Raw genomic sequence first — 72,089 nt, forward strand, 5'->3', positions numbered from 1 at the left:
TCATGAGTGTGCTCCGTACAGCATCCCAGTAATTGGAGTCTAAAGGCCAAAATGTAATGCGCGAATTTTCTTTAAAAAACCTATTTTTAGTGTGAAATTTACAAACGACAATCAATTTCCTTTGAACCCCGCGTGAATTTAGATTTTACGCGACGGATCTAATGAGCCCTTCGCGTTCAAATGCATCCACTAAAAGTGTGGATATAGATATATACCTTGAAAATAGAAAAATCTGAAAAAATATATTTTGACAAATCCGTGTAGTAAGCCGCGGTACATATATGGAATCCTTTATGCGCGATTATAATATGCAACTGCCATAAGAAATAACATAACAGAACAAACCTCTTTTTCAAAAATTGAGGAACTTCTACAAAAACAAACAGAGTTGACAAACTTTCTTTTAAACATAATGTTCCTTTTACTATCTAAATTATGCAAATAAATTTGCGTATAGCCATATGGAATGCCAATGGTATTCTAAACAAAATAAAAGAAGTTGATGTGTTTCTTAAAATTATTATATCGGTATTTTATTAATATCAGAAACTAAATTTACCAATAACAGCCATATGAAAATTAATAGTTATGATCTTATTTATACAAACCATCCAGATAATCGGGCTCATGCTGGATCTGGAATTTTAATACAATCAAACATAAACTATAATATCATAGATGGAGTACATGAAAACTATATACAAGCATGTACTATTCAAATACAATGTAATGAAAAAAATATAATTGTATCGTCGGAATATTTCCACCCCGACACAACATCAACTGTTGTGAATATGAATAATTTTTCAACTCCTTGGGTGTTAAGTACTTTGTAGGAGGAGATTTTAATGCAAAACATCCATGGCACAGTGGTCCCTCTTGTATGGAAAGGAGTGCCAAAAATAGTTATAATAGAGCTACCGCCTCGAAATTTTAAACATAGTTTTATAACGAGCCCAAAAGAGAGCAAAACTATTTTAATGAATGTAGGTCCACGTTAAGGTATAGCTCCCGTATAAACGTATCTCCCGATATTCGGTATTTTGACGATTTTAGACAAATATTCCAACGGATTTGGCTGTAATTTTGCATTTTGAGTTCTGAGGGAACAACATACCTCCTTGCAAAAAATGTTCAATATAGGTCCACGTTTAGGTATAGCTCCCATATAAAGGTAGCTCCCGATTTTCGGAAGTTTGACGATTTTACAGGCGTTGTATAAGGGGAATAACATACAGGGTGGCAGCTGGATCTCGTTTTATCGTAAAATTTAGACTTTCCCCTGTATTTTAAAAAAATATGGACTTGCCCTTACGTGGCCAACATTAGTAAAACTCAACATAAATTTATAGTAATGATATTAAAAAAAGCACAAAAAGTCATTTACAAAGAATTTATTTTTAAGGAAGTTAGAAAACGAATTTTCAATATGTTTTTTCGTAAAAACATAGTCAATGCCATCAACTATAAGTTTCATTTTGGAAATTGTACATTTACCACTTCAATTTTTTTTTTTAATTTCACTCATAAACTGCGAATGCTTTGCGGATGCGGATCTATTGTTTGTTTTTAAGGCACCGCATACAAGTCTCAATTTCATCGACTTAACTTGACATATTACCGCTGTAAATTGGCAAAAATAATATTGGATATTAAAAATTTAATGTGTTTAGAGAATATTTCTTTCAATCGCAACCAAATTTGTCGCCATAATATTTTCGATTCTTGTCCACGGCGGAACCACAGTGCATGGTGGGGATCAAGACTCATTAACCCAAAAAGTAGAGAATTATACAAATGCATTGAGAAAACAATATTTCTTTATTGTCGACTGGCACACCGACGTATTGGCCGACAGATACAAGTAAAATCCCAGATCTACTAGACTTTTTAGTATATAAAGGTATATCCAGCCATCGCATGGTGGTCGAAAGCACTGATCTAGCGGCGCGAAATTAATAACTTGCAAACGCATTAAAATACGTCACTGAAATTTGGCACAAACTCAGCTTGTACCTGTGGGTAATAATGTGCCAAATATGAACAATATCGGCTGATGTTTTGGTATAGCCCCCATATAACGGTACCTTAAGATTTTCGGAATTTTTGAGGATTTAAGCCACAATTTCGTAGCAAATTACCTGTAATTTGGTACTTAGGGTTCCTAGTGGTCAAAAAATAATTTCACCAAAAATTATGGACATAGGTGCACGTTTTGATATATCCCCCATGTAACCGTACCTCCCAATTTAGGGTATTTTGAATATCATGACCACATTTTTAAACCAACTTGGCTGTAATTTTGCATTCCGTGTTCTCACTGCGTATAAAATCTTCTTACAAAACATTTTCAACACGGATTTATCTTTCGATGTAGCCCCTTTTTATGGTACCCCCGATTCGTTGAACTTGTACTTGTTATCCCATATTTAATAACATATTTAGCTATAATATGGTATTATAGTGTCTCCGGGGGTAGAAATCCTCCTAGCAAACATTTCTCAAGATAGGTCCATATTTTGATTTAGCTCCCATACAAATTCACAGCTAAATTTGTATAAATTTCATGCAAAATCCTTTTTTTAAAAGTGCAGTCATCAAAATATTTGCAAATATTTGCAGCCCAAATGTGGTTATTCCGTATCCAGAGAGTCCAATTTCTTTCCCCAAAAAATAATCGAACCTAAGTTCGGCTAAGTTTACAAAATGCACTCTATGGAACAATCGCGTACAACCCATAAAAACCGAAAAAAAAATTGAATTTTTTGAAAATTTATTGCTATATAACTAAGTACCTCCAGACCCCAAACTAATTTTTATAACTTAAATCTCACCCTCTGCTATTAATTGAATATAAATCTTGTCCAGTTTTATTACGAATGCATTTAACATTTAAAAATATATGAAATTAATTTTTTGCAACAATTTTTTACAAAAAACATGTACCGTCGTAATGGGGAAAGCGAATAAAAGTTGTTACAAAAAATCACAGGGATTCGAAGCCAATAGTTTGAACCGGTTCGGCTAATCTGTTCGAGGGTTTTCGTGCGCTCCAGCCACTACACACGTCGCCATAGGGTTTTTTACAGCCTTCGGACCATTTTTCAGAAAGAATGAACTTGCCCCTGAAAAAATATGTACTGTCGTAATGGGTGCAGCGAATACAAGTTGTTACAAAAAGAAGCAAAACGATTCGAGGGCAGGCCTCAAACTGCTCTTTTCCCAAATTTTGTGTGGGAGGTGCTCGAAGGAGTGAACCTATATAGTCCATATTCAAACCTCTATGTATGTCCCGTAGAGATATTACGATATGAAAAGTATGGATCAAATCGGTTACTGCCTTTAAGAGTTGTCGTGCGCCCTATTTAACCGGAAAGTTTTGAACTTTTGTGTGGGATGTATCTGAAGGAGTGGACCGAACTGGCCATCTTGGAACTTATACTAAGATTGGACAAAATTTTATGAACGTCAAATTTTGGATCGAATCGGCCGATCCGTTCGAGAGTTATCGACTACCACTACAAATGGTGGCGTAGGGGTTTTTACAGCTTTCGGACTCTTTTCTCAGGATGTATTGACTTACCCCGATAAAACTTTTTTTTGTCGTAATGGGGGTAGCGAATACAAGTTGCTACGTTCCTAAACTGAATTGTTCCGAAATTTTGTGTGGGAGGTACCCGAAGTAGTGAACCTTTGGAGTCCATATTGGAACCTCACCTACGCCTGGTAGAAATTTCACGATGTGCAAAGTATGGACCACATTGGTTGCTCCCTTCAGGAGTTATCGTGCGCACAAATTTTCCGAACACTTTCGAACTTTTGTTGGGGAGGTACCTGAGAGAGTGAACCGATATGACCCATCTTCGAACTTAAACTAAGTTTGGACCAAATATTACGAAAGCCAAATTTTGGACCAAATCGGCTCATCCGTTCAGGAGTTATCGTGCGCACCTGTCAGACAGACAGACGGACGGACAATGCTAAATCGACTCTAAATTGTCTGAAACGGATTTCGTCCAAACATACTTGGGGTCTAAAACCATTATTTTGATGAGGCACATTTTGCCCGTTAGCATAAATGCTGAGGGTATAAAAAGTCTCCGCGATTTGACCGTCTTGATGGGCAGACCGTTAAACATCTCATCCGCAAAGCTGCAATTTTTCTTACATTAATTTATAATTGCAGTATACGAATTTGGCATTCCCCATCCCAATGGAAATGTGCCGAAATTATAATGATCCATAAACCTAATAAGCCTGAACATTTTATAACGTCTGTTAGGGCAATAAGTCTGTTAACACAATTTTCAAAGATATTAGAGAAATTATTCTTTAAGAGATTAACTCCTGTATTGGAGAAAAATAACATTATACCCGATCATCAATTTGGTTTTAGAGCCCATCATGGTACACCTGAGCAAATTCATCACATCGTTAAACCTGCAACGGAAGCTTTTGAAAACAAAAATACTGTTCTGCTGTATTTTTAGATGTACAACAAACCTTTGATAGGCTATGGCATAAAGGCTCGTTATACAAGCTCAAAAAATTTTTACCAGCTCCATTTTATATCTTCCTTAAAAGCTACCTAAGCGAACGATACTTTTATGTGCGAATCAATGATGAAGTTTCAGATCTAAAGCCAATACAAGCAGAAATTACTCAAGGAAGCGTTTTGGGTCCTGCCCTGTATACACTGTTTACTTATGATTTGCCAACAAATGAAGATGTTATAGTATCGACATATGCCGACGACACTACTGTGATTTCAAAAAGCGAATGTCCTGTAGAATCATCCACTCATATTCAAAATTACCTCCACGAACTTGAAACATGGTTAATAACGTGGAATATCAAAGTAAACAGCGATAAATCAAATCACATGACATTTACATATCGACGACAAACATGTTTAGTCCGGTCAAAATAGACATTGAAATAGCAAAAATTCCCACAGAGCTGAATTTTGGTGGAGAGAAAAGTCCCCATCGATCCCATGTGTGCAAAATAAATTATTCGGGGCCAAAGGTCAAATTTAAGGGTTTTTTAGGTTTTCGGATTTATTTTTTGAAAACGGTTGATCTAATCAAAAAGTGGCTAATGTAAATATTGTAGACAGAAAAATTATCTACAAGTTTGACTTTTTGTTTTTTTTTATATTTATATATTTTCTTGAAGAGCGAAATTATAGCTATCTTCTAAAAATAATCCAACAAAATCGGAGCGTGTTTAGTAGAGTTATTCAATGTTAGAGTCATTTTATGCAAAAATAGCCCATTTAACCCACATGTAAAATCGAAAGCCCAACGGGAACGACCCCAACGAAAACTCTCCGATTTTTTTCAAGTTTTGTCCGAAGGTAGGGTTTGTTGCGCTGATTACGGAAATGTATAATTTTCAATGGTTGCGGATCCGGTTCGCCGGTTATTCGACCCGAAAGTCCAAATTTAAAAACCGGGTTAGACCCGGTTCTACTGAATCGATTACTGCAAAGTGGATATCGTTTGAAAGCTTACGGAAGTATCCAACACATAGTGTCGTTACTTTAACCGGTTCGCCTCATAATGTACTTACGCGGCTAATTTTTTTATTTGACCTTTAGATCGCGATATCTCGAAAATGGTAAGTCTTTTTTAAGAATCATAAAGACCACTATTGTAGACAATTATTGAATCTACAACTCTTACTTTAGCCGGCTTTTGCTAAGTCTTACCGTTTTTGAGAAAAATTAAAAAAAATGGGGATCGATGGGGACTTTTAGGATGTTGCTTCTAATGGCTAACCCTAGCTAGCCACCAAAATTCAGCTTTGTGGGAATTTTTGCTATTTCCCCCTTATATGCATGTCTATTTTGACCGGACTAGTTCTCCTGTATACCTCAATGGCAGTATAATATCAGAATGTAATACAGTTAAGAATGTGGAAATGATTCTAGATAGAAGATTAACATGGAAACCCCACATACAATCAAAAAGGAAACAAATTAACAATAAATGTGAACGATTGTATTGGCTTCTGGGACCACGATCGAAACTAAATTTAAATAATAATATTCGAAGAAATATTACCATACGCAAAGTGTAGACCAACGCAGTATTCGGTTTGAGAGTTCTCGTGCACCCAACCACTTTTTACAGGGCACCAACCAGGTTTTTTTTACAGCTTTCGGGTTATTTGCTCAAGAAGTATGGACTTGCCGCTCTTGAAACTTGTACCATAGTAAAATAGGCTTTGAACGCAACATGTTGCAAGAAAAATCCAAACGATTCGAGAGGAGGTCCTAAACTGCACTTTTCCAATATTTTGTGTGGGAAGTACCCGAAGGAGTTGGCACTTATAATCCATATTCTAACCGGATCTGTGTCTCCCTAGAAATATTACGATGTGCAAAGCATGGATCAAATCGAGAGATATTTGTGGAGACTTTCCAATTGTGACATTAAAATTGCCAAGAATAGAACATGGACAGTACACCGGTCCTATGTTTCTTCTAAGGGCTCGTAAAATATATTTTTGGTCTGTTCGTCCTTGTCATCAGATGTTGAAAAATTTAGCTTTTATCCGAATTTTATTAAGCCTTTCATCACCGGTGTAAGCTGGATACCAGATATTTTAACCTCCGACTAATTGCAAATCCATAACCGAACTAATGCTTTGTGTCGTGGCAGTTATAATACAGTGTGTCACCTTTAGGCGTTGTTGTGGCGCCTTTCCCAATGCATCGTATTTCTTGTATGGCAGTAATTTCGGGCTTGTCCCCATGACAAGCTTAACAACTAGCGAAACAAATAATTTATCATTTATTAATTGTCAATTTATTAACACTTTCAATTTAATAAATTGATATTTAAATAATTAAAAACACATATCTTAATCCGTATGGACATTAAGCGAAATGTCAGGGAAACAAATGTCTTAATCTGAACTTTCATTATTGCAAATTAATTTCCACAATTTTCAACAAACCATTTTTCATTACCATACTTACATTACACAACAACAACAATAATAACAAGGAGAAATCGTTGTATTACAATAAAAACAACAAATTACGTATAAGCATCTGAAATCCAGATGGCCTCAGCAATTGTTAAAAGTATACCTACTTAGTAGTTGTGTCAATGCGAGCGCATACAGCAAGCAAGCAGAAAGCCAGATGACACACCATATCCGTTTACACACACGGTCATGTACAAGCCACACTTACATACATGTGTATATTCACAGGAAATCGTATCACACTTACAGACTTTTACAAAATTTCTTTCTTCTCTTAAGAGGACCTTGAATTTAAGACCTGTGAATGAACACAAAGTGACAATGACTACCTATCTGGGTACGAGTGCAGTAGATGTTAAGTGCAGTCAGCCAACACTGAAATTGTGATGATAGGTAAGAAAGGCAAAGCAGCGGCAGCAGAAGCTGAAGCAGGTGTAAGTAAGAGGCCATAGGCATCTCAGGGGAATAAAGGCACAAGTATGTGTCTGTGTGCGTTTATTTTTTTGTGTATTTGTGGTCTTTCATTAAGGTGCATTAAATTTTCATTTAAAATCTATCAAACAATACGCTCTGCAAAGTAGTTGCCGCTGGGAAATGTCGTATAATTGTAACGATGGGAATGAAACGATCTGTGTATACATACTACCTAGTTACGTTAATGTGCTTCGAAGAGGATGCAAACAATTTTTCAGGGAGAAATATATAGAGATTTTGTATATAATTTTAATTTACATTAGAATGATGGAATTTATTATGGTATATATTGCAATAACAATTTTGATTTATATGTAGTTGTATACGTATTTTAATGTTGTCATTGAAGCACCTAGAGAGAATTGGTGAAAGTAGGCGTATGAATATTACAGCATACGTTCGTTCATACATCATACGTTATACATCCCACAGAATTTTTATATGCTTATTCATTAGAGCATTAGATATTTTCGATATTTAATTTCAAAAAATCTATAGCTATCGATGTTTTCGTTAATTTGCCATCACCATTAATTTGGAAATAAAAATGGCGGAAATATATATATTAAATAAAAATACACAATAAAAATAATTAAAAAATTAAGTTACAGTGTTTTATTTATAAATGCAATTAAAACTAGAAAATAATTCTGCATGATGGAATCTCTCAAATAAAACACTTGTTGTTTAATATTGTCAAAAAGTTGAAAAACCAATTGATAATTCCCTTCGCAGAGACGAAATAATGATATTGGTTGCGATCAGTAACATTTTGCAACACTGTCAGTTCGTTTTGAAAAACATTACTCTCTGTAACAGAAAGTAATGATGAAGTTTAAGCCATTGGGGTAAAACTCCAGATTTAAAAACAATCAAAAATACTCTCACAATTTTTAATTCAAATGCAAGCGTTTTATTTGAGAGATTCCATCATGAAAAATTATTTTTTAGTTTTAATTGCATTTACAAATAAAACACTGTAACTTAATTTTTTTAATTATTTTTTATTTTTAACTTTTCAGTAAATCATTTATTGACAACTGAGAACCTTATAACAAAACAAGTAAAAAAGTATCAGTCGCCTTTGCCGACAGAGATATACCCTCAGCCTATGGGAATTGAAATTTTCATCTACAGACAGATCGAATGTATTTAGAGTCTTTTTGGACATTTGAACTTGTAGACAAAAATGTGGATTAGGATTAAAGTTCAAGAAAGTTGCGGAGAAAGTACATAAAGGAATGGACCGACATAGTCCATTATCGAATTGGGAGTCATATCTTTTCGATAGATATCGAGCCCATTAGTCATTTCAGTGGGTCATCGTATAACTTTTGGACCCGTGAGGCAGGAAGCATAGACTTGTCCACGGATAACATAATATCGCTGTAAACAGCACCACGACCAATAGCATCAGTATACATTGCCAAAGGATCTTCGAACAGACCCTAAACTGCACTTAGACACAAATGTTGAAATTTTTGTGGGGGAGGTACGCAAAGGAGGGGACCATTGTGGACCATTATAGAAGTAAAACTAAATTTGGAAAAAATAATAGGAGATCCAAGTTTGGACCAATTTGGTTGCCCCGTTCAAGAGATATCGTGCATACCATATTAGTGACATTTTTAAATATTGGGTGGGAGTGCCGGTAGTTGTGGTCGGTATTGCCCATCTTCCAACTGAAACTAAGTTTGGACAAAATACGACGAAGGCCACATTTCAAACCAACTCGGTTAATCAGTTCGAGAGTTATCGTGCTCTCCAGCTACTACATATGGTGCCATAGGGTTTTTTACACCTTTCGGGCTGATTTTCAGATTTTTAAACTCCACAGTAGCACTTCATATAAGGGAGGTGGAACATGATTGATAAAAAGTGTTTGGATTGAAATGTGACAAAACGTGTTCCAGGTGACACAAACTACCAAAAACATGAAAAAAAGATTCCATGGAACAATTGCCATAACTTCTAGACTGCCATAACTTCTAGACTATCACAGATATTTGACTAAAATAAACTACTGATATAATCTATGAGTTTAGTTAAGTAGAACTGAGCTCTTAAAGTATTGGATTATTGCACCATTTTTATCCTGTATTGCCTTTAACATTAACTTGAGTTTTTCTCGAATCAGGCAAATGGCGTATGGAACACTTAAGCATGACACCGACGATTTGACTACAGGGCATTGCATTCGCGAATATGACGAATGGAGATATACAGTATTTATGTGATGGAGGATATAAACAGTTCGGCCCGAACATAACACACTAACATCCCATTTGCCTTATTAAGTTTTTAATTGAACATATTTTAACCACGAGGATAAGAAGATTTATCTCAAAAATCCTGTTAAAGTTATTTGTATACCAATTATTAATTAATTGAAATAAACACCTCAAAAAAGAAGAATAACTCGAATACATAATTGCAGATTAGACTCATATCGAATGTTTCCAATCAAAAATTATCTACGGTCCCTTTTTCAAAACTGGTTTTATATCCAGCTATTGTGAGAAAATAATATTCTTTTATGTCATAAAAACACCAAAACTTGACTTTTTTACCAGAAGTGAGGGAATCCGTGCAAGCCAATTAAAAAATTCAGAAAATTTCATGAACTAAAAAGAAAACATTTTTATCAGGATTCGAGCGATACAAAGTAAGACTCACAGACTGCGAATCCTATTCACAGTACTGTATGTGACAACGAAACCGGTTGGCTTTGTAAAAAGATGGCCGAAAAAATATATCTGACAAAATAGGTAAAGTCGGAAAAACTTCATCTGATACCCCAATGGTTGATGTTCCGACTTATTTCTATCTTTACTGTACGAATATATGTTTATTGACCCGATAACAATAAAAACTTTCCAAGGACTATGCCCAAAGATTAATCACTTTTGTCGGCACAGTGGAACGGACATATGAAAATTCATAACTATTGTTTTCTGGAATACAAGTAAAAAAGTATCAGTCGGGTTTGCCGATAGATATACACCTTCAGCCTCTATGAGTTTAGGCTTTTATCTATAGACAGATTGAATACGGGCAACATAACAACAATGTTTCCCCTAAAAATTGTGTACTGGAGTTTCAGAATTGTTTGTCCTTTTTGGACGCGTGTGTCCCTGGTACAATCATATGCATATGTAACGATCTTAATGACATCGGGAGAAGGAGAGGAGATATCACCTCACATTGGGTAATTTCCTCTTTCACTCTACCCGGCTTCGACTTCTTGTCCCTGAATTCCACGTACGACTGTCGTCCACACATATTACTGATTATCCAACGTTTCAATCTTGACCGGAGATATTCTGTATGATGTCTTCAAAAGGCGTGGAATGCTTGTCAGTATCAAAGGCTTTTGGTAAATCGACCACCAGCAACACTGTCCTGTCACACGGCTTGAACACTGGAGCAGTGTTGTGCTACTTGCGGAACCCATGCTGATCAAAGGCAACTTACGCTGGGGAGGTGACTGAACCGTGCATCAAAATTTAATAATTTCGGTACCAATGTTGAAACTTTTCAGAAGATCTAGCCATTTGTTTCGCTTGTGCTCAATGACGAACCTCTTAACTTCCAGTGTCAGCACCCCAACTCCCTAGTTCACCAAGTCACTAGGATCGGCTCGACGAAATTCATCATGCTCATTTAACCAGCAGGGACATGGCTTAATACTTGCAAACTAGGCCATTATTATATCTTTCGCATGATTCGTGAAAGAGCGGCGTTCAGACGTGATTAAGTCGGGCGGCCTGTTGATTTTGACGATTACAGGTAGATGATTTTTCAGACCAGGTGAAACTATTGTTATAGGTCTGTAGGTTTCCACATCTAATACGTGTACTCTGTACGTTGTAAGCTGCAGTTGTTGTTTATTTTGGTTTCCTGTCGCGACCATGATATTCTTCCGACTCATAATCCACCATTTTGTTCGATCTTACCTTGGAGTTCATTGCAATTAAATTGCCAAAATATTACATTTCCAGGGATTGGAACAGAAGAGTGTACTGTTGCTGTTGGGGGAACAGCGGGAACGTCTCGTATGCAGCAACATAGTCTCATGGACGAGTCTAAACTATTTCACCTCACCGAAAAGGGAGTTTTGTGAATGCGGATGTGTCAAAACTGGTACATTAAAATTGATTGGTGTGTGAACTGAGGTGACAACCGCTAGTCGGAACGCTACTGTGGTGACAACAAATCTCTCTAACATGTACTTTTAATTTAATTTAAATCCAAAACCAGTGCAAATCCAGTATAATTGTATTTTGTTTGGAAATTTCCAATCAAGAAAAAGTTTAGAAAAGAGGTTTGGATAAATCCATTGCAACCACATATGCAATAGATAAAACACACAAATACCAATATAACGGTGTATTTTGAAATCCACCACGCGTTTCACTACTACTTTAATACGTGATATGTGCAATGGCTATTTAATATTCGGTACCATAGTTACTCTGTCATTTTGTCTCGTGTATTCAGTGAATACTCTAAAAGTGAGAGTGCAATTCAAAAAGATAAATAATCCAATTACAGAAAAAGCTGCAGTAACACAAGTGAGAAAAATTAATTTTCAACTATCCTTATGACACAAAAGTCCAACCAAGTGCTTGCTTTACACAGCCAGCCAAGTACATTTAACGTTGCCAGGGGAAACGTGCCCAGAACAGTCACCGCAGTCCACAAGCAAACGTAAGGTTAAAAAATAAAAAAAAGGTGAAAAAAAGAACGAAACAAAATGTTCTACATTAAAACAACAACAGTGACAGCAAATGCAGTCCAAAAAGGCAGAGGATGACAGATAGGAAGGAAGAGGTACGTATTTCCATGCAACCAAATATGGGCAAATTATTGTTGAGTGTGTAAATGAAAACCGTTCTTATACATACACATGTACCAATGTACAAACGTAAACTATTTGTCTTGTATGCATTGCCAAAAAGGATATCATCACAATAACATTCAACGGTTAGAGGAAAGACGAACGAACATTCACAAGGGAAACAATGAGATCTGAAAATAAATACCCAACAAAAACAACGAAAATCGTCATAAAACAGTTTAACACGCGGAAGGTGCTAAAGTGCAGCTATATTAACAATGCTTACCCAGCAGGGACACCAAAAAAACAACGAAAAAATAATCGGTGGGTGTACCGTTCCATACACTGTAAATAATTAAAATGTTCTAATGATTTCTGAGAAACTGTGGGTGATGGTTAGTAAAAAATACTATGTATTTTTATACCCTACACCAAATTGTGGTAAGGAGTATTATGTATTTGTGCATTAGTTTGCAACATGCAAAAGGAAACGAGATATACTCATAGTGCCTTTTAGGGATATACATAGAATCACTTTCTGAGTCGATTTACGCATGTCCGCAACTGGGAAGATAGTTTTTTTGTCCAAAGCACGAACGCTATTTATTTTGGTAAAAATCGGTTCAGATTTGGATATAGCCCCCATATATATCTTCGCCCGATTTAAGGCATTTGGTGCACGAAACACGCTATATATGTGCGATTTCAGTAAAATTTGGAATGTGTGCCAAATTATATAGAAATCGGTTCAGATTTGGATATAGCTCCCATATATATCCTCGCCCGATTTAAGGCATTTGGTGCACGAAACACGCTATATATGTGCGATTTCAATAAAATTTGGAATGTGTGCCGGGATTCGGTTTAGAAATAAGTGTGCTAAATTATATAGAAATCGGTTCAAATTTGGATATAGCTGCCATATATATTCTCGGCCGATTTTAGGTATTTGATGCACGAAACGCGCTATATATGTCCGATTTCCAAAAAAATTGGAATGTTTGCCGGGATTTGGCCTGGAAATAAGTAAGCCAAATTATATTGAAATTGGTTCAGATTTGGATATAGCTCCCATATATATATTAGGCAGATTTGAGGTATTTGATGCACGAAACACGCTGTATTTGTCCGATTTCAATGAAATTTGGAATGTGTGACGGTGGTTAGTCTAGAAATAACTGTGCCAAATCATATCGAAATCGGTTCATATTTGGATATAGCTCCCATATATATTTTCGACCGATTTGAAGTATTTGATGCTCGAAACACGCTATATATGTCCAATTTTGATGAAATTTGGACTATGTAACGGAATTTGGTCTACAAACAAATGTGAAAAATTATATCCAAATTTGTTCTGATTTAGATGAAGCTCCCATATATGTTTTACATATCGTCGGTGTCATGCTTAAGTGTTCCATACGCCATTTTTGACATTTTGAGATAAAGGTACCTTACAAGGTTTTGAACCGTGCTCTTTCAGATTTTTTGGTCGGTTTTTCTCTATCTCTTATAATTTCTGAGATATTCAGATGCCAGTATGTTCCATATCCGCTTTGTGACCCAAATCTGGTCGTTTTGTTCCATATCCATAAAGCCTGGCGTATAGAACAAAACAACCTTGAACTTTTTAGTTCCATATCCATGACGTTTGGCGTATCGAACTAAAAGAGACAAAAACGAATTGTTCCGCACCAAAAATGATGGCGTTTGGAACAAAAAATTGCCCATTTTTGCCAAGTTACGAATAATGTGGCGCATGGAACAAATTGTTTTAAAGGACTTGGTTTAAAAACTGAAGAATAAAAGTTTCTAAATCCAAATATTTTTGAATATTGTATTGTTATATGAAAACGAAAAATTATCAATCGTTTTAACAAAAAAATCCCTAGTTTAAAGACAAAATTTTGATGTAAGTCCACAAAAATATACTCAAAACCGTTCATTCGACTTGAAGCTAGTGTGGACCCCGACTAAAAGAATGGTATTATAAGAAAAACGCGTTAAATGTTTTATGTTACCTTAGAAATGCAAAATATCAATCCGTTTTGTCCGATTTTGCCACAAAAAAAAAAATAGTGATAAGTGGAGGCAATCCCTTAAATAAATGTTAAGGAAACCTATAATAATGGTCCTTATTGTATTTATATGAGAAAAATAAATGTTTCATTTAAAGTCCTGATTTTTCAACTCAACAGTAGCACTTCATATAAGGGAGGTGGAACACGATTGATAAAAAGTGTTTTGTTTGAAATGTGACAAAATGTGTTCCATGTGACACAAACTGCCAAAAACATGAAAAAAAGATTAAATGGAAAAATTCAGCAACTTTTTGCAATTATAAAAATTGGCCATAACTTCTAGACTATCACAGATATCTGACTAAAATAAACTACTGGTGTATTCTATGAGTTTAGTTAAGTAGAACTGAGCTCTTAAAGTATTGTATTATTGCACCATTTTTGTCCTGTATGGCCTTAAACATTAACTTGAGTTTTTCTCAAATCAGGCAAATGGCGTATGGAACACTTAAGCATGACACCGACGATATTCCCAGTGGTGTAGGGTATTATATAGTCGCCCCCGACCGACTTTGATCCTTTCCTTACTGGTTGTTTATCTCACTTTTGGTTTAAACTGATTGATGGACGATTTTTGTCTGATGGACAACTGAAACCAGTAACAAGGTTTGTAACTTTATATAGTTTTGAGGTTTTCCACCGATTTCTTCTAAAGTTTAAACAGGCACTTAAAAAATGCATATGAGTGAAAAAGTAGTTTCTGATTTTCTTATTTTTTTTTTTTGCTGTGTTAATGTTGCTCATCAGCAAAAAATTTCAGTAAAGGTTCCAGAATAAGTCGAACTTTGTAAAAACTATGGGAAAAATACTCATAACTTCTTTAATATTGGTCAAAATAGAAAAAAACTGTTTTTGTATTTTTGATGTTTTATCAGCTATATAATGAAATAGAAGCCAGGGGGCTTGAATGCAATATTCGCAATTTAATATTTAAAATCAATTTTTATCAGTGATTGTACTTTTCGATTTTCCAGATGTTTATAACCTCCACCATAGGATGGGGGTATATTAAGTTTGTCACTACGTTTGTAACTACTCGAAATAATCATTGTAGACCCCACAAAGTATATATATTCTTGATCAGCGTGCAATTCTACATCGATATAGCCATGTACGGCCGTCTGTGGAAATCACTCTAGCGTCCGAACGGATTGAAATTTTGGTGAAATTTATTATATGTATGTAGGTCTTTTGGTATTTAAAGCGGGCTATGTAGGTCCACGTTTTCGTATAGCCCCCATACAAAGTGACGCGTGACGCGTCGTCGTTTTAAGGAATTTTTAAGATATTTGTCCCATTTAACCACCGAATTGGTTGTAATTTCGTATTTTGTGCCTCCAGAGACCAAAAAACATTCCTACCAAAGTTGGTTTATATAGGTCCACGTTTTGGTATAGCCCCCATATAACGCCCCATATAAAGTACGCGTCATTTTAATATATTTTGAATGTATTAGTCCCATTTGACAACAGAATCGGTTGTAACTTTGTATTTTGTGTTTCCAGAGGCTAAGAAATATTTCTACCATAAAACGTTTATATAGGTCCACATTTTTATATAGCCCCATATGACGATATCTCCCGATTTTCGGTATTTTGAAGGTTTTGGCCTCATTATCACACCGAGATGGCTGAAATTTGGTATTTAGTGTTCGTTGGGGGTATGAAACTTTCCCCCAGAAATTTGTAGGTATAGGTCCACGCCATCATATAGCCCCCATAGAACGGTACCTTCCGATTTTCGGTATTTTGAAGGTTGTGGCCACATTAATCCACCGAAATGACTGAAAATTGTGGTGGAGGGTATAAAAAGTTCGGCCCGACCGAACTTAACACTTTTCTTACTTGTTTATATTAAACTACAATTACTTACAAAAAAATATAAGTTTTATTTGGTAGTGGGTTTCGAATAACTACTATTTTTTTCCTAATTTTATACCCTCAGCCTTTAGGCTAAAGAGGGTATTTACACTTTGATACGGCCAAAAATGTGCCTCATCGAAATAATGGTTTTAGAACCCAAGTATGTTTGTACGATATCCGTTTCAGACAATTTTGAGTCGATCTAGCAATGTCCGTCCGTCTGTCTGTCCGTCTGTCTGGCTGGCTGGTGCGCACGATAACTCTCGAACGGATCAATCGATTCGGTCCAAATTTTGGGTTTCGAAATATTTTGTCCAGATTTGATTTAAGTTCGAAGATGGGTCATATCGGTCCACTCCTTCCGGTACCTCCCCCACAAAAGCTCGAAAATGTTCGGAAAAATTGTGCGCACGATAACTCTTGAAGGGAGTAACTGATTTGGTCCATACTTTGCCCATCGTAAAATTTGTACCAGACTTAGGTAATGCTTCAATATAGACTCATTCGGCCCACTCTTTCGGGTACCTCCCACACACAATTTTGGAAAAGTTCAGTTTAGGGCCATCTCTCAAATCGCTTTGATTTTTGTTTTAGCAACTTGTATTCACTACCCTCCATACGATGGTACAAGTTTCATTAGGGGCAAGTCCATACTTCCTGAGAAAATAGCCTGAAAGTTGCAAAAAAAACCCTATGACACCGTGTGAGGTGGTTGGAGCGCAATATAACTCTAGAACGGATCTGTCGATTCGGTCCACAATATGGCCTTAGTAATATTTTGTCCAAACATAGTTTAAGTTTGAAGATAAGCCAGATGGGTCCTCTCCTTCAGGTACCTCCCCCACAAAAGTTCAAAAATGTTCGGAAAATTTGTTCATACGGTAACTCTTGAAGGGAGTGATCGATTTGGTCCATACTTTACACATCCTAATATATCTACTAGATATAGATGAGGTTCAAATATGGACTATATTTGTTCACTCCATCCGGTACCTCCCACACAAAATTTCGGATAAGTTCACTTTAAGACCTGCTATCGAATCACTTTGATTTTTGTTGAAGCAACTTGCATTTGCTGCCTCAATTACGATAATAAACGTTTTTTCAGGGGCAAGTCCATACTTCTGGAGCAAACATCCCGAAGGGTGTAAAAACTCGGCCTCTTTCAATATTTATGCATATTTCGATATTTCACTTAGCGGCCAAAGTGTACCGTCAGTTGCATCACACAATGCAAAAAATCTTAAAGTGGGTAGAAGTCGCGCAATGTGCATACGATATTGATGCGCATCCGGTTTCAGGAGCACCTATCAAAAATACGTCAGAATACACCTATTTCAAATAGATTCTTTAAGATCCACGGATGTGCCTTTACATTCTATTTTGCGTAAAAAACATATTTCTCTGGTATCTCTGTAATTTATGACTCGCGTTTTCGCAAATGTTATAATCGCGTATAATGAATTCCATTTATGTACATTTTTTTATAGAAAATAGCGGTTTAGTACGCGGGTTTGCCAAAATATATTTTTGCTGATTTTGCTATTTTCAAAGTATCTATATCCTTGGTTTTAGTGGATGGATTCGATCGCGGAAGGGCTCGTTAGATCCGCCACGTCAAAAAGCTAAATTCACACGGGGTTCAAAAGAAATTGAATGACAGTTGTAAATTTTACACGCAAAAAATAGGTTTTTTAAGAAAATTCACGCATCAAATTTTGGCCTTTAGACTCCAATTACTAGGATACGGTAAGGAGCACATTAATGGGATATACATTAAATGACGTAAAATCACGAGTTCTACAATCCTATTATGATTTTGGAATATAATCTTGTTGCGCGTCCGGATTACTAAAGAAATTCAAAAAACACCGAAATTCCGGCGTCAAAATGTCAGCATCAATTTTAGGTGGATGCAGTGGATATATCGAAAAATGATTCACCAGTCAGAAATCGGAAGAGAACAAAAAAAACTTGTTGGCTTCAACCCATTTTCACCCATTTTTCTACATTGATGCCAACACAGCTTCCATGAAAATTAATTTTAATGGTCGACATTATGGGATTGCAGTCATACTATATAGAATATGTTAACAGTTCGCGAGTTCTGAAAGGCTGAAACTCGAATTCATCGATTGTAAAACACTTTTGGTTTTTGCCATATACCATTTCTAGCCTAAAGGCTGAGGGTATAAAAGCAATCAACCACATTTATGTAGCAAAGATATCAGTAGTGAAATTCTGTAACTATTTTTTTGAGTTACCGAAAAAAATTGGTAAAATTAAATCGCAAAATTATGAATTAAAATTATCAATAAAAGTTGATAACACTGTTGCTATCGGAAGACTTAGCGACAACTTTATTTTGGTTGTTAACTTACCGACAAATTTCGTTAATTACCGAACTTATAAGCATTTTAATTTTACCGATTTTTGTCGGTAACTCGAAAAATGAGTTACAGAATTCCACTACTGTAGTGAACTTTCTGAAACATACGAAACTTTTATGAACGGTTCTTAAATGCGAAAATAGCCAAAAGCGTTTGAAAGTATTATATATTTATACTTTTTTTCTTCTGTTCTGGTCAGGGTGTCGATGTCGGATTCAGAGTCGAGCAAATTTGCTGGAGTTGGAGTCTGAGTCGAAAAAAAAAATAACTCGACTCCGGCCACGGGCAAATGTTTTCCTTATATTAATTATATTTATTTATTTTTCTTATATGAAAAATATATGAGCAAAAATTTGATATATTCAAAATTCGTGTAGAATGGAGCCATTAGTAGATGAATATTAGAACAATTTGTACATCTATCAATATGCTTCCTAATCAAATTGATTATGAAGTTATGTATTCTGCTTATATTCGCGTTGTTGTATGTATATAGTCTTATTTGAGATGTATTTAAAATAATTGCTTTCAGGGGTTCTATACATGTTTGTACAACATCTAATAAACTTACGTTCAAATACACGAATTTTCTCCATGTATGATGGGGAAATATTGAACCACATAGGGCATCCGTATGACAAAATAGGTCTGATCAACGTTTGATACATAAGTATTTTGACTTTTTTTGAAACTGTGTCTGAATAAAAATAATTTTTATACATGAAAAACGCATTTTTGGCTTTATCTATTGTTTTGAGGACATGTTCGTTAAAGTAAAGAAACTTATCTAAATATAAGCCCAGATATTTAACTACTTCTTTGTTAGGAATGGTCTTATTTTCATATTTTGATTTTATCCCAAAACTTTTCCAATTTCGTCTTATATTGCTGTTGCATTTGTTTACTGGTTGTCTGAAAAGAATTGTTTCGCATTTTTCTGTATTGATTTTCATATGCCAATCTCTAGTATATGATTCTATACTGTCGAAAGAACTTGAAGTTGAATATTTATGATTTCTATGGTGCAGCTGGAAGTATAAATTATGATATCGTCTGCATAAGCAATAATATCTAATTTGTTTATGATGTCGAAAATATACAAATTGAAGAGTGTAGGAGCATTGACAGTTCCTTGTTGTAGGCAGAACATATATTCAGTTAGAGAATGAGACTGTGGATATTTACTATCACTTGACCTTCACCATAATTACATTTTATGTCGATTTTGCCATGTCAGTATGTCTGTTGAATTGAGTACAGAGTTGTACTGTATATCTTTAAAATTCGGCACTGAATTCTTATCAAACCTAATTGTTTTACTTTCACATATTGTTTCTTATATATACCAATGTTTTTATAGCCCTTTCAAGCTGACAATGTTCAAAGATAAAGTTTTTCACACGTGAAAAGGGTGTCACTTTTATTTAGTTTTCATTTCAATGGGATACGTTCAGAAATTATATACAAGTTTTATAGTTGAGTATTATATTAGAACGAATGATCTCTCAAGGAATATCTTAGGAAAAAGGCAACATAAAGGACAAAATTGGAAATTTGTACATATTTTATTCATTTTAAGTGGTATTGAAAATTACCCTCGGAGTCTACTCCGGAGTCTGGAGTAGTGAAAAAAACCGACTCCAGAGTCGGAGTCGGATTCGAACTAAAAGTGGCTCGACTCCGAAACCCTGATTCTGGTTCACAGATACCGAACCGACCAAAAATTAAGTATACAGTTAGCTAGAAAAATTTACCTACGATTTCAATAAACTACTTTCTAGAACATATAACGATTTTAGGAATGATTCTTTAATCTGAAATTTGCAAACAATAAACATATTTTTAATGTTTCCCCCTGCTTAGTTCTGGAAATAATAGGCTGTTCAAAACTCCAGGAAATTTTAAAGGTTTGTTATTTACGGACCTGAACAGGAAATAATGATTTAAAACAATCGAATTTCAGCTTAAAGAATGATTCCTAGAATTTTTATATGTTCTAGAAACTTGTTTATTGAAATCTAAGGTACATTTTTCTACCCTTAATCTTTGGCCGGTTCGGTATCTGTGGACAAAAGTAGGAAAGAAAAGTATAAAAATCTAATATTTATACCCTCAGCCTTTAGGCTAAAGAGGGTATTTGCACTTTGATACGACCAAAAATGTGCCTCATCGAAATAATGGTTTTAGACCCCATGTATGTTTGTACGATATCCGTTTCAGACAATTTTGAGTAGATCTAGCAATGTCTGTCCGTCTGTCTGTCTGGCTGGCTGGTGCGCACGATAACTCTCGAACGGATCAATCGATTCGGTTCAAATTTTGGGTATCGAATTATTTTGTCCAGATTCGATTTAAGTTCGAAGATGGGCCATATAGGTCCACTCCTTCAGGTACCTCCCCCACAAATGTTCAAAAATTGTCGCAAAACTTGTGCGCACGATAATTCTTGTAGGGAACAAACGATTTGGCCCATACTTTGCACATCGTGTAATTTCTACCAAACTTAGATGAGGTTCCAATATGGACTCAATCGGTTCACTCCTTCGGGTACCTCCCACACAAAATTTCGGAAAAGTTCAGTTGAGGACCTGGTCTCGAATCGCTTTGATTTTTGTTTACGCAAGTTGTATTCGCTGTCCTCTATACGACGCTGTAAGTTTCATTAGGGGCAAGTCCATACTTCCTGAGGAAATAGCCTGAAAGTTACAAAAAGCCCTATGACACCGTGTGTAATGGTTGGAGCGCCAGATAACCCTCGAACGGATCTGCCGATTCGGTCCAAATTTGGCTTTCGTAATATTTTGTCCAAATTTAGTTCAAGTTCAAAGATGGATTATATCGGTCCACTCCTTCCGGTACCTCCCCCACAAAAGTTCGAAAATGTTCGGAAAATTTGTTACTGATTTGGTCATTACTTTGCACATTATGAAATTTCTACCAGACTTAGATGAGGTTCCAATATGGACTCAATCGGTAAACTCCTTCGAGTACCTCCCACACAAAATTTCGGAAAAGTTCAGTTTAGGACCTGCTCACGAATCGCCTTGGTTTTTGTTGTAACATCTTGTATTCACTGTCCCCTATACGAAGGTACAAGTTTCCTCAGGGGCAAGTCCATACTTCCTGAAAAATAGCCTGAATGTTGAAAAACAAACCCTATGACACCATGTTTATGGGTGGAAGCGCAAGATAATTCTCGAACAGAAATGCCGATTCCGGCCAAAATTTGGCCTTCGTAATATTGTTTCCAAACTTAGTTTAAGTTCGTAGATAAACCATATCGGTCCACTCCTTCAGGAAAAATTGTGCGCACGATAACTCTTGATGGGAGTGACCGATTTGGTCCATACTTTACACATTCTCATAATATCTACCAGATATAGATCAGGTTCGAATATGGACTATATTTGTCCACTCCATCCCGTATCTCCCACACAAAATTTTGGATAAGTTCACTTTAAGACCTGCTATTGAATCACTTTGATTTTTGTTGAAGCAACTTACATTCGCTGCCTCAATTACGATGGTAAAAGTTATTTCAGGGGCAAGTCCATACTTCTTGAGAAAACAGCTCGAAGGGCGTAAAAACCCCCTATGGCACCCCCATGGTCTATGTCGGTCCATTAATGTAAGTACCTTTTCCGCAAAAATTTTGAACTTTAATCCTTATCAACATTTTTGTTGGTTCATACGACCAAAATTTTGAAACCCCCTAACTACATAAGTTTTTTGTGAAAAAAGTGTTTCAATTTGTCCATGCTGAGGGTATATCTCTGTCGACAAAGCCGACTGATACTTTTTTACTTGTTTTAAAAGCTTTTGGCTATTATCGCATTTAAGAACCGTTCATAGACGTTTCTAAGCAGCCTGGAGCACAAGCAAAATCATATTCCCATTTTTTGATGCGATTTTTTCGCACTTCAACCACAAAAACTTAGCCATTTGTCAACCGATCTCAAAACGTATGGGTTCTTCGAAAGATATTATGGACCCCAACACGATAGAATTGTGCCATCAGAACCCTTCAATATTTGTCGTGTAGCACAGTGTAGTTTTAATGTTGCATACTGTGTGATATTGCAATTTTTCTCTGTGTGAACAATTTCCAACTTTGTATTTCATATATTCATATTTTTGTTAAATGCTTTCAAGTGATATCATAATACAATGGAAATGTTTTTGAACTTATACCTCTGTGGGAGAGCAGAGAAAAACGTTTATTCACGTATGCTATTGTAATTTCATGCCAGAATTCTATGAATTTCCAACATTTATACCAGCAGTTGAATTTGAGAAAAAATACACATATCATGAATTTGAAACCTACGAAACGTGTCGCAAACATATTTCGGACACCACAATTTACCGTAAAACTTTTTGGTTCAATTGAGTGTGTGTCACTGGGTGTTAAATCCAATTTTATATTATAACTGCAATGTTGGGCAAACTTTTGTTGTACCAACATTTAATCGGACAGTGGAACGATAGTTCCATTTTAGAGAAAATCATTGTACAGTAGGTTCCTATTTCCACAGTCCACAGTTTCAGCTTAATAACGTATTGCAACTTGTTGTGCAACCACACGCGCCTTGTACACTGAGTGTCTGGGTTCAATTCCCAGGCCAAACAACATAATATTTTCAAAGGTGGCAAAAATACACGTCAGAGTAACATAACACTACACCTACGTTTCCCTGAATGATATTTAAGGCATGTAAGACTTCTCTAGAAGTTATCAGGTATGTGAAGGAAATCTATTCGACTCCTTTTGCCATAAATCGAAATCGTATATCTCTAATTTTGGTAAATATTTTAATGGAATTGAAAATGGATTATAACAAGTGGGAAAAGCGTTAAGTTCGGTCGGGCCGAACTTTTTATACCCTCCACCACAAATTTCAGCCATTTCGGTGGATTAATGTGGCCACAACCTCAAAATACCGAAAATCGGGAGATATTGTCCTATGGGGGCTATATCAAAACGTGGACCTATATAAACATTTTATGTTAGAAATGTTTCTTAGCCTCTGGAAACACAAAATACAAAGTTGCAACCGATTCTGTTGTCAAATTGGACTAATACATTCAAAATATATTAAAATGACGCGTACTTTATATGGGGCCTTATATGGGGGCTGTACCAAAACGTGGACTTATATAACCCAACTTTGGTAGGAATATTTTTTGGCCTCTGGAGACACAAAGTACCAAATTACAACCAATTCGGTGGTAAAATGAGCCAAATATCTTAAAAATTCCTTAAAACGACGACGCGTCACGCGTCATTTTGTATGGGGGCTATACGAAAGCTTGGACCTACATAGCCCGCTTTCAATACCAAAAGTCCTACGTAAATATAACATATTTTCCCAAAATTTCATCAACCTACGTCAATCCGTTCGGACGCTAGAGTGATTTCCACAGACGGACAGACGGACAGACGGACGGACATGGCTATATCGATGTAGAATTGCACGCTGATCAAGAATATATATACTTTGTGGGGTCTACAATGATTATTTCGAGTAGTTACAAACGTAGTGACAAACTTAATATACCCCCATCCTATGGTGGAGGGTATAAAAATATTATTCAAATAAGGGGTGTTTGTGAAGCAAAGCTATATATATCATCAACGGCACTCCGATTATATACCATTCCGAGTCGATTCGGTTTTCATCACATTCCTGTATTGGCCCCGGCACAAACGGCGCGTTGAGCGCCGCGTTACAACAACCACATGAAAAATTGAAGAACAAACTTGGCATCACTTACACAATTTGCATGTGGTTGTTGTTCTCAACGCGTGACGCGACTCACAACGGACCGTATGTGCCGGGGCCATATCGTCGGTGTCATGCTTAAGTGTTCCATACGCCATTTTTGACATTTTGAGATAAAGGTACCTTGCAAGGTTTTCAACCATGCTCTTTCAGATTTTTTGGTCGGTTTTTCACTATCTCTTATAGTTTCTGAGATATTCAGATGCCAGTATGTTCCATATCCGCTTTGTAACCCAAAAAATTTTGTCGTTTTGTTCCATATCCATAAAGCCTGGCGTATGGAACAAAACAACTTTGAAATTTTTAGTTCCATATCCATGTCGTTTGGCGTATGGAACAAATAGAGACAAAAACGAATTGTTCCGCACCAAAAATGATGGCGTTTGGAACAAAAATTTGCCCATTTTTGCCAAGTTACAGAAAAGTGTGGCGTATGGAACAAATTGTTTTAAAGGACTTGGTTTAAACACTGAAGAATAATAGTTTCTAAATCCATATATTTTTGAATATTGGATTGTTATATGAAAACGAAAATTTATCAATCGTTTAAACCAAAAATCCCTAGTTTAAAGACAAAATTTTGATGTAAGTCCACAAAAATATACGCAAAAACATCCATTCGACTTGAAGCTAACCGACTACAAAAATGGTATTATAAGAAAATCGCGTTTAAATGTTTTATGTTACCTTAGAAATGCACAATATCAATCCGTTTTGTCCGATCGAAATTTTTACCACAAAAAAATAGTGATAAGTGGAGGAAATCCCTTAAATAAATGTTAAGGAAACCTATAATAATGGTCCTTATTGTATTTATATGAGGAAAATAAATGTTTCATTTGAAGTCCTGTTTTTTAAACTCCACCGTAGCACTTCATATAAGGGAGGTGGAACACGATTGATAAAAAGTGTTTTCGTTGAAATGTGACAAAACGTGTTCCATGTGACACAAACTGCCAAAAACATGAAAAAAAGATTCCATGGAACAATTCAGCAACTTTTTGCAATTATAAAAATTGGCCATAACTTCTAGACTATCACAGATATCTGACTTAAATAAACTACTGATATATTCTATGAGTTTAGTATTATTGCACAATTTTTATCCTGTATGACCTTAAACATTAACTTGAGTTTTTCTTGAATCAGGCAAATGGCGTATGGAACACTTAAGCATGACACCGACGATATGTCTTAAAACGCACATTGTAACCCAGTGCGTATGAGTGTTCTTAAAGAAAAAAGTAATATAAATCATATGCAATAGTGTTCTAATACTGAAAAAATAAAAAAATATTTTCTTCACAAGGCTTATCGTAATTTTTTTGTAATAATATATATATTTATTGTTCCAAGCAGCTTATAGTCTGAAAAAGTTTTCTTTTTTCTTAGTACTAAGACAAATTTTATGAAATCAAATGTAATTAATTGTTGGTTACTTCATATTGTCGTTGACAGATTTAATAAATTATTATCCCTAAATAAGCTGGCAAATACCAGCGAAACGTCGGATAAGAAAATGAAATAAATAATCTTTATTTTCACTGAAGAACGACTTTTTAGCCTGATAAGATATAGTCTTAAAAATTCAAGTAAAAAGATCAAATAAGGTCGAAATAAACAATTTGTCGATAAAAAATTGTCTGTTTTTTAGTGTGTTTTTTCACATTTCAACCACTACAATTTAACCATTTGTTAACAGATTTTAAAAATACATATATAAAATCATATATAAAATTATGAAGTGACTTTAAAAGCCAAACAAAAAACAATCCGCTATGATAAAATATTTTTGAAACCATATCTGAGTTTGGCATTCCTCTCCAAAGATCCTGAGACCAACCAAGGTTGGTTGAAGGCAAGTATTGAGGTGCTATGAATTTTGTAAAACTTGGTTAAAGGCGCAGGTAATAATATTTAGTTGTAGATACCTTACATCACTGTACTTTAATACTACAGACTATTTTGATGGCAAATATTGAGGTGCCATGAATTTTGTACGACTTGGTTAAAAATACAGGTAATATCATTTAGTTGTAGATAACTTTTTTCACTGTTCTTTAATATTGCACATTATGCAAAAAACATATTTACCAGCCGCAAAGGATATCATGTTTGGTATTTGATTATATTTCATGAGGTCACAACATTGAACCGCATACATAACGCTAGAGGGCGTTATTTTTAGAGAGGGATTTATAGTAATTGCAGAAATAAGATCCAAATTCACATGTTTTTTACCTGGACAAGGAAAAACCAAGTGTTAAATAATCAGTTGACTTTGTCGACAACTAAATGACCTCAAATTTATTTCATTTTTCTGGGGATTTATTTCATACATTTCATTATGAAATAACTACCCAAATTTAGAAATGAAATAAATCCCCAAAAATTAGTTTGGAGACTTATCTTATTTTTCTAAAATTGCAAATTATTTAGAAATTGCAAATTATATCCCACTGGACTTACCACGCAGTCTTTGTGCTTTCTCATGTAGTTATTGCTTATCAAGTAGTTTTTGAAGAGCGTCTACTGATCAGTATGGAAGTCGAAATTATTGCCGCTGAGAAAAAAAGTTCGAAGGTATTATATATTCCATTGATGCCCTTAAGAGAGATTTTATATGGAAAGCACTAGAAGCCAGAGGCATACCGAGTAAGATATTTCGACTAATTAAAAAGAATTAGGAAAGAAGTGTTTGCAGAGTTCTTCATTAAAGAAACTTGACTAACCCATTTAGTACCAAAAGTGGTGTAAAACAGGGTTGTGCTTTACCTCCCCTTCTTTTCATTACTGCCCTGGATATAGTTTTCGAAGTAGTTAATGCTAAGCCACTCGGAATTCCCTGGGGACTTACAAATAAGCTTTCAGAGCTAATATACGCGGACGACGTAGCATTAATTGCGGCCAGACATACTCGTAGTGATATGCAAACCAAAGTTACGTGTTTAGCAAATGAAGCACGTAAAGTTGGACTAAAAGTCAACATAAGCAAAACAAAGAATACATATGTCCATCAACTCTGCAGTTAACACAAACATATTTTTAGGCGATGAGACCCTACAAAATATTAGCCAATTCGAATACCTAGGACGTCAAATTACGACGGATGGTGGGGCAAGAAAGGATATGGAGGCTAGAATACCCAAAGCCAGAAATGCTTTCGGAATGCTAAACAATGTATGACGTAATAACAGTCTACGTCTGCACACCAAAATACTGATTTTTAATAGTTGCGTCAAAACAGTACTATTGTATGGATGCGAGACATGGCTTGTGACAAAGGGAACGACGAACAAAATGCAAGCGTTTGTGAAAAGATGTCTACGAGCAATTCTCAAAATATGGTGGCCTAATACCATAAAAAATGATAGATCATGGGATGTAACAAAACAAGATGGCATTGAAAAAGACATTCGAATGGGGAAATATGGCTGGCTTGGGCATACTCTGCGCAAACACACCGATGATATACCACAATCAGCTGTATCATGGAATCCGCAAGGTGCAATAAACGAACACATAGCCCGAAATAGGGAAAATAGAAACAACACACCAGAACTAGAATAAGAAACATACAAAACATATATTATATTGATAAATAGATTAGAATATGTATTTTCTTGTTAGAAGGCTAAGTTCAAATTGAATACGCCAATAAAAAAAAAATATATTCCAAAAATGATTTACACACAACACCTGCATTTGAAGCATAAAAGGTTGCAAATCAAGAATGAATGTTGAAGACGGAAAGTTTTTTAACAAAAAAAAAATATATGGAGCTTAATCATTAGAATGAAGAAGGAATATATATATATATATATATATATATATAACTAAAAGCATAGAGAAATATGATTGTGAAAGTAAATCGTTTTCGTGTCTTGGTTTCAAGTTAAAAATTCGCCCGGATTTTTGTTTCATACCAAACTATCAACCTATTTTCACAACAAAACAATTTACATTCAAATTCTTAATATTTCAAAGCATTGAAAATGTATCTTTATTAAAAAAAGAAAAAATATTCCTATGAAAGACAGTGAAATAGGTAAGTCAACAGAGTTATTGGAAAACGGTAAGATAACGGTGAAAATCTTTTTAACTTATGAGAGAAACGGCATGTGTACAAATGTGGTACCAAAAGTAGATATTTTACAAGGGGAAATTCGAAAAGTTTGTTTTTCAGATGAAAATAAAATTTTTGAAAAATAACTCAATTGCAAAACAAAATAACGCCTTCAAGTGGCCTTGTTGCCTAGAAAATTTGTATCTAAATTGATGTTGTATAACTGTATATGTTATCAATTACTATTTTTGCTGCATACGAACAAAAAAACATAACATTCGATGAAAGTTTTTGGGGAATTATTTCATGTTTAAAATTGGGGACTTGTTTCATAATGAAATAAGTCCCCAAATTTGGAGTTATTTCATTTTATTTTGGGGAGTTATTTCACTTCGTTGGGGAGTTATTTCATTTAAATTTTGGGGACTTATTTCATTATGAAATAACGCCCCAAATTTGGGGACTTATTTCATTTTCAGTTTGGGGACTTATTTCATTGGGGACTTATATTGTAACGCCGTAGTATCGGTATAATTTTCTAAAGGATCTTGGAACAGATCCTAAACTGTTGAGCTTTTCTGGGATATGGATCATTCTCGAAGTTAATCTACATTTGGACAAAATATTAGGAAATTCAAAGTTTGGACCAAATCGGTAGCTCCGTTCAACAGATATAGAACTTACCATATTAGAGAAAAGTTTGGAACTTTTGTGCACACCCACCCCTCAGTAATGTTGGCGACACTTCCTGAGTACTTCAGCCACTTGAAACTTTTCTACAAGTGGTGTCTAAAGAGCTTATATCACACTATGCAACACTGAAAATGCAAACAACTTCTAGTATGGATTCTTTGAAAGTACATATTTAGACTACAAAACCCCTAGTAGGGTTTTGTCCTGTCAGATCCAGTTCGGATTTTATGGCCTCATCTAAACCGGGCTAAAACTACACTTTTTTGAATTTATTTTGGCCTTTATCTCAGAAACGAATAGGAATTTAGCGTTGCTGTATTTAGCAATATTGTAGCCCTAAACTAGTAGAAATTATCTTTTGAATAGGCTATATAAGAGAAACTCCATATAGGGCATCAAAATCGATAAAATATAGAAAAAGTTATATAATTACTGAAATTCTGGTTAGTATCAGTTAAACTATTGGAAGTTGAATCAAGTAATGTCTTGCAAAAATCTTCCAAATAAAGTCCTCAACAATTCTTCAGAACGTTCTGAAACTCTAAAATGTGTACTTCATGTTATTTCAGCGGTATTTTGCATCATATCTTTTACAACGTGTATTTCAAACACACAGCATTATTGAAATTTTTATTAAATCGTTGTAGAGAAATGTACTGAAAATAACGGGAAAGAGGCATTTTACAACAATGACATGTTCTGATGAGTTGTGTAGTGAAATGTAGCTTTTCGAGTTCATTTGAGTTCTTGTCCTTATCTACAAATTTGCTTCAGAGGTCAGAAGAAGATTGGCAATGGTTTCAGAGATATAGCCCGAATTTCTTTAAAAACTCAATATTTAACCATGTTTAGATGGGGCCATAAAATTCCAGCTGGACCTGACACAACAAACCCCAACTAGGGTTTCTTGTCGTTTGGATATGTACTTTCAAAAAATCCTCAGTTCAAATTGTTTGCACAAGGTTACCTTAAAAATGTTGCACAGTGTCATTGAGCTTATATGAATCGGGGTGCACTCATTGGTTATGAAAGTCTCCCTTGTCCCGTAAAAGTGTTTGTGTGGAACAATTATAAATATTTGAAGGAATTTTTGAAAAAAGGTTGAGATTTAACTTTCTTTCCGGAAGGAACAAGTTCCAAGGATCTATTCCGGACAAGGAACTATTGGAACTATACCCGGCTCTTGCATTTATATAGTTCCTTTAGCACGGTGCTCTTGAAGCAAATTTAAATGGAAGGTGCTTACACCCGGGCAATTTTTGCGGGTTCTGAAACTACAATTTTCATAGATGAGAAAAATCAAAAAACAAAAAATCGCCATAGCGCTTTTTAAATAAATCGCGATTTAAGTTGGCATTTTTAAGGGTTTTTTTGGGTTTTCACGCTTTTGCTTGGAAAACGCAATAGAAGTTCAAAATGAGACAATTCACTGACTGTATCGTCGCCTTATAAGCGTTGAGTCCTCTGCTGATATATATGGAAGTGGTGTGCAGTGCTGTTGTGGTACTATGCTGCTTCTGAAACCCGTGTTTATGAACCGAAACTGGATAACGAACTCTGATGCTGGGGAGGTGTAACGCCTCGAGTATCTTTGCTACTGGAGAAGTGAGATCGACCGTTGCTGGCATCCTTGCCAGTCCTTGCCGTCCTTGCAGCGGGACCACCCTGCATATCTTCCAGGCTTCGGGAACTATTAGGGTAGCTACCGATAGGTTGAGGACCATACTTAAATACTCGATTTCAGGTTCACCCAGCTGTTTTAGCATCACCATTGAAATTCGGTCAGGTCCAAGCACTTTGGATGATTTTGCGCCTCGTATAACATCTGGGTCCTCCACGCAAACGACGTAAAATACTTCTCTTCGCACAGTCGCTTTCGGGGTGCGCGATAAATTTTCGGCAAAAATAGCCTGCGCAGCTCTTCGTATCTGTCTTAGCCACGCCATTAAACATGGCAGATGTCCGATCATTCTTCTTACAAGGGTTCGATAGCGTCTTAACCGTGTCAGGTGACACGATGGATATATCAGGCAAACTATGGCGTTCTCCTCTAATTCTGGTGGACGTGTCCACGTTCACGGAGCAGAATGTGGGACTATATATTTGCTCAGCCAGCTCGATACCTCTCTGGTCATTTCCTAGGGTTGAATGCCATAGCTCATGACGTGCATTGAAATCCCCTAGGACCAGCCGGTTATCAAATTTTAACAGTGGTCTGATGTCAAGCGAATAACGCAAGGCACGGGTTTTAATCGGCAGGATATACACATTCAGCAGTTCTATTTCCAAGTGTGTGTCACTAGAGTCAAGCTCAAGCGAGTAAGGTATGTACTGGACAAATTGGTGCAATAAGAATGCAAGTCCACCACCCCACTTCTGGTACATTCCAAACGAAGAACGTTGTATCCATTGCAACTTCGAAGACTAAAATTGTTGTTCAGCTTCGTTTCCTGAATCGCCGCGACCGTTATATTTCTTCGACTCATAAAATTCACAATTTCATTGATTTTGCCACGAAGACCATCGCAGTTAAATTGCAGAAATGTCACATTCTCCGGAACTGGAACAGCAATATACGGTGTTAAAGGCTGCGGCTGGTACTGTTGTTGGGGAGATTGCCGGAGAGTTTCATAATACGACGATGATGACGGAGACTCACTGGGGATCACGTTGGCGCAGCACCAAGCATCGTAATACTCCCTCAGGAAGGTCAGGCCTGAACAGCTGCTGAAATGCAACCATCCACGGCACCCATTGCATCTCAACGACACCGACCTATAGTGGATGAGACGCTGACAAACGGTGCATTACCATGGTCCGGGGTTACATTTTATCCCGACACGGACCAAAAGAATCCAGATGGACAGACGGACGGACACACATAGCCAGATCGACTCAGATCGAGACATTCATTTTGGTATATATAAGTATGGGTCTACGACCATTATTTCGGTGCCTTACAAACTGCTTGGCCAAAACCAACTTATAATACCCTCCCCTCATGGTGGTGTAGGGTATACAAATTTCGAAAAACGGGTCAACTTTTAATCAATCGTAAAAGGGGTGTGTCACATAAAAAAAACTCGACATCGATTTTTCAAAACCTCCCCATTGAACTTTAATTAAAGGTCAGTAGGATTTCTCTAAGAAGACCACAAAGTCTTTCAGAAGAGTTCATAAGTTCATTTGTGTTCTAAAAATTTTTTTCCACAGAAAAATTCAATCATATCCATATTTGTTGCCAAAAAACTGAGGGTAAGTATAATGCGAATCGATACAACCTAAACCGGACACTCACACTAAATGTGCATTGCATATTGTTTCAATAACGAAATGCAATTTTAAATATAGAGCTTTTTTATTTCTCAACTCAAATGATAGTCATTATAACACCTTTTGGTGTGTGCGTGTGTGAATGTGTCAATGTCATTGCATTTAATTTCACAATCACCGTTATCTCTGGTAATTTCACGCCTTTTGTAAATTCATATGCGTTGGAGTACGCAGTGAGTCACACCCGAAGTGACCGCCGCTGGTCCCAGCGACACATGGGTATATGTTTAACACACGGAAACACTATAATATGTGGTTTTCTGCACAACGACGAAACAAGCGGTGGATTCATTCACTGAAAAAAAAACAGCAACAAAACCTGTTAAAATTAATTTCATTTAAATGTTTGCACAATTTTGTTTATAGAGCTCTTGTTTTATTTTAATTTATGTCGCATTTTTAATTAATAATACATACATTTTACAATTTGTTTTAAATTGATATTTGTATGTATAAAACCAAAACAAAACAGGAAGAACAGAACGCACATGTATTTATGCGTGTACTTTCGAATTGAATCGCTGCCGGGGATAATGTATGGAATGTGAACAAAAAGTACGGTTCGTTAAATGAACTGATTATAGAATGAAAATTTTGACTTTATAAAATAGACTGAACTTAATTTGCACTGCATAATAAATCACGTAATTTAGTTGCCACACATAACATAAGGAAGTTTTTAAATTTTCGTAAATAAACATTTATATTTTTTGTCGAGAATATAATTTTAATTTTTTTTTTTTGCCTTTTTCTGTTACAACTTTGGTTTGTTATTTAAATATTTTGTATGTTTTTTATTAATGATAAATACCTAATCTGATAAATCTCAGAATTAATTAGTTGTATTATTTATGAATTTGTAAAGCCGGTAAGTACGTAGGCATATATGCAACATACATACATACATATGAAGATATATATTGACTTTAGAAACATTGAGGCGTATACATATTTAATATTATCATGTAAATATTAAGGTCCTGATTTATATCTTCAATTGGAATATTCGATCTATACACAAGTCATTTGTCACACACACAAAATTTGTCGTAAAGTAAATTGAATTTTTGGGAAATAGGAAGTAGGAAATAATATAGAGGTGCTTTTCCACTCCGCTGTCTCCTAAAAACTCCATTTACTTTACCGAAAAGGTTGTGCGTGTGACTACTGACTAAGAAGATGACAGTTTAAGGCCTGTTCGGGAATCATATTGAAATTATTATCACAGTAATCCTTGTAATCGTTATTTCAATGACACATAGTTTCTCGTGAGCTAATTCATATATCCTGACATAATGGCCTGGCCTTGGGACAGAAATAGTCCGTCAGAAACTGTGAAGAATTTGTCATACATTTTGTACACATATATCGTCAAATACATAAGAAATAGCTAGGTTTTGACAACAGAAATATCACTTGTCGCCATTTTTCTACATGCATTTACGGATACACACAGTGTGGAATTTGAAATGGGTGACGAAAAATACTCAGCAAATATCCTGACTGGGTTAACATGGTAAAGCCCAGGATTTATCTTTCATCTCAAGTGGACACTGACCTCCCCGTGGTGTCACCTGGGAAGCAATACCGTTAATGGTAATGAACTAACATGTGCCGCGCGTTCACCCATATGTAAATTAAAAACTTGGGTTTGGACGTCGGGTTAGTAGCCCCCCATAGAAAAAATGACATCCTACTATAAAAAATAAATAAAAACAAACCCCTCTAAAATTTACGATACCCGCAAACGTTTTAAGACCATGATCTGCGAATCTGCACCTGGAATGTCCAGAAGCTGCAATTTACGCACTGGCGGATGTACTTGCATTGTAAAAAGTCCGATATAACTGCCATACAGAAAATACGATGGTTTGGGAAAGGCGTCACAACAACACCCAAAGGTGACGCCCTGTATTATAGGTGTCATGACATAAAGCATGAGTTTGGTTGCGGTTTTATAGTTAGTTGGAGGTTAAAACATCTGGTCTTTAGTTTCACCACGGTGGATGAAAGACTTGTTGTAATTCGCATAAAAGCTAAATTTTTCAACATCAGTCTTATTTGCGCCCATGCACAGTGGAAAAAAGTACCGATTTAGCGCGCCAAAAGTACAAATCTATGTTTTATTGCATATGTGTCCATAAATTCGATATGAACAGCTATAAATTGACAATTTTATTCATTTATTAATATATTTGGTAAATTTGTATTTTTACCGTAGAATGGTACCTATCGATTTTCGGTATTTTATAGATTTCTACCACATTATCCAACCGAAACGACTAGGATTTGGTATTTAGTCTCCGTGGGGTTATGCATACACTCCTATAAACATTTTCGGTATAGGTCCACGTTTTCGTATAGCCCCCATAGGCCGGTACCACCGGTTTCGGTAATTTTTGAGGTTTTAGCCACATTATCCAACCGAAATAGCTGAAAGTTGACATTTAGTCTTCGTTGGTGGTATAAAATATTCCGACGGAGATTCTTCGACACAGGTACACGCATTGATATGGCCCCCCATAGAAAGGTACCGCCCTAATTTCAGCATTTTTACATAAAAAATACTATTAATAAAAATAGTAATAAAATAAAATGTTGCAGTTTGTTGCAGCTAAAATTTTACAAATTGGTTAAGAACTATGTGTACTAAAAATAAAATAAAAAATCTACGCGCCATCCCTCGACACTCCTTAGTAATAGCTTTAACAAAGTGCACAATTTGGAAAAAAATCGTATGTCACATGTTTTAAGTGTAAAATCCGAGTTGAAATAAATAACATCTCATATTCAACATTTTTTAAATCACCTGCTTCACGAAATGTTAAATTCAGTAAAGCTTTAATATTACTTTGTAGGAAGAGTGCATGCGGCGATCATAAATTTACTACTAAACTATATTATGAAAACTAGTTCAAAAAATGTCAACCAAAAATGGGCCGTTATTCCGCTTAGACTGATGCAAAATAAATTATTTTAATAGCCGTTGAATTCTGTGGACACCTTAGATTAATACTGCAGTAATAATTTTTAAATTGGCGTATGTGATTTTTTTGACTTTTGGCGCGCTAGATCGGTATTTTTTTCCACTGTGCCATGCTCCCACCGAAGACAAGGACGAGCAGGCCAAAGCTATATTTTACGAGTGCTTAGAAAAAAAAACATATGACCGTTGTCCTGCCCATTACAATAAAATTGTTCTAGGCAATTTCAATGCCAAAATTGGAAAGGAGGATATCTTTGGTCCAACAATCGGAAAATTTATTCTGCATAATATAACATGTGACAATGGAATGAGGCTGATAGGCTTCGCAGCAGCAAAAATATGGTAGTTAGCAGCACCAGATTTAAGCATCTCGATATTCATAAGGGCACCTGGCAGTCATCAGATCAGAAAACAAGAAACCAAATTCATCACGGACGGAGATACCACAGATCGAATCCAGATTGTATTGACTCTATACCGCCCAGCCAAGATGAGTTACAGACAGCTGTAAACAAGTTGAATAATAACAAGGCTGCAGAAGCCGACTGCTTACCAGCCGAGCTGTTTATAATTGGAGGCGGCACGCTGATAAGATGTGTGCATCAGTTAGTTAGCTTCATCTGGCAGGAACAGCGCGTACCGACGATTGGAATCTGAGCATCATATGTCCCGTGCTCCAATTACAGGGGCATAAGTCTACTCCCTATTGCATATAAGATAGTATCTGGGATAGTGCGTGAACGACTAAAGCCAATATATAACTGTTCCACAAATATCGCAGAAGGGACAAGGGTGTCTTCTCTTATATCAATTAGTGCCCTCCGATTTATATTAGCTCATGATATAGGACATACTGTTTATCGCCGAGTTCGAACGGCGTGTCTAAGACATCACTTGTAGAGAAGTTTTACATGGCTGAAATACTCAGGAAATTTCGCCAAAATTACTGAGGGGAATTTGCCACCGTTGAAAAATGATGTTGATGTTGCCTGGCCGGGGAATCGAACCCACGACCTTCAGGGTACAACGCGGGTGTGCATACCATTGTACTACTATGGCACCTAAAGCCAATGGTCAATGAAATAATTGGACCATATCAGTGCAGCTTTAGACCGGACAAATCCACCATTGACCATATATTTACCATGGGACAAATCCTGGAAAAGATCCAGGACAAGCAGATCGACAGCTACCACCTTCTTGTCGATTTTTAAGCAGCCCTATACGTTCAAAGGTATTCCAAGCCATGTCTGATTTTGGTATCCCCGCAAATCTAAATCGGCATATTGCATTATCTAATACTCGATCATCAGTTAAAATAGGAAGGAACCTCCCCAAAGAGTTTATTACCAAAAGACTGAGTGTTGGTAAAATCAACTATTTATTTCTTTGGTGAAATAACACATAACGTATTAGTAGACAGCAGAATGTTATCCGATTCATGGCAAATTTTGGGACTGTGCATATTTTTGGCTTCTGATTAAATTGCAATCGAAACATATGACATATGCAAAATGCATAAATTTATGCATTTTACATATTTTCTTATGCAACAAATATTTCAACAGGAGGTACAAAAATGTTTGTGTGTACAATTTTTCTTTTTAAAATTCTCTTCAGACAAGTCAATAAAATAGAGCAATGTAAAATCACACAACCTTCAAAATACCGAAAAACGGGACGTGGACCTATACCGACAAATTTCAAGTGAAAAGTTCTATACCCCCAAGGAAGACTTAATACCAACTTTCAGCCATTTCGGAGGGATATTGAGGCCACAATCTTTAAAATACCAGAAATCCGGAGGTATCGTTCTATGCGGGCTATATGAAGACGTGGAACAATACCAAGAAATTTCATGTGGAAAGTTGTATACCACCAACGAAGATTTAATACCAAATTCAGCCATTTCGGTGGGATATTCTGGCTTCAAATCCTTGCATATTGTTTTGCATCTGCTCATTTATGCAAATATGTAAAAATATGTCAAAATATGCACGATATGCAAAATATGCTAAAATTTTCTAGGCCTAATTCGTTTTATTTTGTGAAGAAACGAGTTTCTGGCTAATCAGATTTTCTGTAAGACCATCCTTACCATATATGCATTTGTATAGGATTCCGCTGTCTACACATTAGTAATTATTCGAATCCCGCTACTAAAAAGGATTTAAAATTGTTGTAATTAATCGTAATTTAATACAAAAATTCGGGAACCATTATCCAAAAAACACTGAAAATATACTGAAATGATTTGTTTGCATGAGTTCCTCATATCTTTGTTTCCTTTTTTTGTATGTACACCATGAGATTTTTGTTTCTATTTTTTTTTTTTTTTGTAGGTACAGACAGATGCCGTTACTTGGTGCAGTGTCAAAGTTGGCACTTTTTTGTAAAAACAAAAGATAAAAAACAAGTAAGAAAAGTCTATAGTCGGACGGAGCCGACCATGAGATACCCTATACCACTATCCCTGGACAATCGCTCTCCACGGAACTTCTTTTCAATGATTGTGAAAATTTAATTATCAAATATCAGAGATTTAATGTATAATACTTATGACCGAAACCAAAAGGTTATCTAGCATGACAAAGACATTTTTGTAGCAGAAAGGAAAATTTAGTTCACACAAACTAAAATATAAAGAAACCCCCTTATGTAGTACCGCTACGTTGTATAACCGCTACGTTATTGAAATTTTTACCAATTTCACACAAAAGTTTCAGTCTGCTAAGTATTATCTGATCTTCACGTTGGTTTGTAAGCTTCTTCTTCATCATGAACTCAAACTGTGTTTAAATTTTTGCGGGTTATTATTTTGACCTACAGAGCCGTTACAAAATTGGTTAAAATCGGTCCATAAATGCGGCCTTAAGCTTGTTTACAATTTTTAATGGACGGACACACATCGCTAAATCACTTTATCTCGTCGACGAACATTTGTCGAATATTTCGTGGTGTTACATAAACTTTTGGAGAGACAATATGTAGCATGGGATAAAAATGTGGTTCTCTACACAAAACCCATTATATATTAGGCAGTAGGCCCGTTATCTAGCAAACACTTTATTGCAATTTACATCAAAGGAAAGGTCATTAATTTTTTTTCATATATAGGCTACTTTGCGAAATATATATGTCCTCAAGGAATTAAAATATCGACCAAAAATAAAATTTTTATATTTTTAATACAAAAGTAATGGTCCATTTCACCCACTAAAGCATATCAGATCATCATTCAAAATTGTAGGCATCTTTTTCGACCTATACTCTTACTCGGTGCAAAATTTCGTGACTATTGATGTATAATTGCGACTTCTAGGGAGTTTATTATTACACTACAAACAAAAAACGGATTATATTAGGCTGTAACTCTGTTATCTGATCATGCACACCAACAAAATTGGCATCAATTGAAAGGTCAAGCGTTCCACTTTCACGTATATCTCACTTGTCCGGAATGTCACTTCCAGGAATTAAGATATAAGCTGTATATTAAAAATTTTCACAATTTTCACACAAAAGTTTTGGTCCATTTAACCCTCTAAATATTATCCGATCGCCATCTCAAATTGCAAGCTTCTCCTTTGTGATATACCCTTACCTTATTTAAAATTACGCGTTGATCGGACTATTATTGAGATCTACAGAGCCGCTAGAAAATTGGATAAATATTATGTTTTTGGTCCATTTCACCCGCTAAATATTTCACGATCATCACCAATAAGAATAGGGATCTATTCTGATCTGAACCCGACCCCCATACAAAATTTCGTGACGATCGGTCCATAATTGCGGCCTGGAGCGTGTTTACAATTTATAATGGACAGACGGACGGACGGACGGACTGACGGACGGACACACATCTCAAAATCGCTTTATCTTGTCGAGATATGAAGATTGGTATACCACATTGGGGGTCTCCGACGAATATTTCGCGGTGTTACATGAATTTTTACCAAAACAAACTTATAATACCCTTTTCCACATTGTGGTATAGGGTATAAAAATTTATATTGTCAAATATACTTTTTTTGTATGTTAGGTCGGTCGTTGCAACAACATACAGAATTGAGACAAAACTTGTTATGAATCGGGAAGCTTATGGTGAGTACTTTCATAATATTTAAAAAAAGAAAGAAGAAATCTGTAAAATTAGCTTTAGTATGTATATTGAAAATTATTTTTTAAAAATATTTTCTAAATATATTTAATCTTTAAAAATGTGACCAAATATGACCACCGCCGATTCGATTTTGGAGGCTAGCAGGGGGTCTGTGCTAACAAATTCAGTAGTAATTTCTTAACACTTTTTCCCCTTTTTTAAAAAAAGTCATTATTGTATTTTTGGGAGTAAGCATTTTTTAATCCTTTTACGATTGTATATAGTATCCGATCGAAATTGATCGGTAATACCTACATTCTTTAAACGTTTCCCCTTAAGAGTGTACAAATAGAAATCTGTAATATTTTTTTGAAAATAGTTCCAACTTTTGTCATAGCTCCCATATAACGGTACCGCCCGATTTGGGGGTTTTACCGACAATTTATAACCGATTCATCTGAAATTAGGTATTCCGACTCTTCGTACCAAAAATTATTAACATATATTAATGTTTTCATTTAGACCATATAAAATGGGACAACACCTGTTCAATGAATTTTGACAGCCTTTAGTACTTTTGGGCGAAAAAACGAAATCATTGCTGTTTTTATACCCTCAGCATTTATGCTAACGAGGGTATATACACTTTCATACGGGCAAAATGTGCCTCATCGATATAATAGTTTTAGACCCCAAGTATGTTTGGACGAAATCCGTTTCAGACAAGTTGAAGTTGATTTAGCCATGCCCATCCGTCCGTCTGGCTGGCTGGCTGGAGCGCACGATAATTCTCGAATGGATTATCCGATTCGGTCCAAAATTTGGTTTTCGTAATATGTTGTCCAAACTTAGTTTGAGTTCGAAGACGGGTTATATCGTTCCACTCCTTCCGGTACCTCGCCCACAAAAGTTCGAAAATGTTTGGAAAATTTTTGCGCACGATAACTCTGGAAGGGAGTAACCGCTTCGGTCCATACTTTGCACTCATTCGGGTACCTCCCACACAAAATTTCAGAAAAGTTCAGTTTAGGACTAGCTCTCGAATCACTTTTATTTTATTTGTAGCAAATTTTCTCACTGCCCCTCATACGACGATATAAGTTTAACCCACTTAGCGCCGAGACATTTTTTGCGAGAAAACTTAATCATTTTTGTGAAAATTAAAAATTAACTTTTTTCTCTAAAAATAATAATTTTCCAGCAATCGAGACTTCTTTTAAAAGTGCCGAAATTTTTGTATTGTATTCTTACATGGCAATCCCCTGGTTTTTGAGTGAGAAAATACTCTTCCTAAGAAATCCCTGAAGTCATATGAATGTAACATTTTTTATTAAATTTTTATGGCATATTAAAATTTTTCATCAAAAGTCGAAAATTACAAACAAGTCGTTTTTTTAATTGCTTGCGTTTGAGGCCAAATGCGTGGAAAAACGTAGGGCAAATAAAACTTTATAGGAGTTAAATGACAGATAACAGACAATACTATAACAAAATGCAAAAAACCCCACAAAAGATATGCGAAAATACCCGGGTTTTACGTCAATTTTTGCAACCATTTTTTTGTGGCGTTTAAACGGCCAGTAGCTTTAAGTGGTTTAATCAGGGGCAAGTCCATACTTCTTGAGAAAATAGCCTGAAAGGTGCGAAAACCCCATATGACACCGTGTGTAGTGGCTGGAGCGCAAGATAACTCTCGAACGGATCTGTCGATTCGGTACAAAATTTGGCTTTCGTAATATTTTGTTCAAACTTAGTTTAAGTTCAAAGATGGGATATCGGTCCACTCCACAGTGGTCCCACTTGTATGGGAAGGTGCGACAAAAATATTTATAATCGTCGGATCAATCTGATTTTTTCAGTATATGCTAAAAATAAGTAAAAAATACTTTAGCCAAAAAATCATCGATACAATTGGCTGTACTTTGGTATTTGGGGTTCCCAATGGTCAAAAACCTTCTGCGCCAAAAATTGTGGTCTTAGATCCAGGTTGCGGTATAGCTCTCTTATTACAGTACCTCCCTACTTCAGTTATTTTGAGGTTTTTGTCCACATTTTCGGTTCGAATTGGTTGTAATTTGCTATTTGGAGTTCTTACTGGTCAAAAAACGTCTCTGGTATCGTGGACAGGAAAGGAAACAAATTATTTTATTTGAGGTCAGAATATTTCATGGTAGGGGATATAATAAAGTTCGGTGCGACCGAACTTTACATTTTTACTTGTTTTTCATATTCTATATAGCATCATACATATGTATTCCAAAAATATACAATTGTAAAAAATACACTCGTAAGAAGATCCCAAAACAAAAATGTCTAAATCTTTAAACAAACAATTAAAACACAAAAAAAGAAGAAACTGAGAATACAGTAATACGGCATATTCACTGAAACGACCAAAGGCATCGTCAGTATTTTTAATCTCACACACGGAAATGCAAATATATGCAGTTGGAACCAAATTTTTTCTAAACTTGACACTATTTCGAACATTCTTCAAGAAATTTGAAGAGTGGCGAAGGATGACGAATTTACGACTTGGAAAACCAATCCACAAACAAGTATTATAAAAAATCTGATTTTCAGCACATTTCATGCGAATAAAGTGTACACATTTTTGTGTAAATGTAATTAGAAAACTTTGTACTAAAAACTTCCATTTCGAAAAAAAATAATTTTATGTTTTCAATTTTGAGTTACTTGCCTTGTAAGAAGTCACAACCTTACTGATGTTTTTAAAGTTTTTAAGAGATCATACGTAAATGTCAACTTCTTCTGTTTTGTTTTGTTAAATACCGTTAAAAATTACAAAAGCAGTGCTGGAATATTAAAATATAATATGTTTAGAGAAAATTTGCTGAATTGTCGCAAAGATTTGCTGATATCGATTTTTCGATTTTTGTTGCAGGTTGGGACCAATCTGCACTCCCTCCGATATAAATGTTAAAAAATGTTCGGAAAAATTGTACGCAGAATAACTCTTAAAGGGAGTCACCGATTTAGTCCATACTTTACACATCCTAAGATATGTACCAGATATGGATCTGGTTCGAATATGGACTTTATTTGTAACTCCTTCGGGCACCTCCCAAACAAAATTTCGGATATGCTCTCGAATCACTTTGATTTTTATTTAATTGAATTTATTCAGCTTATCATGACCTAAGGAGTCTTGTATTGAAAAAGTGATATCTATCGAAGTCCACACACATCCAACCAATATGCTACGATCGTTTCGCTGGTGGTTTAAGCCAGCTCATCAGGCATATTTAGATGCGGTGCTAGACAAAGGCTGAGTTTGAAAACTTGTATATATACTAAACTGATTGCAACTTTGCAGTTGTGAAGTATTTTTAAGCCTTTTTACTATCAAGTCAGCCTAGTGTTGAAGCAACTTGCATTCCCTGCCTCAATTACGGCGATAGCAGTTTTTTTTTCATGGGCAAGTCTATACTTCTTGAGAAAACAACCTGAAAGTTGTAAAAAAAAAACCTATGGCACCATATGTAGTGGCTGGAGGGCACTATAACTTTCGAACTGATCAACTGATTTGGTCCAAAATTTGGCCTTCGTCATATTTTGTCCAAGCTTAGTTTCAGTTCGAATATGGGTTATTAGCGGTCCACAACTTCCGGTACTTTCTCCGAATATTTAAAAATGTCACTAAAATTGTATGCACGATATCTCTTGAACGGGGCAACAAATTTCGTCCAAACTATGGATCTCCTCATATGTATTTTGTCCAATTTTAGTTTCACTTCTAAAATAGCCCATATCGGTCCTCTCATTAGGGTATCTCCTCCACAATAAATTCACCATTTCCGTCTATGCGGAATTTAGGGTCTGTTCGAAGATCCTTTGAACATGTATACCGATGCTGTTCATTTTGGTCCTGTTTACAGCGATATTATGTTATCGGTGAACAAGTCCATGCTTCCTGTCATACCGGTCCAAAATTATACGATGACCCACTGAAATGACTAGTGGGCGCGATATCTATCGAAAAATATGACTCCAAATGTAAGATCCTCTTCAATAATAGACTATGTTGGTGCATTCCTTTAAGTACTTCCTCCCCAAAACTCTAGTATTTAAATCATAACCCACATTTTTGTCGGTTCATACGCCCAAAATTTTGAAAACTTCCTAAATACATAAGTTTTTTTTGGAAATATGTGCTTCAATTCACACAGGCTGAGGGTATATATCTGTCGGCAAAACCGACTAATATTTTTTCACTTTTTGCACATATACATATTATACATAATAATCAATTTCAATACAATATGGACGTTGTAATAGTTTTGACCAGAAAATTTGGATTTGGGACCATAGTGTATTGAGAGTATAATTTAAAAACATATTTTTGGAAATATGAAGGCAAAACAACAACAAAAATTAAATAAAAGAAATTTACTTACCGAAATGGGGAAAAGTAGATTTTTGCCCGTAAATAAAAAGGATTTTTATACCATATACCACAATGTGGAAAAGGGTATTATAAGTTTGTTTTGGTAAAAATTCATGTAACACCGCGAAATATTCGTCGGAAACCCCCAATGTGGTATACCAATCTTCATATCTCGACGAGATAAAGCGATTTTGAGATGTGTGTCCGTCCGTCAGTCCGTCCGTCCGTCTGTCCATTACAAATTGTAAACACGCTCCAGGCCGCAATTATGGACCGATCGTCACGAAATTTTGTATGGAGGTCGGGTTCAGATCAGAATAGATCCCTATTCTTATTGGTGATGATCGTGAAATATTTAGCGGGTGAAATGGACCAAAAACATAATATTTATCCAATTTTCTAGCGGCTCTGTAGGTCTCAATAATAGTCCGATCAACGCGTAATTTTAAATAAGGTAAGAGTATATCACAAAGGAGTAGCTTGCAATTTGAGATGGCGATCGGATAATATTTAAAGGGTTAAATGGACCAAAACTTTTGTGTGAAAATTGTGTAAATTTTTAATATACAGCTTATATCTTAATTCCTGGAAGTGACATTCCGGACAAGTGAGATATACTTGAAAGTGGAACGCTTGACCTTTCAATTGATGCCAATTATGTTGGTGTAACAGAGTTACAGCCTAATATATGCCGTTATCTGTTTGTAGTGTAATAATAAACTCGCTAGAAGTCGCAATTATACATCAATAGTCACGAAATTTTGCACCGGGTAAGAGTATAGGTCGAAAAAGATGCCTACAATTTTGAATGATGATCTGATATTCTTTAGCGGGTGAAATGGACCACTACTTTTGTATGAAAAATATAAAACTTTTATTTTTGGTCGATATTTGAATTCCTTGAGGACATATATATTTCGCAAAGTAGCCTACATATGGAAAAAACTACTGACCTTTCCTCTGATGTAAATTGCAATAAAGTGTTTGCTAGATAACGGGCCTACTGCCTAATATATAATGGGTTCTGTGTAGAGAACCACATTTTTATCCCATGCTACACGTTGTCTCTCCAAAAGTTTATGTAACACCACGAAATATTCGTCCTAGTCCTCTTATATGGTATGCCAAAATTCATATCTCGACGAGATAAAGCGATTTAGCGACGTGTGTCCGTCCATTAAAAATTGTAAACAAGTTTAAGGCCGCAATTATGGACCGATTGTAACGAATTTTTTAAGGACGTTGGGTTCGGGCCAGAATAGAAATGATTAGTTTTTGGTGGTAAAAATTTCAATAACGTAGCGGTTAAGCAACGGAAGTAGTAGTACTACATAAGTGGGTTTCATTACATTTTAGTTTGTGTGAACTAAATTTTCCTTTCCTGCTAAAAATTTATTTGTCATGCTAGATAAACTTTTGGTTTTGGTCATAAGTATTATACATTACATCTCTGATATTTGATAATTAAATTTTCACAATCATTGAAAAGAAGTTCCGTGGAGAGCGATTGTCCAGGGACAGTGGTATAGGGTATCCCATGGTCGGCTCCGTCCGACTATAGACTTTTCTTACTTGTTTCGTTTTGATTATTTTTAATTTAAAATTTCAATCAATATTATTATTCAAAAACAATATCTTTAACATTAAACATTACTTCCGTTGTATTAAATTATTTATAATTTCATCATGCGAACGAAAAAAGTGTCTATAAACAAATATTTATTTTTAATTTTCTCGAGGATACATTATTTCTTCAAGTCTTTCATACGCATACAAATCTTGTCAAATTCCTTTATGTCTCTACAATGATAATGTGTGTGCATATGTGTATATATTGTGGATAAAAAGACGTCACTTCTGTTACTGCATTGCTCTGGTTTATAATTCAATCTCATAAATACATATGTCGGTATATCGTCGATAACATCCATGTGACCTTTAAGGCAGAGAGATATGAGAAACAAAAAAATAAGGATAAAATAAGGCTGAAAGTGAATCGAAGTGTGATATATTGTCACAAATATCCAAATATGTAACATTTTCAACACTTTCACATGACATTTCGAAAGTTAGGAAATTGTTATGCTAGTTTTTAGTACCTTAAAAGGGTTATAACAAATGATTGGTAGTTTATGAAGCATCCATTTTGTATGAATAGCTTCAGTTAATTGCCTTAAAGCCTTAAGAACCGACATTCATTAACATTCAATTTTATTATCTGTGATTTTTTTTGGCAGCCTATCCTGTAATTTTCCTGTCGGAACTTAATGGCTGATGTCTTCTAATATGCCGTAAATTTTTTCCCTAAGCATTCCTCTTAATTTTGATTATTTGTAAAAAATCTCACTTTTCTTTATAAATTCTTACTTTTGCACAAAATCCAATAAAATATGGCCTTTTTGATTACTTCCCTTTAAAGACCTACTATGTACAATAATAACAACAATAATAAACCAAATGTCTAGCGCTTTTAAATATTCCCTGTTGCGTCTTTCTTTTATTCTCTTTGAATATTTAACAAAACAAAATCATATGAATACATCAGAGATATCTCAAAATATCCCAAAATATGCCCCCATTGACAGCAGATACACACAGAGGACAATAAATTTAATGGGCAATATGTATTTGTGTGTAATATAAATTTCGTTATGTATTGTAGGGCACATACCAATACATTTATGTGCACGTGTGTGTTTGTTTTTGTCTCCAAAGATATATTCCAAACTTCCAAGCCAAAAACGAATATTCACTCTAATATTAAATTCTTCTTCAAGGATATTAAATATTTTATGAGAATGGGAAAAATATCATTTGTATATGCAATAACTTTAGGTTATTGTGTAGATGTATATGTAACTGTATACGTAAATATACACATGCACAGAAATATAAGACAAATTTGGAAGCAGATGCTTTTACTGCTGCTAATCTTCAATGTGTTGATTACTCTAAAGGCGTTGTTTGTGTCTCTCTATCTATGCAGATTTTGGGGTGCCATGGACAGACACGCATCATATATGTATGATGTGGTTATGTTTGGTCACAGTGTGCTACCATTGAGTAATGACCGTAAGGCAAATTTTAATGGTTTCCAGAATGACCTCACATAATGAAGAAATTAAATAAATTAAGGTTAGAAATTTTGTGAAAAACGGATGAAAGTTTTGTAAAATATCTATCTGTGTATAAACCTATTAAAGTGATGAAAGTAATATTTATGATGACATACATATGAATATTGGAAGGTTGTTTAAGTAATTTATGTCTAACTTAAATATTATCTAGATGTAAGCATAAAGATTATAGGTCATGTTAAATATACAGAAGAAGAAAGAGGTTGCAAAATCACTAAAAACGGTGTTAATATGAAGAAGTAAAAAAGTATCAGTCGGCTTTGCCGATAGAGAAATACCCTCAGCCTGTGTGGATAGAAATACTTTTTTTCACAAAAAAAAACGTATGTATTTAGGGGGGTTTTCAAAATTTTGGGCGTATGAACCGACAAAAGTATGGATAGGATTAAAGCTCAAAAATTAGCGGGGATATCGATAGATAGGGTTTTTTATCACCTATCCTACCAAAACATAATAACGCTGTAAACAGGGCAACTAGGAAAACCTTCGGTTAAAATGGTCAAAGGATCCTCGAACATACCCTTAACCACACAAAAATGTTGAACATTTGTGTGGGTGGTAGCACAAGGATTGGACGATAGGGCCCAAATTTGATCATAAACTAAGTTTCGACAATATTTAGAGATTCAAAGTTTGGACAAAATCGGTTGCTACGTCTATGAGAAATAGCACGTAACATTTTGGCGAATATTTTCGAACTTTTGTTGGAGAGGTACCGGAAGGAGTGGACCTATAAGCACCACCTTCGAATTTCATATAATATTCGAAGGAATATTACAATATCCAAAGTGTTGGCGGACGCAATATTCGGTTCGAGCTCTCCAGTCACTAATATGGTGCCATAGGGATTTTTTTACAACTTTCGGGCTGTCTTCTCAAGAAGTATGAACTTGCCCTTGAAAAAACTTTTACTGCCGTAATTGAGGCAGCGAATGCAAGTTGCTTCAACAAAAATCAAAGTGATTCAAGAGCAGATCTTAAAGTGAATTTATCCAAAATTTTGTGTGGGAGGTACCTGAAAGAGTGGACAAATATAGTCCATATTCGAACCTGTTCAATATCTGGTAGATATTTTCGGATGTGTAAAGTATGGACCAAATCGGTCATTCCCATCAAGAGTTATCTGGGGCACAATATTTCCGAACATTTTTGAACATTTTTGGGGGAGGTACCTGAAGGAGTGGACCGATATGGCTTATCTTCGAACTCAAACTAAGTTTGCACAAAATATTACAAATGCCATATTTTGGACAGAATCGTCAGATCCGTTCGAAAGTTATCTTGCGCTCCAACCACTCACTACACACGGTGTCATAGGGGTTTTTTGTACCTTTCAGGCTACTTTCTTAGGAAGTATGGACTTGCCTCTTATGAAACTTATACCGTCGTATGGGAGGCAGTGAATACAAGTTGCTACAACAAAAATCGAAGCGATTCGAGAGCAGGTCATAAACTAAACTTTTTCGAAATTTTGTGTGGGAGGGACCCGAAGGAGTGGACCTATTCAGACCATATTGAAACATTATCTAAGTCTGGTAGAAATTTCACGATGTGCAAAGTATGGAACCTTTTTCCGAACTTTTGTGGGGAAGGTACCGGCAGGAGTGGACCGAATATTACGGACAAAATATTACGAAAGCCAAATTTTGGACCGAATCGGTTTATCCGTTCGAGAGTTATCGTGCGCTCCAGCCAGCCAGACAGACAAATTGTCTGAAACACATTTCGTCCAAACATACATGGGGTCTAAAACCATTATACCCTCGTTAGCATAAATGCTGAGGGTATAAAAATGGTTAAGTCCAATGGTCCATCAGCCATGAAAAACTAAAACATGTACATAAGTCCCAATTAGCGGGAGAATTATTGAGACTTATGTATATGTTTTAGTTTTACATGCCTGATGGACCGTTGAGCCTTACCATTTGAGGATATTTGTAAATATATAGTTTTTCTTGATAGGGGTCGCACCCAAAGTTGTCTCGAAAAATAATCGGCGATAATAAAACAATAGGCCCTCGAAATTCGTCTGCAAATACATAGCGTTTTGGACCACCGGACATTCTGAACATTTTCTGAAAATTTCATGAAATTAGGTTCAGTAGTTTTGAAAAAATAATGTATTGAAAAGAGTAGGCGTGGTCATTAGTTTTCAGGATATAACATATTTACAAAAGTGGGCGTGGTCCGGAATTTTTGCTCTAAATATGTACCTAGGGTACACACAACCCCATTGCCTCAAAAAATTAATGCTAAACCTATATAATCATAAGTTTGGCTTATACATGTAGCGTTTAAAAAAGGCATGGGGAAGGTACCCCACCTCTTCCGAAATACATAAAATATACATAACAACGACAAACATTCAGCTTTTGCTGCAAATTTGAGCTAAATCGGTTCAGTAGTATTGGAGATAACGTATACCATATTTAAAAACAGGGGTGGTCGGGTCTTTAAGTCACAAAGAAGTACCTAAATTGTAGATAAATTCATAAATTTTTAAACCGATACATGCGTAATTTTTGCAAATATGGCGTTTTTTTTTAATATCGCATAGGGGAAGTACCTATCCCTCTCTGGAATTCAATACAATATATGACCTGTTTTCCTTGTACATTCCCTGTCAATTTCAGGAAAATAGGTTCAGTAGTTTTTGCAGAAAAAAATTAAATTGAAAAAAAAATTGGGCGTAAAATGTTCTTTCCATAAAAACCTAAGTTGGGTTATGACGGCATTTGATTTTTATACCCTACGCCACTATGTGGGGAGGGTATTATAAGTTGGTTTTGGCCAAAAAGTTAGTATCGCATCGAAATAATGGTCGTAGACCCATACATATATATATACCAAAATGAATGTCTCGACGAGCTGAGTCGATCTGGCTATGTGTGTCCGTCCGTCTATCCATCTAAACCTTGTAATCACGCTACAGGTCGCACTTTTAGTTCGATCGTCACCAAATTTTGGTTGTTGATGGGGGTCCCGGAGGGGAAGATGCCTATTGATTTTGGTGATGGTCGGATCATATTCAGGGGTCGGAATGGGCAAAAAACTTAATTGGAGAAAATTTCAACATTTTATTTCAAAGCGAATATCTCCGCTTCTATATGGGGTATATCAAAAGCAAACTGCTAATGAAAGTAGAAAATATCACTTTGCAACGATGTAACGCAGGTTGTTGTAGGTGATCAAACAAAGGAGATATCACAATAGTCGCAAATAAAACCCAACTTTTCATTTTTGCGATTTTAATACTAATGACGAATATCACGGCTTTGGTTGGGGACCTTCCAAAAGTCTGACTTTGAAAGTAGAAAATCCCGTCTTTACAATGATGCAAAGTAGGTTGGCGTAGGTGGTCAAATAACGGAGATATCGCAATAGTCGGTAATACATCTCATTTTTCAATTTTATTGTAATCACGCTAAAGGTCGCAATTTTGATCGGATAGTCACAAAGTTTGGGGGTTAATGGGGGTCCTACAGAGGAAGAAGCCTTTTGATTTTAGTGATGGTCGGATAATATTCAGGGGTCGGAATGGGCAAAAAACTTATTTGGAGAAAAAGTAAACGTTTTATTTCAAATCGAATATATCCGCTTATATATGGGGTATATCAAAATGAAATGGGGTATAATGAAAGTAGAAAATATCACCTTTGCAACGATGTAACGTAGGTCATCGTAGGTGGTCAAACAACGAAGATATTGCAACAGCCGCTAATAGAACACAACTTTTCATTTTTGCGATTTTTTTAATAATGACGAATATCACGGCTTTGTTTGGGGACCTTCCAAAAGCAAAGTCTGACTATGAACGTAGAAAATCCCATCTTTACAATTATGTAAAGCTGGTTGGCGTAGGTGGCCAAATAACGGAGATATTGCAACAGTCGGTAATACATCCCATTTTTTAATTTTTTGGAATCACGCTACACGTCGCAATTTTATTGGAAATTTTGGGTGTTAATGGGGGTCCTACAGAGGAAAAATCCTATTGATTTTGGTAATGGTCGGATATTATTCAGGGGTCGGAATGTGAAAAAAACTTATTTGGAGAAAAGGCCAACGTTTTGTTTCAAAGCGAATATCTCTCTTCTGTAACAGGTATATCGAAAGCAAATCCTGGCAAGGAAAGTAGAAAATATCACATTTACAACGATGTGAAGTAGGTTGTCATAGGTGGTCAACCAACAGAGATATCGCAATAGTCGGTAAAGCACCCCTTTTTCCATTTTTTTGTGCAATCACACTAGAGGTCGAAATTTTGATCGGATCCTCACGGAATTTTGGGTGTGTATGGGGGTCTCACAGAGATAGAAGCCTATTGATGATTGTTGTACATCATACTTTTCCTTTTTATACCCTACACCACTATGTGGGGAGGGTACTATAAGTTGGTTTTGGCCAAAAAGTTTGTAACGCATCGAAATAGTGGTCGTAGACCCATACATATATATACCAAAATGAATGTCTCGACGAGCCGAGTTGATCTGGCTACGTGTGCCTGTCCGTCCGTCCGTCTGTCCATCTAAACTTTGTAATCACGCTACAGGTCGCAATTTTGATCGGATCGTCACGAAATTTTGGATGTTGATGGGGGTCCCGGAGGGGAAGATGCCTATTGATTTTGGTGATGGTCGGATAATATTCAGGGGTCGGAATGGGCAAAAAACGTATGTGGATAATAAGATAAAGTTTTTTTCCAAAGCGAATATCTCAGGTTCTGCATGGGGTATAATATAATAATTGTTCCACAAACATCCCATAAGGGACAAGGGAGACTTCTATCATGGGCCCATGAGGTAAACTAAAAGCAAAACCTGACAATGAAAGTAGAAAATATCGCCTTTCTATTTATGTTCTCGTAGGTGATCAAACAACGAAGATATCGCAATAGTCGCAAATAAAACCCAAATTTTTATTTTTGCGATTTTAGTTATAATGACGAATATCACAGCTTTGGTTGGAGACTTTCCAAAAGCAAAGCCTGGCTATGAAAGTAGAAGATACCGTCTTTACAATGATGCAAACTAGGTCGGCGTAGGTGACCAACTAACGGAGATATCGCATTAGTCGGTAATACATCCCATTTTTCCATTTTTTGGATATCACGCTACAGGTCGCAATTTTGATCGTCACGGAATTTCGAAGGTTAATGGAGGTTAATGGGTGCCACCGTGGTGCAATGGTATGCACGCCCGCCTTGCACGCTAAAGGTCGTGGGTTCGATTCCCCGGCCAGGCAACATCAAACATTTTTCAGCGGTGGAAAAATACCCCTCAGTAATGTTGGCGACATTTCCTGAGTATTTCAGCCATGTAAAACTTCTCTACAAAGTGGTGTCTTAAGACACGCCGTTCGGACTCGGCGATAAACAGTAGGTCCCATATCATTGAGCTTAATATGAATCGGGGTGCACTCATTGATATGAGAGAAGTCTCCCTTGTCCCTTCAGGGATGTTTGTGGAACAATTATTATATTATAATGGAGGTCTCACAGAGCAAGAAGCCTATTGATTTTGGTGATGGTCGGATAATATTTAATGAGCAAAAAATTATTTGGATAAAAAGACAACGTTTTTTCCAAAGCGAATATCTTAGCTTCTATATGGGGTATACCAAAAGCAAAACCTGACAATGAAAGTAGAAAATATCACCTTTCTAATGATGTAAAGTAGGTTCTCATAGGTGAGAACAACGAAGATATCACAATAGTCGCAAATAAAGCCCAACTTTTCATTTTTGCGATTTTAATAATAATGACGGATTTTAATAATAATAATATAAAATTAAATATTAAATATTAATTATTTTGAAAACTTTCATATCTCCCTAAAAGAAATGTTTTCAAGTGAAAAGATTATGTACAAAGGGAGTGGTGTAGGGTATCACATAGTCGGCTCCGTACCGACTATAACCTTTTCTCACTTGTTTTATTTGAGTTGTACTGACGATGCACTTAAATGCGTTTCAACAAAATTAACCTGTATTAATGAAGACATTCAGAGCAAAGGCGCTAAGCTATCGAAATTTTAATATTTTGAATTTTACCAGTCTAAAACTTATGCACAGGGGCATGGTGTAGGGTATCACATAGTCCGCACCTACCAGACTATAGCCTTGGCTCACTTGTTACTCATAAAGATATGGCGTTTTTTAAATAAAGCAAAGGGAAGTACCCCGCCCCTTTCGAAATCCAAGAAAATATGCACGCTATTTTCACCGGGGGCATTCCTTGAAATTTTCCAGAAATCGGTTCAGTAGTTTTGTAGATGTAACATATTTTAAAAAGTGTGGATGGTCAAGTCTTTTGGTCCTAAAAACTTAGGTAAGGTCGGAGACACAACCACACTTGTCTCGCAAATTAATTTCCAAACCGATATATTAATTATTATAAATATAGAATTTTTAAAGAAATGGGGTATAGGGGAAGTACCACGCCCCCTTCGGAATTCAAATAAATTTTGTAGCCTACTTTTACCGGGGCCTTCACTGTACATTCCCTGACAACTTCAGGAAAATCGGTTCAGTAGTTTTTCTTGAAAAGATAAAAATTTAAAATATTCGGCGTAAAAGTGGGCGTGGTAAACCTAAATCGGATTGTGGCGAACATTTCACAAAAAGAATTATCCAAGTCGGTCCAGCCGTTCTTAACTGATGCCATTACCAACGAACGACATTTGATTTTTATTTATAACGATATAGCATTTTGAAAGAAATATGGTATAGGGGAAGTACACCCCCCTCAGAAATTCAACTAAATTTGTATCCCATTTTAACCAGGGGCCATCCCTGTACATTCCCTGACAATTTCAGGAAAATCGGTTCAGTAGTTTTTGTAAATTGAACATTTAAAAAAGTGGGCGTGGCAAAACTTTCTTTGCATAAAAACCTAAGTCGGGTTATGGCGAACATTTCACAAAACGGATTATCCAAATCGGTCCAACCGTTCTCAACTGATGCCATTGCCAACGAACGACATTTGATTTTTATTTATAAAGATATTTTATATATTATTTTTTATATTTAATATTTAATATTTTTATTTTATATTTCATATCTATATTTTAAATCTTATGTTTTATTTTTTTGTATTTTATATCTTATGTTTTATGTTTTTTTCGAACGTTCTTACGAGGGGGCCTCCCATAACGCAGGTAGAGCGTACACGCCATAATCGAGATTATGGAGGGAAATTCCGGTTACAGTTGGACATCAGCCGTATTTACATATGAATGGTTCTAAACAAACTAAATAAAACAAAACATGCAATAAGGCAAAAACTTGATTCTACAGTTGTAGACGTAGAATAGAAGTCTTTATTATATGTAGAGGGTCCGTCAAGCTTCTAAGAGCAGACAAATTATTATAAATTTTACAATAAAAGATTTTAAATTCTATGTTTTATATTTCATCTTTCTTATTTTATGTTTTATATATTATATTGCTATTGACATTTTAATTGTATTATGAAAATAAAACTAGAGGTAATTAATTTGCCGTTTGTCGTTTTTTTTTTTTGGAAAATATAAATTTTGCCAAAGGTTATAACATTGAATAAAATGTGGAAATACATTTTATTTGCTAACCCCTTGCAATCAACAGATTTTGTACATGACCAACGAGTACCAATTTGTGCAATTTGTTTTGAAAGTGGTTATTTGGCATTGTTATGGCTACGTGTGTGGCAAACAATGATAATACCAAACAGCTATATTACATACGTTCCAAATACAAATGTATAAATAAATAATGAAATCTCCAATTAACATAAATCTATTGGCCATTGGCTATGGAAACTTTAATGATGGTATTTGTTTGTAGTGGTATCTACTTTTGTATGGAATTTCAATGAACCTGGACATCAGATAAATGATAAGTTTTAGGATTTTCTTTTTAAACTTTTAATATTGAAGATTAGAATAATAGTCAGGGACTATGGAAAAAATCATTAAACCGATGTAATACAATGTATTAGGTTTAGTCTTTATAAATAAAAATCAAATGTCGTTCGTTGGTAATGACATCATTTGAGAACGGCTGGACCGATTTTGATAATTCGTTTTGCGAAATGTTCGCCATAACCCGACTTAGGTTTTTTTGCAATGAACATTTCCAAACCCAACTTTTACTCCCACTTTTTTAAATTTTAAATTTTTATCTTTTCTACAAAAACTACTGAACTGCAGGGAATGTACAGTGATGGTCCCCGGTAAAAATATACTACAAATTTCTTTTTGTGAAATGTTCGCCATAACCCTTTATAAATTCTGGACACATGAAATCCACCAAACCTCATCTTCATCATCTTCTATAGCTTTTTCTAGGGGTTTGACCTTGGCGATTTTGACCTTGAAAATGAGGTTTGGTGGATTTCATTTGTCCAGAATTGATAATCTTTATGACAAGAGCTACAACTTTGCCTCCATGAGCAAATTAAAATTCTTCGCGGTTTAGGAGATATGCGCCTGCCAAAATGCTCACTTTTGACTTAATTTTTCAAGGATAGTTTTGATGTCCTTTTTATCCTTGAATGCAATAACTTATAATTATTATATAAAGCCTATACTCTCCTCTTTAATATGACACCAATACCAGCATCGTACGACGAGTACAAGGATTTAAAATATTTTTTGAAAAATGTTGACCTTTGAAATTTGTTTGACCTCGAAAAGGTCAAAACGATGAGAAAACGAAAAATTAAAAATGCCATTATACTCCAATTTGGCTATACTTTCAAATGTATATAGTCTGGTTCAAGTGTAACAAAATTTTTTGAAAATTGTCGGACGGTGTTATCAGAGAATGTACAGTCATGGCCCCCGGTAAAAATAGACTACAAATTTAGTTGAATTTCGGAGCGAGCGGGGAACTTCTCCTATACCCTTTTTCTTTAAAAATGCTATATCTATATAAATAAAAATCAAATGTCGTTCGTTGGTAATGACTAGACATCGAATTTTTGCATATTTTTTTAAAATTATAATGTAAATAATTCGATTATTAAACAATAGAAGCTTGAGCTAGGTACGTGTACGGCTGGACCGTTTGGATAATTATTTTTGTAAAATGTAAAAAATGTAAAATAATCCAAATTAAAATTTTTATGCAAACAAAATTTAACCACGCCCACTTTTACGCCCACTTTTTTCAATTTTAAATTTTTATCTGTTCTAAAATAACTACTGAACCAATTTTATACCCTCAGCCTTTAAGCTAAAGAGGGTATATACTAGAGTGGGGCGATTTGAACACCGCCACGGGCGCCTGCAGTTTCTGATTCTTGGGATTGTACTGAGCAAAAAAGTCAACTAGACCATATGTCTACGGTGAAAATCGAGCCCCCGGATTTTGACTTGAAGTTTTTTTTCAAGGACTTTTGGATACTTTGACATACATATATCAATCAAACCATTGAGATTTTCTATCCAACACAAAGACAACAATTGTAGCCAAGACAATAATAAAGAACTCTCTAGTACATCGCAAAAGCAATTCAGTGGGTGGAAAATCCTTTTTGAAGATGAAAGCCCTCGGTGAGTGTACTAAGAACCCTAAAGGAAATTTTCACCATAGATCAAGTTTCCGAGATATTGCGTGATTAATGGTTTAATTTTGGCCCATTAATTGGTGAGAAAATAGCTTTATATCTAGACAGCGGAATCCTATGCAAATGCATATATGGTTAGGATGGTCGTAGAGTAAATCTGATTAGACAGAAACTCGTTTTATTACAAAATAAAACGAATTAGGCCCAGAAATTTTTGCATATTTTGCATATTCTGCATATCGTGCATATTTTGACATATTTGTACATATCTGCATAAAATGAGCATATGCAAAACCATATGCAAAAATATATTCAAGGATTTGTGGTCTAAATATCCCACCGAAATAGCTGAAATTTGGTATTAAGTCTTCGTTAGAGTATGCAACTTTACAACTGAAATCTGTCCGCATAGGTCCAAGTCTTCATATAGCCCCATAGAACGGTACCTACCGATATTCGGTATTTTGAAAGTTGTAGCCTCAATATCCCACCGAAATGACTAAAAATCGTATTTAGTCTTCGTTGAGGGTATAAAATTCTGCAACTGAAATTTTTCGGCATAGGCCCATAGAACGGTACCTCCCAATTTCCGAAATTTTGAAGGTTGTGGCCTCAATATCCCACCGAAATTACTGAAATTTGGTATTTAGTGTTCGTTGGTGGTATAAAACTTCCCACCTGAAATTCCTCGGTATAGGTTCACGTCTTCATATAGCCCCCATAGAACGGTACCTCCGGATTTGTGGTATTTTGAAGGCTGTGGCCTCACTATTCCTCCGAAGTGGCTGAAATTTGGTATTAAGTCTTCCTTGGAGGTATAAAACTTTCCACCTGAAATTTCTCGATATAGGTCCACGTCTTCATATAGCCCCCATAGAAAGGTACCTCCCGATTTTTGGTATTTTGAAGGTTGTGGCCTCAATGTCCCACTGAAATGACTGAAAATTGGCATTTTATTTTCGCTGTGGGTATAAAACTTTCCACCTGAAATTTGTCGGTATAGGTCCACGTCTTCATATAGCCCCCATAGAACGGTATCTCCGGGTATTTTGAAGGTTGTGCCCTCAAAATCCCTCCGAAATGGCTAAAATTTGGTATTAAGTCTTCGTTGGGGGTATAAAACTTTCCACCTGAAGTTTATCGGTATAGGTCCACGTCTTCATATAGCCCCCATCAGGGCTTCGGAGTCGGAGTCTGGAGTCGGAGTCTAGCAAATTTTGCTGGAGTCGGAGTCAGAGCGGGAGTCGTGAAAAAAAGCTCGACTCCGACTCCGGGCAACAATCTGTTCTACATTTATCAAAATTTGTCAAATCAATTTAAATTATTTAAATGATCATAATTTAGAAAACTCTTAATCTCTATTTTGAATACAAAATGCATATGCGGAAACATTTTTGGGTCAATTGATTTGAATAATGTTTGCATATTCAAATATACTTAGGGAAGATCTTTTAGAAGATTTACAGGTCATTTTATAGAAGTCATTTATGTCTGCTGTGAAAGAACCTGTTGGACTTCTATGAAAGACCTTGTAGTACTTTAAGGGAAATCATACGAAAGACCTACTAGACTTCTTGCTGAATTTGTATGAGAAAAGTTAGAATCTTCTTAAAGACGATGTTCCTGCTATTTTTTAAACGGCATATTCCGTCTTTTGAAGAACCATGCGTCTTTTATAAAGAAGTCTGCTTTTTTATTTTATTTATTTTATTTATTATATTAACATGTAGTAAATACAATGTTAATAAGAGATAGCATTGGCTACTATGGCCATCAGCTAACGGTCTGCTTTTTATAATAGAATAGTGTGTGGTTATCTATAAGTAAACCTACTTAACCATTTCTCTCTCTCTACTTAAGGGGATATTCCTATGCTAACCTGTAGTTCTTCGATGAGAAGAGATCAAATGATTTTTCGATGAAGTCATGCATCTGGGATAAATTTGTCAATATAATTATGCTGAGGAATGAAAATTATTGAACAGATTGACGTTAAATTATGAGCATGATCCCTTTTGACATAAAGGTTTCAAGTAACCTTAACCATGAAAGTGTATGCTAACGTTGCGGTGTTAAAATATCGTTAATTTTCCATAACTCGAAAAATTACAAAGAGTGTTACCGGTCGGTAATTATGGTAATTTGGTATTTCGAGTCTCATTGGAAATTGGAAAAATTGGACTGGAGTCGGAGTCGGAGTCTGACCAAAAATGGCTCGACTCCGAAGCCCTGGCTCCCATAGAACGGTACCTCCCGATTTTCGGTATTTTGAAGGTTGTGGCCTCAATATTCCTCCGAAATGGCTGAAATTTGGTATTAAGTCTTCCTTGGGGGCAAAAAACTTTCCACCTAAAATTTTTCGATTTAGGTTCATATAGCCCCCATAGAGCGATACCTCCCGATTTTCGATATTTTGAAGGTTGTGGCTGTGGTTATACATTTTTTATTTTATTGACTTGTCTGAAGAGAATTTTAAACAGAAAAATTGTACACACAAACATTTTTTGTACCTATTATTGAAATATTTATTTCATAAGAAAATATGTAAAATGCATAAATTTTGCATATGCAAAAATTTATGCATTTTGCATAATTTTGCATATGTCATATGTTTCGATTGCAATGTTGTCAGAAGCCAAAAATATGCCCAGTCTCAAAATTTGACATGAATCGGACCAAAACTAGGGGTTGCATAAAATTCCGCTGTCTATTTATATCTCACTAAAGCATTATTGTAGCTTCATTTTGATATTACATGTCTTCAGTCAAATCGAATGGTGAATCTTTTTGTAGAATATTTCATAACTCTAACTCCATTCCTTTTATGTCCTTTTCGTCCTTTATTTTTTGAACCGTAGTAAAAGTACCAGAAGACGAAATTTTACAGCACCCAAATATTCTACAAAAATGTTGTTCAGAAGATTTTAGGTACGGTTCTCATTGATGACCAATCGATATTTCCCCATTTTCATGGTCCTTTTTGACATTTACCCGGTTTTTGTTCAAAAACTATGCTTTGTTTTTATGTATATTCGTTATTGGTATGTGGTGCTTTTGAAATACTTACCATAAATAGCTCTTGTAATGACGAACACGTTAATAACAAATTTTATTAAAGGATAGATCTGGTTATCTCAATTTTTGAACCGGTTATTCTGATATCAAAACCGATTTTGGAACCGGGTTTAAGTAACCGATTAACCGTATATGTATATCATTAGAAAGCTAATAAAATGGCCAATCAAATGACAGCAAGTAGCTGATTACAACTTTGTTGGTTGGCTAGAAAAAAAATGTAAAATATCACTGGGTTGACGTGGTTCAAACTTCTTAGTAATGGGGAATTAATTCATTCTTGATGAACTTTAAGTGCATGATAAAAAAAAAAACAACATAACACAAATTCATCTCACCATAACTCAAAAGTTTTGCCTATGGCATAACTGTATTTCCAGAGTTATAATACTATCTTAATCGACTTTCATCGCCAAAAAGAATTTTTGAAACCAGTGATATTTTACATCAAAATCGGTTTAAGAAAGCGGTTTTTTTGTTCTAGCTCCGGAACCGGTTACTTAAAATCGGTTTCAATATCAGAATATCCGGTTCAAAAATTTAGATAACCGGATCTATCCTCCAATCAAAGTTGTTATTAACGTGTCCGTCATTACAAGAGCTATTTATGGTAATTATTTCAGAAGCACCACAGACCAATAACGAATATGCATAAAAACAATGCATAGTTTTCTGAACAAAAACCGGGTAAATGTCAAAAAGGACCATGAAATCGGAGAAATATCGATTGGTCATCAATGAGAACCGTACCTAAAATCTTCTGAGCAACATTTTTGTAGAATATTTCGATGCTGTAAAATCTCGTCTTGTGGTACTTACGGTTCAAGAAATAAAGGACGAAAAGGACGTGAAAGGAATTGAGTTAGAGGGATGAAATATTCTACAAAAAGATTCACCATCCGATTTGACTGAAGATATGTAATGTCAAAAGGAAGCTACAATAACGCTTTAGAGAGATATACAGCTATTTTTTCACATATTAGGGACCAAAATTGAATCATTAATCACGCAATATCTCGGAAACTTGATCTATGGTGAAAATTTCCTTTAGGGTTCTTAGTACACTCACCGAGGGCTTTCATCTTCAAAAGGGATTTTCCACCCACTGAATTTGAGTCCCATTTTGTAGCACAGTGTCATTTATCGATATTTTCCGAAAAATGTGCACTTTCTCGAGGCCATAACTGTCTGAAGGAGCGTTCCAATGCTTTTGCGATGTACTAGATAGTCCTTAATTATTGTCTTGGCTACAATTGTTGTCTTTGTGTTGGATAGAAAATCTCAGTGGTTTGGTTGATATATGCCAAAGTATCCAAAAATCCTTGAAAAAAAGTCAAAATCCGGGGGCTCGATTTTCACCGTAAACACATGGTCTAGTTGACTTTTTTGCTCAGTACAATCCCAAGAATCAGAAACTCTAGGCGCCCGATAACACTTTTTTCCTTCCATACAAATCGCCCCGGCCTAGTATATACACTTTGATACGATGAAAATGTGCCTCATCGAAATAATGGTTTTTAGACCCCAAGTATGTTTGGACGAAATGTGTTTCAGACAATTTGGAGTCGATCTAGCCATGTCCGTCCGTCTGTCTGTCTGTCTGTCCTGCTGGCTGGAGCGCACAATAACTCTCGAACGGATCAACCGATTCGATCAAAAATTTGGCTTTCGTTATATTTTGTCCAAACTTAGTTTAAGTTCGAAGATGGGCTATATCGGTCTACTCCTTCCGGTACCTCCCCCACAAAAGTTTGAAAATGTTCGAAAAATTTGTGCGCACGATAACTCTTGAAGGAAGTAACCGATTTAGTCCATTCTTTGCACATCGTATAATGCGTACAAGACTTAGATAAGGTTCCAATATGGACTCAATGGGTCCACTCCTTCGGGTACCTCCCACACAAAATTTCGGATAAGTTCAGATTAGGATCTGCTCTCGTATCGCTTTGATTTTTGTTGCAACAACTTGTGTTCATTGTCCGCCATACGACGGTTCAAGTTTCATCAGGGGCAAGTCCATACTTCCTGAGAAAATAGCCTGAATAATGAAACAAGCCCCTATAACACCGTGTGTTGTGGGTGGAGCGCAAGATAACTCTCGAACGGATCTGCGGATTCGGTCCAAAATTTGGCCTTCGTAATATTTTGTCCAAACATAATTTAAATTCGAAGAAGGAAGTAACCGATGTAATCCATACTTTGCACATCCTAATATATTTACCAGATATAGATCAGGTTCGAATATGGACTATATTTGTATATTCCTTTTGGTACCTCTCACACACAATTTCGGATAAGACCTGCTCCCGAATCACTTTGATTTTTGCTGAAGCGATTTGCATTTGCTACCTCCATTACGACGGTAAAAGTTTTTTCAGTGGCAAGTCCATATTTCTTAGGAAAACTGCCCGAAAGGTGTAAAAAATGCCTATGTCACCATATGTGTGGTCGCAGAGCACGATAACTCTCGAACTGATCAACTGATTTGGTCTTCGTCATATTATATCCAAACTTAGTTTCATGGGGTAATAACGGTCTACAACTTACGGTACTTCTCCCCAATTTGGTCCAAACTTTGGATATCCTTATATTTTGTCAAAATTTAGTTTAACTGCTAAAATGGCCCATATCGGTCCTCTCTATGGGTACCTCCCCCACAAAGGTTCAACATTTGTGTCTTATATATATATATATATATATATATATATATATATATATATATATATATATATATATATATATATATATATATTATATATATATATAATATAATTGTTCCACAACATCCCATAGGGACAAGGGAGACTTCTCTCATATCAATGAGTGCACCCCGATTCATATTAGCTCAATGATATGGGACCTACAGTTTATCGCCGAGTCCGAACGGCGTGTCTAAGACACCACTTTTGTAGAGAAGTTTTACATGGCTGAAATACTCAGGAAATGTCGCCAACATTACTGAGGGGTATTTTGCCACCGTTGAAAAGTGTTTTGATGTTGCCTGGCCGGGGAATCGATCCCACGACCTTATGTGTGCAAGGCGGGTGTGCATACCATTGCACCACGGTGGCTTTGTGTCTTAGTGCAGTTAATTCCTAATCCACATTTTTGTCGGCAAGTTAAAATGTCCAAAAAGGGCCACAAAATTCTGGAGAGACCTTTAATACATTCGATCTGAAAGTTTCACTTCATATTGGCTGAGGGTATATATCTGTCGGCAAAGCCGACTGACACTTTTTTACTTGTTTTTTCTGAATTTGTCAGAGAATGTACAGGGATTGCCCCCGGTTAAAATGGGATAAAAATTTTGTTGAATTTCGGAGGGGGCCGTGTACTACCCTTATCCCATATTTCTTTAAAATGCTACGTTTCCAATGATTACGAATGTGTCGTTTTGGAAATTAATTTGCGAGACAATTGTGGGTGTTTCTTTAATCTTACGTACTTATTTGGGACACAAAGACTTAAAAACGCCCACTTTTCACAAAATGTTACATTTACAAAAATACTGAACCGATTTTACTGAAATTTTCAGGGATGTACAGGGATGTTTATATTAAAAAACTGTACATTTGCAATAATAACGTATGTAACGATTTGAAAATTTAATCTAGAATCTAGGTACTTCTTTTGAACATAAAGACCGTCCACACCTACTTTTTTTAATACCCTAAATACTGAACCGATTTCCATGAAATTTACAGCAAATGGTCGAGATCTGCCGTGGCAGTGTTTACTTTATGAATTTCAGAGCATTTCTTTTCAACGCTGTATGTATGTATGTATGTATGTATATGCCAAACTTATGATTATGTCGATTTCAGCATTGATTTTGGTAGAAAAAGTCTCCGACCTTAGGTACATATTTGGAGCCAACATTATTTTGTCAAAACTACTGAACCTAATTTCATGAAATTTTCAGAAAATGTGCAGGAATGCCCCGTGGTCTAAAATGCTGTATATTTGTTGATGAATTTCGGAGGCCTATTGTTTTATAATCGCTATAATTGCCAAACTTATGAATGCATCGGTTTGCAAATTAATTTTCGAGAAAACGGTGCACACTGATACCAACCTGCGACAAAAATCGATATCAGCAAATTTCTGCGACAATTCAGCAAATTGTCTCTAAACTTATTATATTTTAATATTCCAGCAAAGTTTTTATACCCTACACCACTATGTGGAAAGGGTATTATAATTTTGTTTTGGAGAAAATTCATGTAACACCGCGAAATATTCGTCGGAGACCCCCAATGTGGTATACCAATCTTCATATCTCGGCGAGATAAAGCGATTTTGAGATGTGTGTCCGTCCGTCCGTCCGTGTGTCCGTCTGTCCATTATAAATTGTAATCAAACTCCAGGCCGCAATTATGAACCGATAGTCACGAAATTTGGTATGGAGGTCGGTTTCACATCAGAATAGATCGCTATTTTAATTGGTGATGATCGTGAAATATTTGAATGGACCAAAAACATAATTTTTATCCGATTTTTTAGCTGCTCTGTAGGTCGCAATAAAAGTCCGATCTCCTCGAAATTTTAAATAAGGTAAGAGTATATGACAAAGAAGAAGCTTGCAATTTGAGATGGCGATCGGATAATATTTAGAGGGTTAAATGGACCAGAACTTTTGTGTGAAAATTGTGAAAAATTTTACTAAACAGCTTATATCTTTGTTCCTGAAAGACACATTCCCCATTCGTGAGCTATATTTGGAAGACGATCTCTTGACCTTTCAATTGATGTCAATTATGTTGATGTATGTACGTGATCAGATAACAGAGTTACGGCCTAATATATCCAGGTTTTTGTTTGTAGTGTGATCATAAAGCCGCTAGAGGTCGCATTTATAGCTCAATAGTCACGAAATTTTACACATGGTAAGATTTTAGGTTGAAAAAAATGCCTATAATTCTGCATGATGATCTGATGCTATTTAGCGGTTGACATAGACCATTACTTTTGTATGAAAAATATACAAATTTTATTTTTGGTCCATATTTTCATTCCTGGAGGGCATATACCGGCAAAATAGCCTACATATGGAAAAATAACTACTGATCTTTCCCCTGATGCAAATTGCGATAATGTGTCTGCTAGATAATGCACCTACTGCCTGTTATATAATGTGTTTTGTGTAGAGAACCACAATTTCCTCCCATGCTACAAATTGTCTCTATCATGACAGAGAAATTTTCAATTCAGTTGTCAAATTGGATTTTTATACAAATATTGCAACATGGGGTTGCCTCGCCACATATTTTATACCTCAGGATTTAGGGTAAAGGGGATACAAACAAAATACGACCAAAGATGTGTCTCATCGAAATGTTGGTCTTAGACTCCAAGTATGTTTGGACGAAATTCGTTTCAGAAAATTTGGAGTCTATTTAGCGCTGTCCGTTCATCTGTCTCCCTTAATGTCTAGCTGGCTGGTCGCACGATAACTCTCGGACGGATCTACCGATTGGAACCAAATTTTATACAACGTATTATTTTGCCCAAACTTTGTTTAAGTTCGAATGTAGGCTATGTCGGTCCACACCACCACCAAAAAAGTCCAAAATTTGTTTCGAAAAATTGTGTGAACGATTACTGGCGAAGTGAGCAATCGATTTGCTCCAAACTTTCCATATAATATTATTCCTTCCAGATATAGATCGGATAAGACTAGATCGGTTCACACCGTAGGGTACCTCCCACACCAAATTCGGAAAAGGGAAATTTAAGAGTCCTATCGAATCGTTTTGATTTTTTTAAGCAGATTGTACTTGCGCCGCAAATCAGTAAGATAACTCTCAAGGGGATTTTCTGATTGGTCGAAACTTTACACATCGTATTATTTCATCCAGTCATGTGTCCGGTCGGAATATGGACTATATCGGTTTGTCCTTAGAGTACCTCCCACACAAAGTTTGGGAAAAGTGCAGTGATTATTATTATTTATTTTGTAGAAGGTTCTTTTTACGGTCCCTATTCTGGTCCCTTTCCCGGGGTAAGTCATACTTCATGAGATAATAGTCCAGAAGTTCCGAAAACCCCTGCCGGCTCCGACTAATATTACAAATCTGAAAAAAATAATTCTCAAATATTTCCAAAACTCAGAACTTAGCTTACTAAAATTGATTTCGTATAGCCTCGTATTACGATACCTACAGATTCCACGTAATTTTGAAGCAAACTCGTGTTACAAAATAAATATATTTTTATACGGCAGCGGCTGAAGGTATATCACCGTTAGCGCAGCTGACTTATACTATCTTCTTTGCTGTGTAATTGAATATGAATAATGTTGGGATTTATAAAATTGTTTGCAAGCAAAATTTTTGAATTTCTATTCATTGTTAGTTATTTCTACCGGTAAAAAATATATTTTTGATATCACAATATATGCCCACAATGAACTATTTTCGAAGCATTTGTGAGGTAGAAGTGCACAATTTTTGGACGATAGATCTTCGATAAAATCGCAATTTTCCCAATTACCAATTATCAAATATGCCAAATTGCATGATATATATATTTATTTAAGGTGTATTCCAAAAAGGAACCTCATATTCAAAGAAAACTTGAAGATGTAGCAGGAGTGAATTGTGAATGTGAATTTTCCAATTTTCGAATATTTTTAGAGATGTATAATTTATATATTTTCCCCAAACATCCCAGTAAAGACAAGGGAGGCTTCTCTTATATCAATGGATTCATATTAAGTTATTGTTATGTGACCTAGTTTTTATCGCCGAGTCCGAACAGCGTGTCCTAAGTTTCCACTTGTAGAAACGTTTTTCATGACTGAAATACTCAGGAAATATCGCCAGCATTTCTAAGCGCTATTTTGCCACCGTTGACAGTTTGATGGAAATCGAACCCGGACATTCAGCGTGAAGGCGGTTTCACACAGCTAATTCCTACAGGTTGTGGTGTAGGGTATCACATGGTCGGCTCCGTCCGACTATAGCCATTGCTTACTTGTTTTGATATATGTATGTTGCTACATATAATATGAAAAACAAGTAAAAATGTAAAGTTCGGTCGCACCGAACTTTATTATATCCCCTACCATGAAATACTCTGACCTCAAATGGAATAATTTGTTTCCTTTTCTGTCCACGATACCAGTCGGAGACGTTTTTTGACCACTAAGAACTCCAAGTAGGAAATTACAACCAATTTGAACCGAAAATATAGATAAAAACCTCAGAATAACTGAAATAGGGAGGTACCGTAATATGAGGGCTCTACCGAAACCTGGACCTAAATGTTGATAAAATGTTGATAAAATCTTCAAAATACCTGAAATCGGGAGGTATCAGAATATGAGAGCTATACCGAAACCTGGACCTAATACCACAATTTTTGGCGCAGAAGGTTTTTGACCATTGGCAACCCCAGATACCAAAGTACAGCCAATAAGGGCCGAAAATTTAGATAAAGCTTCAAAATACCTGAAATCGGGTGGTACCGCTACATGGGGGCTATAGGAAAAACTGCTCCCATATCGATGATTTTTTGGCTAAAGTATTTTTTACTTATTTTTAGAATATACTGAAAAAAGTCAGATTGATCCTACGATTATAAATATTTTTGTCGCACCTTCCCATACAAATGGGACCACTGTGCGGTGGTTGCGCACCTGATCGAATTCTTTTTCTTGGCGCCTAGAATAAATACATGGGTGATAATAAATCCTAACCAGAATCAATGGGTGAAAAAATCCGGCAAAGTCCGTAAGGGAGAAGAAAGTTTACAGACAAAATCTGTTTATAAATTTTAAATCCTCAATGAATAACTCGGTTTGACAATGGAACCGAAGAAATGAGGTAGAAAATACCTATTTTTGAATTTTAAAGCATAAGCTCCATAAAATGTTATAATTAATACTCAATACGACAGGCTAGCAACGCGGACCCGGGTCTGCTAGTATCAAATAAAATCAAAATAAAATAATTTTTGCACCTTAAATCTAATATTTATTGTTCTTGTCGCAACCAATATGCTTTAATATAATTCTAATATGTTTATCATTTTAATTCAGATAATATAAGAATAAAATAAAGCTTTATCTCTAAGAATAAAACATTGAAAAATAGGTCACAACAGATTATGACAAAATAAATCATTATAAGGTATTCAATACAAGTCCCACATGATGTAAAACAGTATGCCAAATACACTCGTTCCTTGGGTTCTTTAAGCCGGTCCATAAAATTGGAAAATAAGCCCGCAATTGCGTGACAACAATAAACGATGAAGGAATGGACATGATTTAATAAACTGCTAATACAAATCTGCGGTAAATTGTGTGATAGATACAATTTTTCGTTAACACACCCTGTACCGCAAATTATTTTCGCCCTTGGTCATATGTGTTACCAATAATCTCCCCCTAAAATTTATACAAAACTGAGTTGATTATAAATTTAGACAATTGCCTGCAACATAGGGGGAAAATAAAACCGAAAATTTTAGGGTATTCCCATATGTGAGTGCAGTCAACTGTAAATTTGTGCTAACAAACTTACTCACTGGCGTGGTGTGGCATACATACCCAGGAATATTTATCAAAATAATAGAATACGATAGGAATATTAATAGATTCATCAGCAACAAAGAAATTTGAAAATGAACAACAAAAAACTGCACGACATATCAAAAAGGGGTAAAAAAAAAACATAACAAAAACGAAACAGAATTTGAACAATTCGTTTGTTTTTGACAACGAGTGTTAATAAAATCACTCATCTGCTGCCATGTGTTGTTATTAAAAATTTTCTTCACCTCCTTTTTTTCGGATTGTAAAACAAAAAATTCTAACGCCACACATTGACACATACAAACATGTATAAACATCAACCAAAATTGATGAAAAGGATATGACCGGAAACCATAGGACGAACGAACACACCCGTAGAGCCTGTGGCCGACAAGCAACACATTCAAATATTCAACTAATCTCAGTTAGTATTCCTTTTCAACATTTTCAGACTAAAAACGTAATGGAATTTTAGAAACTATTTCCAAGAAAAGGATTTCTCAGAGACTCTTTCTTTGCTAATGAAAAATGCCTGGCATATTTGATGATTGTAATTTTAGCCTTTTGCCTTTCATCTTTGAACGTATAATTGGTAATCAGCTGCAATAGTTAAAACTATTGTTGTAACCACATTAGCTTTCATTAGGACAAAGAAATTGTTAAAATTGTAAGAATTAGATAAAGGTTTATCATTTACAATGGCAAAGATAACATGGAAGATATTTAAAGTTATAAGTCGAAACCAACTAAAAATTAGTAAGCATTCCAACTAATGTCCCCGAAGGAACGAGGGGAGTTCTCTCAACCCTACTTTGGCTTCTGGTTATATATGAAATTCATATGAGCCCCGATCTGCTGAACACTAAGGTGGTGGTTAACGGTAAAGTTGTTGTAATAATGATAAGTGATTAGTACGGTTGTCAGACTGGGACCATGTTAGAGGATTTGAGGTAAACCCGGCGAACCCGGAGCTCTTGCTATTTCGCCGCAAACGCAAACCTCCCCAAATTCCAGTTGTCAGTTCGGTATGATGTTTCGTTGAAGCTTATCCTCCAATCTTAGAATCTCGCTACAGTCCTGGACTATCATATCGACACCTCCAAATAATAGTATGCTAAGTCTAAAAAGTGAGTTTTGCAGGAGAAGCTCTCAAAGTTTGGAAATTTTTTTTGAACTTCAGTACTATGCTAAGTCAATATTTGTTTATAACTTCTGTTCGGATTGACCGATCATTACCAAATTTAAACAGAATTTAAGTTAAAAGACGTTAGACACCTACAAATAATAGTTTGCCAATTCTGAAAAGCGAGTTTTGCAGGAAAAGCTCTAAAAGTTTGGAAATTTCTTTGACCTTCAGTGCTATGCTAAGTAAATATTTGTTTATAACTTCTGTTCGGATTGTCCGATCATTACCAAAATTTGACAGAATTTAAGTTAAAGGACGTTAAATATAAAAATGTAAAGAACTTGAAAACATGCTAAGTCGACTTAGCATACTATTGTTTGGAGGCGTCGATATGAATTAAAACAAATAAGAAAAGCGTTTAGGGTGCCACCGTGGTGCAATGGTATGCACGCCCGCCTTGCACGCAGAAGGTCGGGGGTTCGATTCCCCGGCCAAGCAACATCAAACATTTTTCAACGGTGGCAAAATACCCCTCAGTAATGTTGGCGACATTTCCTGAGTATTTCAGCCTTAAAAAACTTCTCCATAAGTGGTGTCTTAAGACACGCCGTTCGGACTCGGCGATAAACAGTAGGTCCCATATCATTGAGCTAAATATGAATCGGGGTGCACTCATTGATATGAGAGAAGTCTCCCTTGTCCCGTATGGGATGTTGTGGAACAATGTTTTTATGTAAGAAAAGCGTTCATTTCGGCCGGGCCGAACTTTTTATACCCTCCACCACGAACTGTATTGAAGTGAATAGGAACAATTAGTTTCATTTCGTTTATAAAAGTATTAAACTCTTCCTATTATTGCAGGAGTAGTACATATATCTCAACTGATAAAACTCCCCTTAAACCAGTTAATTTTTGTTCTTTCCAAAACATGGACCAATATTTACAATTTTCGGAATTGAGCGAAATACATAAAATTTGGCGATACCGACTAGACCTAAACCTGGATATTCTGGTTTTGTATAGTTAACAACATCGGGAACGCCGTTCTATGGAGGCTGTATAAAACGTTAACCTGTACCGATAAATGTCTGGAGGAAAGTTTCGTAACTCCAGCCAAGACTAAATACAAAATTTCAGTTACTCCCATTGAATATAGTGGCTAAAACTTTCAAAATACCGAAAATTGGGAGGGATCTTTTTATGGGCAAATTTTCAGGTGGGAAGTTTTATACCACCAACGGAGATTAAATATAAAATGTCATCAGTTTCGATGGGATATTGATGACACAACCTTAAAATATCGAAAATCGGGAAGTACGCTTCTATGGGGGTTATTTGAAGAAAAAGGCTTATACTGATAATTCTCTTCTGCAATATTTTATACACCCATGGCACTTTAAATACTAAATTTCTGTCATATCGGTGGTATATTTAGGCCACAACTTTCAAAATACCGTAAATCGGAAGGTACGATAATATGGGGGTATTTGAGGACGTCGACCTATACCGGCAGATTTCGGCTGGAATGTTTCATACCTCTATCAAATACTGAATACCAAATATCAGTTATTTTTGTGGAGAACGAGCTATATGTAAAAAATCGGGAGGTACCGTTCTATGGGGGCTATATGAAGACATGGACCTATACCGACAAAATTCAGGTGGAAAGTTTTATACCCTCAACGAAGACTAAGTACCATCTTGCAGCCATTTCCGTATTATAATAAGGCTAAATCCTTCAATTTACCGACAATTTGGACATACCGTTCTATGGGGGTACCCCCCCAAAACATGCACGTATACCGACAATTTTCTGAGGGAAATTTGTGTAGCCCAGAAAAAGAATAAATACCAAATTACATCTACTTCCGTGAAATGATGAGGCTACAAAATTCAAAATACCTATAATCGGGAGGTACCGTTCTTTCAAAACGTTGACCTGTACCGAAAAATTTCTGACAGAAATTTTTGTAGCCCGGAAAAAGACTAAATACCAAATTTCGGTGGAATAATGAGGCTAAAACCTTTAAAATACCGAAAATCGGGCGGTGTCGCTCCATGGGAGCTATATGAAGGCGTTGACCTATACCGACTAATTTCAGGTGAAAAGTTTTATACCCACAACGAAGACTGTGTACCAAATTTTAGTCAGTTCGGTGTTATAATGAGGCTTAACCCTTCAAAACACCGAAAATTGGGATGTGCCGTTCCATGGGGTGTACATTAAGGCGTGGACCGATACAGATAAATTTCTGGGAGAAAGTTTTGCATCCCAAAAGAGGACGAAATATCAAATTTCAGGCATTTTGGTAGTATAGTAAAGCTAAAACCTTCAAAAATACCGAAAATTGGGAGATATCGTTCTATGAGGACTATATGAGGGCGTGTGACCCATACCGACAAATTTCGTATGGAATGTTTTATACCTCAAATGAAGACTAACCACCAAATTTCAGCCATTTCGCTGCGATAATGAGGCTGAAACCTTCAAAATACCGAAAATCGGGAGATATCGGCCTATGGGTTCTATATCAAAACCTGGACCTATATAAAAATTGTATGGTGGACATATTTCTTAGCCTCTGGAAACACAAAATACAAACTTGCAACCGATTCTGTGCTCAAATGGGACTAATACATTC

Source organism: Musca autumnalis, unplaced genomic scaffold (genome assembly GCF_047663935.1).
Source record: "Musca autumnalis isolate F117 unplaced genomic scaffold, ASM4766393v1 scaffold_3, whole genome shotgun sequence".
NCBI classification, from domain to species: Eukaryota; Metazoa; Arthropoda; class Insecta; order Diptera; family Muscidae; genus Musca; species Musca autumnalis.